Genomic DNA, 72089 nt, shown 5'->3' with positions numbered 1-72089 from the left:
GTGCTTTTCAGAAGCTCACAGTCTAGAACAGTCTGTCTTGAGGCAGACCGAGAAGTCACCACATGATGCTGTGCAGAAGAGTCACATCTTATTCAGAGATTTACTCCAAAGTCAGCATATAAAGTGAAATGACAAATAGTCTAGAAAATAACTTCCTCAAAAATCCCCTAAATCAACTCCAAGAAACTTCCTTTATTTTTTCTTGACATTTCAGCTAGAGCTTCCTTTTTTTAAAAAATGAAGCTAAGGTATATTTTGTAGAGAGTGGGAAATAAAAAGATGTCTTTCTTTTTTTTATTTGTTTTATGTTTCCTTTTTCTCTTTCTGTTTACTGAGCATGTGCAGTTAAATTCATGCAAGTTAAATGTGCATATGAGGCAGCCCTGCAGTTATCTCTCCAATGGAAGTTTATAGGAATGTATAAAGTGCTCTAAAAGCACAGAGGGAAAATGTTCTAACTTTTCCTAAGGAAATCTAGGAAGGCTTTACTGAGGAGGTGTCATTTGAACAGGTGAAAGGTTAAGAACTTTCTAAACACAACGAATAGCATGAACAGCAGCCTGTAGCTATCAGAGAGCATATTTTCTTTAGTTTCTTTATGATCTAGATTTTATATTTGAGGCAGAGATGATGACAGTGGAGAAGGTGGGGAGTGATAGGAAATGAGAGGTTCATCAAGGCAAGACCATGAAGGGATCAAAACATACCATGGGGCTGATACAGATGGAGAAAGGAGTGATCAGGAATATTGTGTCCACTCTCTGGCAGCTCATTAGCCCCCACCCACCCTCCTCGCCTCTTCCCTTTACTGTTAACTACTTCCTGAAATGTCCAGATACACTATTCTTTGTCTCAGTCCTATTGTGCTACTTCTGACTCATGGAGTGTTATTTTCTAGCTGAAGACAAGGATGTGTTTCTATTTCCTAAGCCTCTTTTCATCTAAGCATCACCAAGTCATTTGGAGACATTAAATCACTACTAATCTCTACAAAGGTCCTAGCTGTAGGTGGGTTTCATGGTCTATTTAATAGGCTGTGGCACAGCTGATCATAGGGAACGAAGGAACCAGAGTTTGGCCTGGATGGGAACCTTGATATTCCACATTCTGCTTTGTCATTCAGACCATAAAATGGGCATCTTTAGGGACCATGAAAATATTGCCTTCTTCACTTCCCTGGGAAGAAAGAGAAATTGAGTTCCATATTTAGACAACTCTGGAGAAACTGAGGAAATGACAATGGAATTTCTGGATTAGAATTTATTCAAGATAACTTAGGTGTTATACTTAAAGCCTAGAAGGATTCTTTATCAATTACCACCAGATCAGGCCACATATGACATGGAAAACAAAATAGCAGTGTTTTAAATAAAGTAGAAATTTATTTTCCATTCACATATAAAAAGTTTAGAGGTAAGCAGTCTAAGGTTGGTAAAGTCATACACAGGGATTCAGATTTCAGTCTTATGTAGCACTCTGTTATCTTCTGCATGTGATTTGCATCTCATGATTCTAAGTGGCTGTTCAAGCTCCAGCCATTGTACCCACATTCTACACAGTAAAAAGAAGGAAGGAACAATTAAGAAAGGGTGGGGGTGGGGTGGGGAATCCCAAGAGCAGGAACCCAAAGAATCCAGCTCTGTATATGTGATCAGAAAAGCCTCTCTTTTCTCCTTGGTAACAAAGGAGAATCCTGTGATAGCTATGGGAGCCATTCTAGAGAGTCATTAACCCCCATACCTGTGTGATATGACTAGCACTGGTCTTATGTAAATGCTAGGGAAAGAAGGGATCATCCCATTTGCTACCACACTAGCTCTCCAGGTTTCTTGACAACATCAACATGGATGAATCCTGTCTATTGATGTTTCATTCACATAACATTCACTCATTCCATGCAGAGCCATACATGTCAGGCCCCTTATGGGGTGACTTTTTCTGATTCCCTCCCTTTTCCTTAGACTCTCACCTGTTTGAATGATGTACAAGAGGTAGCTGGCATCTTTTTAGCAATTGTGAATATGAATTTCCTCTGTACCCTAGACAATACATATACACATGGTGACCAAAGACACAGGAGGGAAAGAGGAGGAGGAGGAGGAAGTAGCAGTTCCAGTAGAAAAGTAATGCTGGGTGGAGAGAAAGAAGGAAGTGGGTGGGGCTCGCCCAGCCTTGTACAAATATGTGAATGAATCCAGTTTCTTTATAGGGTCCTTCCCTATTGTTGGACACAATCCCTTTCACTTGTTCCCCATGTCCTCACAGCCCTCTAGTCACCTATCCTCAAGGCCCCCCTTAGCACAGACATGACCAACCTTTTCCTCCCTTCGACCCAAATAAAAGCAACATCTGCCATACTATGTCTCCAGGGATTCACATAAGTGACAACACCTAAATAATGGTTAATAAATCATAGGCTCTCAAAATACGTTATATTTATCCACTCTCCCCAATGAGTTTGATAAGCTTATTCACTTTCATCATGATCAAGATAAGCATGTGCTCCTCCCAGAAGCCATATTTACATTGGAAAGGATTTCACTTTCAATAGAATCCTAGCAAAGGGAAAAGAATTAAATAGGAGGTGTCCTTCTAGGGCTAGGGCTGGGGTTCTAGGGCCTCAGCAAGAAGGAAGGAGAGGCGAAATGGGGGCTCACTTCCAGCACCAAACTGGTGTGTGCCTAGCTCCATACTAAGGGGTTGACCCACAATGAGTAAAAATGTGAATGGCAGTTTAATGAATGGACAATTTACAGAACCGTGGAGAAGATTGAGAGAACCAGGAAGGGATGGAGCAATGTGCAGGACGAACACAGTGGGAAACCCACCACTCTCAGCCTGAAGGCACAAGGGGGAAGGAGTGGCTATCAGCCCTTAAGAAGACTCTGGCTTTGGCAGAGGGGCCATTTGACAGTTGTGGCACTGGAAAAAGAACACAGCCACTGACCAAACGTGGCCTGGTAGGAGGGAACACATTCTGGAACTGTCTCTCTTCCCATCCTCCAATCTTTTATCTGGCCTCTTATTGGTCAAACCCACTGGAAGCCAAAGGTACAAAAGGGCCTGGGTAATAGTCTGAAGAGTTGAGCCTCCCAAAGGCATGATAGAGAAAGGTGGAAAGTGGACTTGGAGAGGCAAATAGGAAATGTTTTAGTACATAAACCTGTAGAAGCCTATATTTCAGTATAGAAGACAGACTGATGTGCATAGAAAAGGCAGTGCGCTAAGCAATAGAAGACCAGGCAAGGTGACTTTGCTGGGGTAGAGAGTCCCCCTTAAGAGCCGAGGGAGATAAAGTTGGTTACTAGAATCAGTTGGTGGAGAATTTCAAGACTCAGGGTTGAAGAAAGAAATAGTGCAGAGCATCCATCAAGGTCATTAATAGGATGTATCATCTGAGTCATTTTAAAGATATTTTTAGTGGCTGCTGGCAGGTCCTGAGTATTGCCTGGAGGACTCCAAATCCTCAGATCAGCTATTATCTATAGCTAGAGGCCCAGTGCATGAATTCGTGCACAGGTGGGGTCCGGCCGGCCCGGCCCCAATCGGGAAGGATTGGGACTGAGCCTGTTGGGAGGAGGAAATGGTGGGAGGCTGACTAGCCAGCCCAACCTGATCAGGGCCTGATCAGGGCTGAGCCAGCTGGGGGGAGGGGCCAAGGGCGATTGGCCGGCAGGCCCCACCCCTGATTGGGGTGGGTGGCCAATTGGGGGCAGGGCTGGCTGTGGGGAGGGGCTGTGGGTGATGAACTGGCCGGCTGGCCCCGTCCCTGAATGGGGTGGGGGGGGAGGGTAGATCTGAGGTTAGCTGCCAGGGGAGGGGCTGTGAGAGGTTGGCCAGCCAACCCCACCTCCGATTTGTGTGTTGGGGACCGATCAGGGTGGGGCAGGCCTGGGGGGTAGGGCCACGGGGGGGGGGGGGGGGGGGAGTTGGCCAGCTGATCGGGCAGGTTCGCTGGCCGCAGTGGGCGTTAGAGCGACTGGTTGTTCCAGTTGTTATGGCGTTCTGGTTGCTGGCTTTTTATATATATACTAGTGGCCTGGTGCATGAAATTCATGCACATTAAAAGGGAATTAATTAGAGGAAATATTTTAATATTGCTATTTGCCCTTTCTCTATAATAGAAGTGTCAGAAATGAAAGAAAATTAGTAAAATGTATATGAAAATCTCCCTCCTGTCAGAGTCTGGGGCATGCCGTGGGACCTAGAGTCAAGTCCCCGCCCACCACCCACATGCACTTTGAAAATGCAGGAGACCCAGATCTGGCCAGCCCCAACCCTCATTGGGTGAGACACAGACCCAGCCGACCCTACCCCTGTCAAACCCCTCTGGGTGGGGGGTGCAGCCTCAGGTTCCCCATCAAGCTCCGCAGGGTGGGGGGCATAGACTCAGGTCCCCCGGCCCGGTGCTGGGGTGGAGGGCATGGTTTGAGGTCCTCTGTCAAGCCCTACCAGGCAGGGGGTGCAGCCTGAGGTCCCCTGGCCTGGCACTGGGGCAGAGGGCATGGCCTGAGGTCTCCCAGCTTGGCACCGGGGTGGGGTGGGGGGTGCAGCTTGAGGTCCCCCATCAAGCCCTGCTGGGTGAGAGGCACAGCCTGAGGTCCCCGTCAAACCCCGCCAGGCAAGGGGTGCAGTCTGAGGTCCCTTGGCCCGTCCCTGGGATGGGAGGCATGGCCTGAGGTCCCCCATCAAGCTCCACCCAGCAGGGGGTGCAGCCTAAGGTCCCCCGGCCTGGCGCTGGGACAGGAGGTGCACCCTGAGGTCCCCTGTCAAGCCCCTCAGGGCGGGGAGCACGGCCTGAGGTCCCTCGCCTCAGCCAGGTGCCATGCAGCCTCAGGTCCCTGCTGTTCGGTCATGATGTTACGGCATCTCAGCTAATTTGCATATTCCTCTATTATATATAGATAATAAAAACATAATATGCTAATTAGGCCAGAAGTCCTTCCAGACGACCTTCCAGACAAAGCTATGGTGGCGGGGGGCCAAGGAAAGGCAGCCGCAGCGGCCGCAGGGACCAAGCCCCCTTGCATGAATTTCGTGCATTGGGCCTCTAGTTATCAATGAAAGTAATTCTTCTTCCTTTCTTCCTTTTTTCCTTCCTGTCTTCCTCTCTTCCTCCCTTCTTTCCTCCCTTCCTTCCTTCCTTCCTTCCTTCCTTCCTTCCTTCCTTCCTTCCTTCCTTCCTTCCTTCCTTCCTTTCTCTTTCCTCCCTTTCTTCTTTCCTGCCTTTCTGCCTTTCTTCCTTCCTTCTAGTATTACTTGAGTCCTTTGCACATGGTAGGCACTGTGCCTGCCATCTGTTCGTGGTTGGTTTCTGTCTTGGGTGGCACTTCATCACCATTGCCCCATTCACTTTGTCCTGAAGACTAGCCTTTCCAGACCCTTTTTAGTGACAGTGCTATTTCATTGTGGCTTGCTAGCAACCACTGTTGCTTAGGGTAGAAAGAAGAGGGATGTGAAGGTTTTTCAAAAGGAGTAACCCATGTGGAATATTTAAGGTCAAGTATGGACAGAGGAGCAAAGGGAAAGATTGGGATTCTGGAAATTCTGGACTAGAAGGGAAAGACTGTGGGGCAACAGGGAAGAGGAATATCTGTGCCATTTAGTTCAATGTTATAGGGGTAGATGTATTTAAATGATAACTCATGTTGCTTCCCTTCCACCCTGTCCCCAAGAAATCAGCACAAATATGAACAAAGAGCTATCTCAGCAGGTGAAGGTGGGACCTTCTCTCAGCTCTCCTGACTCAGAACTGACCTTCTTTTTAAATATCTAAACCAGGAATTTGGTAGTGTACAAGCTCCATTCAAACAGCCCTAGAACCATTAAGCAATGCTGACAGGCTCTTGGACACTTCACATGAATTTCTGGCAGTTCCCTTTGCCAACATGCCTCTCTTCCTGTCTATAGGGACCTGTTTATCTTTCCCTTATCTGCCAATGGTCAGTGACTTGATTTCATCATTTCTTTGGAGAACTACTTTTCATACTGTCTCTCCTCTGTCCCTTGGAGCCACTGCTCCTTAATAACTCAGTATGTCTAGCCAGGTTGTTCTGAAGTGTCAGATTGAGGCATCCCCCTAGATTCTAGTTTTTGTTGAGTAGCTACCTGTTTGCTGACAATGTAGTTCATTGCTTTTACAATTTCTTCTCCTTTCTCTGGTGATTCGCAAATGTCAGTAGAATCTCCATCCTGGTCTCCACTTTGAGCAGCACAATGGTCAAGAGCACTGCCTGGCATTGCCATATGCTTCTTCTATTAGCATCAATGTGATCTCGGACAAGTCACTAACCCTCTTTGAGCCTTAGTTTCCTCATCCGTAAAATGGGAATGATAATATTTCCAATTTTTTAGGACTGTTGTGGGGATTCAAAGAGTCAATATGTACAAAAATGCTGGACACCATGTCTGACCCACTACATGCCTTTATAATTATCATTGTTGGGGCTATTTTATGGACCAGGGCACAGTATAGGCCCCTTCAGAATACAGTGTGCTGATTTACTCTCTACACTGCTTTCTGTGCTTGGTTACAGGGGTCTTCTAGGCATAGAGGTGACTCGTAGTTCTAGGTTTATCTCCAACTAAAACTCTATTTTCTCAGGAGGAGGAGACTAGAGTAAGGTTCAAGCTCTGGCCATGAAAGGCAGCTCTAACCTTTGTCTAGAGCTTTCTTGCAATTGGAGAATTAACTTATGTTGGAGCTGAAGTTCCTTGGAGATCTTTTTTTAATTTAATTTAATTTTATTGTTTAAGGTGCTACAAATATGTCTCTTCCCCTCCTCCCACCCCCCGCCCCCCATTGACCTCCTCCCAGCCTCCCCTATCCCCCGGCATTTGCCCTCACACATTCCCCCAGTGTCTTGTATCTGCTGGTTGTGCTTATATGCATGCATACAAGTCCTTCTGTTGATTTCTCACACCCCAATCCCCCCTGCCTTCTCGCTGTAGTTTGACAGTCTGTTTGATGCTTCTTTGCCTCTATCTATTTATTTATGGCTATTCTTTTTTAAAAATTTTTCCCTTTTATTGATTAAGATATTACAAATGTGTCCTTATCCCCCCAATGTCCCCTCATCCCCCCAATCCTGCCCTCACCCGCCTCTATCTACTTTTGTTCAACATTGTGCACTTAACAGTTGGGAAAAAAAAAAGACTTGCAACTTATGATCACTTCCTTAAGGGGCCCAGTGGCAGCCTGGACTAGAAGCATGGTCTCTTAATTCCCAATACAGCACTTTTTCTATGCCACCAGGATTTTTCATGTTTTATATATTTTGTATCTGTCTGTCTCATATATTTGAATCTCTTCCCTCAAATTAAATATTTTCCAGAGCCCCAGTGTATGAAGAGGGAACGCTGAGCTGCTCTGGCTGGAAGAAGGTGCAGGCTTGGATCCCCACACACTGGCCTTTTCTCCACCTTCCGCAGCAGCCCTCACACTGCCCACATCACTACCTTATCAGGACCAGTGCATCTGTTTCTTTGACATGGCGTCAAATTCCATTTTTGTAACCAGTTTTTCTAGTATATGGAGTTTTTGAACCTATTCCGTCTTAAACGGGGGTTGTTGGCTAATGTTCTCCATATAATATATTATAGATAGAGGTGTTTTGGACAGATCACCTTGGTCTTTGCAAGGAGCCTAGAAGCCAGCCTGACTCTATAGTATTGGCCAAGGTTCTGGAGGATGGGAAGGACCCTAAAGCAAACAAGCCTACACCCCACTTTCATCAACCCAAATATTTCTGTCCTCAGCTTGCAGCACACCCAGGATTGAGTTCCAAAAATTCCATTTCACTTTCTTGGCTTCCTTATTCACTCAGTTACAACTGGACCAGAAGGAGTCTTGGCACGAAAAGCCTGCAAGGAAAAGGCTGTTTCTTTGAACTTTGTTGACCAATGTTGCAGACATGTTAGGTTCAGATAAGGTTTTGGCTGGCCAGTCAATTCTTTCTACATGCTGTTCTGATATGAACCCAAACCCTTCTACCTTCTGAGGATCCCTTGTGAAATCATGACAATAATAAGCTGACATTCCTGATTTTAAAGCCAAGTTTTCCTAAAGGTCCTTTCTCCTCTGTGCCCCTGCTCCCAGCCACGCAACTCTCTTTACCATCAGTTCGGGGGGAGTGTAGTCTGAGCCTCTTCCTCTGGTTCCCTGAATGGCTGCTTAGAGGCATCTGTGTGTCCGCTCTGGCTGTTCAAGGGAGAAGGTGAGAGGAGGGTTTTGAAAGCATTATCTTAGCTTTCTCAGCTATTCCCTACTAAGCTTTGCCTTAGTCAATTGAGCCTTTCACTGTAGTGGTTGTAATGAGAGCAAAGTGTGTAGTTTCTCTCCTATTTAGAGAGAAGAGAGAGAGAGAGAAAGGGAGAGTTTAAGAAAGCTCATTATCTTCTAAGCTCCATGAGGTCAGGAGGATAACTGCTTTGTTTAATGCTATATCTTCTTCTGTCCCTTCACATACCTGGTCCATAGTAAACACTCAATAAATACTGGTTGTAGGAATGAATGAACATCTGCCTTCCTGCATCAGTAGCTCTTCTCTTCTATCTCAGAGTTAAAAGGTACAGCAGCTTCTGAGATCCAGGTCATGGACTTCAGTGGATTGTCTAATGTCTGTCTGCTCAATAGGGCTACCTTTAAGTCAAGGAGGGTCACCTATGTGGAACATTTGGAAGAATGTTGAGAGTTCTTAATGCTTCCAAATATTTTCATATCTCAAAGCTCAGCAGTTTATCATTTTAGATGAATGTATTTGGGTCTTGAATGTTTGTTTAGCAGGCATTCTCTATGAGAATGCTGATATTCCTAGAGAGACATCCTCAATGGATTTATTAGGGAGATGGAACAACAAGGTGTGGTGGGTGGAGCGAAGGTTTCAGAGTCAGATGGACCTTAGTTATAACCTCAGTTCCACCATTTACCATCTATGGGACTTGGATCAATTATTTGACCTCTCAGTAGGTTTTCTTATCAACAAAATGGGTATAATAATATCTACCTCTTAGAATTATGAGAATTAAGTGATATTGAGTATGTAAGATGATCAACCACATCCTAAGAAAGAAGTGTTGGGGGAGAGGGGGTAAGAGAGGGTGGTGATAACTTTTGTCTTAGATTTAAAATTTTGTTTGGGATTAGTCCCATTAATTAATATTGCTTCGCTGGCATGTAGAACTAGTATTGACCATTTGGGCATATGATGTGGCAGTCAGACTGCACGTTTGAAAAGGAGCATTTCCTCTGGGCCAATGCAGCCCTGAGCTAGGTGCACAGCTTGGCAGGAAAAGCACAGGTCAGATATCAGTCTCCATCTGCCCCCTCAGCCAGTAGTGCCTGTGCAGTGAACTACCTGCCCAATCATATGGGACGGGTGCACCAACCAGAGATAAAAGTTTGCAGTAAATTTGGGATCTGTCATCAAATTTAGTAGAAATTTGTGAAGGAAAACCTATTTACTATTTGAGGCACAAGACCTGGTTCAAACCACTTCCACATCTAATTCTATAATCCAGGGCAGGATTACAAAGCAGGTAAACATGCCAAGCCCATTTATTCATTTATAAAACCATGATAACAATGCTCTTAATTATTTATTGCTATATAACAAATTATCCTAAAATTTTGTAGCTTGTAAAAGAATGAGCATTTATTATCTCACAGTTTCTGTGAGTCAGAAATTTAGGGGCAGATTAGCTGATTCTTGTGTAGGATCTCTTCTGAGGTCTTGGTCAAGATTTTGGTGGATCAATCAAGGTAATATGCTATATCAATAGAATAAGAAACAAAACCAACATGATCAGTTTTATATAGACACTAGAGGCCTGATGCACAAAATTCGTGCAAGAGTAGGCCTTGCTTCCCTTGGCTGCCGGCACTGGCTTCCCTCTGGCACTCAGGACCTGGGCTTCCCTTGCAGCCTGGCTTCGTCTGGTAGGATGTATGGTCTAATTAGCATATTATGCTTTTATTATTATAGATAGGGAATGCATTTGATAAATTTAACACACATACATGTTAAAAACACTCAAGAAAATAGAAATAGAGGGGAACTTCCTCAACTTGGTAAAGGGTGTCTATGAAAAACTCAGAGCTAACCTCACACTTAACTGTGAAAGAGTAGATGTTTTCCCCTGAAAGTCAGGAACAAAACAAGGATGTCACTCTCTCCACTTCTATTCAACATTGTATTAGAGGATCTAGTCAAGGCAATTAAGCAAGAAAAAGAAATAAAAAGTCACTCAGACTGGAAAGGAAGAAGTAAAACAATTTATACTTTTAGATTACATGATCTTATCTATAATAATAAAAGCATAATTTGCTAATTAGACTGGACAGCTGAAAAACCTTCCAGACATCCTTCTGGAGGAAGCCATGGTGGTGGGACCCGAGGCAGAGGTGCTTAGGGGTGATCAGGCAGGAAGGCGAGTTGTTAGGGGCAATCAGGCAGGCAGGCGGGTGGTTAGGGGTGATCAGGCAGGTGGGTGAGTGGTTAGGGGTGATCAAGCAGGCAGGCAGAGTGGTTAGGGGCAATCAGGCAGGCAGGTGAGTGGTTAGGGGCAGTCAGGCAGGCAGGTGAGTGATTAGGGGCGATCAGGCAGGCCGGCGAGCAGTTAGGAGTGATCAGGCAGGTAGGCAAGTGGTTAGGGGTGATGAGGCAGGCAGGTTAGTGGTGTGTGTAAGTGCCAGTTTAAACCCCAAAGTCCCTAAACCAAGAGTGCCAATGTCCAAAGGCAGGAGAAGATAGATACCTCAGCTCAAGCAGAGAGAGCAGATTTGTCTTTCCTCTACCTTATTGTTCTTTCGAACCCTCAGTGAGTTGGATGATGTCCACCTGTGTTGGTAAGGGCAATCTTCTCTATGCAGTCTATCGATTCAAATGCTTATCTATTCCAGAGACACTCTTACAGGCATACCCAGAAGGAATGTTTTACCAGCTATGTGGGCATCCCACAGAGCCTTGTCAAGTTAACATGAAATTAACCATCACAGCTGTTGAGTGTCTTCACCGATGGTAGCTGGCTTTTCCTAGAGAGAGTGACCCATGAGTAGAGTAAGGTGAAAGCTGCAACATGGGTCACATGGAGGTCACACTCCATCATTTCTGCAATATTCTATTGGATGTACCTGTCAGCCCTATTCAATGTGGGAGTGGCTTCCAAAGGGCATGAACACCAGAGGGTAGAATCATTTGGAGTCATCTTGGGAGTTGAACTATCAAATGAGGAAATGGGCATAAAACATTCTGTAAACTTTAACCTGCTATTTAAATATTAAATATTATAATTTTATTTTTGACCTGGATTAATTGTCCAAAGCTAACAACAGTTTGCTTATTAATGGTTCTTGCTTTAGTTGCTCAAAATTCTTATAGTGTCCTGGAATTCTGCAACTATCTGCAAAATAGAAGTTAACGTTTTTGAGACGATGTGTTCTTGTTGGCATTTAGTTGACAGGAGGAAACAGATATAAGGGAGAATAAGCTGGTAGTTCTAGGATTTACTGGGATGAGAACCAAATGACCATTTTTAATTTAGCTCAATTCTCTAGCCCTGCTTTTCAATTCGGCCTTTGTTTCCTCACAGCTTTATTAGATGGTCTGAAAAGATGCAAAAAGCTAAATTACAAAATTAACAAAGTCGAGGGAAAAGAAACCCAGGACTGGCACCCAAGAAGAAACACTGAGTGTCCTTGGATGATTGTCCAGGGAAAGGCACTTTGCACGCCCACTTATGTGGAATCTGGTCCAGCTTCAGGCAGGCCCCAGAGTGCAGTCTCAGACAGGATGGAGAGGAGGGTGTGGTAGAACTGGCAGCCAGATGGCTGCAAACAGCCAGCTCCTCCCTCTGTGTTTGAATGGCTTCTGGAACACAATACTCCCCAGCCTCTAAAGCCCTTGACAAGAGCAAATTTCAGTCTGCCTTCTAATGTTCTTTGGTTATGATTCTATCACTGACAGCATGTAGAGTTTAGGCTCAGTGCAATTATAAAAAATACAATCCCAGGTTCTCCAGTTAAAAATCAGAATTTAATTATGTGGGTAATTTCTATCATTGGCCTGGATGTTTCCTTTTCTATCTCCAGAGGCTCTCTTAGGAGAAAGCTAGTCTCTTACACTTACTCTCTCAGTTGTCTAAGAAATCTATTGTCTCACCTATCTAGATATTTATAATAATAAAAGAGTAATATGCTAATTAGACCGGACAGCCGAAAGACCTTCCAGACGTCATTCCGGACGTCCTTCTGGCCAAAGCTGCTGAGGCAGGGGCTGAGGCAGAAGCAGTTAGGGGTGATGAGGCAGGCAAGCAGAGTGGTTAGGTGTGATCAGGCAAGCAGGTGAGCAGTTAGGGGCAATAGACTGGCAGGCAGAGTGGTTAGGGGTGATCAGGCAGGCAGGCAGAGTGGGTTAGGGGCAATGAGGCAGACAGGCAGGCGAGCGGTTAGGAGCCAGCGGTCCCAGATTGAGAGAGGGATGTCTGACTGCTGGTTTAGACCTGATCCCACAGGGATCCCTGCGGGGTCGGGCCTAAACTGGCAGTCGGACATCACCTGAGGGGTCCCGGATTGTGAGAATGTGCAGGCTGGGCTGAGGGGACCCTCCCCCTGTGCACGAATGTTGTGCACTGGGCCTCTAGTCTTTTATAATTTCATAAATATTAATAAACTAGAGGTCCAGTGCACAACATTCGTGCACAGGGCAGGGCAGGGGGTCCCTCAGTCTGGCCTGCACCCTTTAGCAGTCTGGGAGCCCTTGGGGATATCCAACCATGGGGAGAGGGCCTAAGCCACAGATGGACATCCTTAGCGCTGCCAAGGAGGTGGGAGAGGCTCCCGCCACTACTGCTGTGCTTGCCAGCATCAGCCCGGTTTGTGGCTGAGTGGTGCTCCCCTTGTGGGAGCGCACTGACCACCAGGTAGCAGCTCTTGTGTTGAGCGTCTGCTCCTGGTGGTCAGTGCACGTCATAGCAACCCTTTGCATATTAACCCTTTATTATATAAGATATCTGTGTTAGACATTTCCAGAATGTTCAGGTATCTTATCTCATTGATTCATCAGTGTGACCCCATGACATACATCATGTTACCATCATTTGAAGGCTGAGAAAACAAGAGACAGGAAAGGTTGAACAATTCCTTCAGTAGCATGCAACTAGTAACTGGCTCCTCAATCCTGTTTCTCTGGGCTTTCTCCTGACCCCCTTCCTTCTCCTGTCTTCATCCCCAGATACTAGGGTTTCCCTGAACCCACAGCACTACTGTTCTCTCTTGGGGAAAAGAGAATGACTTGCTAAAGTGACCCACCTACATGACGCTTTATACATTCTTAAACATCTGTTCTGGTTTGCGTCATTCCTAGGAGCCCCAATAGAGCCTATTGAGAAGTTAATGAGAGGACAGAGGGAATCCTGGAAATGGCCAGAGACCTCTTATAGATGAGCTGGCAATAACTCAAGATTAAGGGCAGCTCTGCCAGCCCCAGATAAATTTTGGAGTCATTCCTACTGTCTGAGGCTCCTCCAACTTGGTCTTGCTCAGAGGGGTCCTGGAATTGGTTTGGGCTCCATCCTTGTTTGGATTCCTAGCTTGTGATGGGGTTAAAAACTGGACCAACCTCTGTGGGCATGTGGTGGTGGGAGGGAGCACATGGTTCCGCCTTGTGCAGAGATCTAACTCGCTGGTTATCTTGTGATACTCCTTAGCACCTAGCACAATTTAGCACAGAGCAAGTACTCAATAAATGTTTTTTTTAATTTAATCAAATGGTCACCAATATTTTGTTTCCCTCCCACCTTCCAGGAAACCTATTCTACAAATGAAATACACTTCACTGAAGTTCCTCCCTTTGTGCCTCCCTTCCTCCCCACCCCCTTTTTTCTTTTCTTTCTTACCTCCTTCTATACATTCGTGTATATAGACTGCTACCATTTGAGAGTACCTTCTAGTCTCTGCTGTCCTACACAGAGAAGGGCAAAATATAAACAAATAACGAGCCTCCCCCAAATCATCTCACTTGATCTGTTTTTCATCACTTCTACCCACAATGCATATCAAATGTAAATTGTCATTAATTGATTCCACCCCAAATCCAACTGTTTATTCTATTTTATTTTTCACTTCCTGCATTAAGAAGCTATTATCCATAGTCCTCCACTCCCATCCCTGGGGAGAGAAGAAAACAACCCTGTTTTCTGTGGGTGGCCTGTGAGGGTTCTTGAGCAGATGTTCAGGGAGTTAGATTTCAGCATCTGTACATTAGTGTCTGGATCACTTTGGAAAGCTGTTAGTATTCAATCAGCTAGTACTTGAGTACCCACCCACAACCACCTCTATTACTTTTTTTCCTTTCTGTTCAATTCTATATTATTTAAATGAACTCTTCTGCTTTCTGAATGTACAATGTCTTAACAGTAATGAGTACCAGTTGCCTAATAATATACAGCAACAATTTCAAAATTATTTAGCTCATACATATATTGACAATTCTTTTCTCAGTGACTTACGGATATCAGAAAGCCTCAAGAAAATGGTACACAATCTCTTAACCAAGCTCCATATTTTCTTTGAACAAGTTACCCAAAGCTTTTCAATACAGAATGCAAAAGAGAAGCCTAACAATTTCAGTGTATATCCTTTTTGAAAGGAAACAACATGGAAGTGATGCAAAGTAAGTTCTCCAGCTCATTTAGGAGAAATAGCCCTTTATGGCCAAATGGTGGAGAAATCAAATCACTGGGTTGAAAACAGAACTTGTGACGTGATACTTATATTCAGGGAGTAAATATTTAAGAGTTTAAATTTAGCAACTCGATTGAAAGTGACAATATATTTATATGTTCTAAAATGTATGATTCTAAAGGACAAAAAAGAGGAACTTGTAGGAGAAAAAGAATGAAAATCAACTAAGTGAATTCCAATAACTCAAAGAATTCCCTGGGAAGGTTTTTTTTGTGTGTGTGTTTTTTATTTTTTATTTTTTTTTAGACAAAGAAGTCTAAGAAAATTACTTGTTTCATAATAACAAGAAAAAATGATCTTGATCCATGAGAAAGCAGGGAAGGCTAGAAAGAAATTAACTTGGCTGGGCAAGGTTCCTTTAAAATGATCTCAGAAGTGGAAGTTCACCAGGCTACCTGTGAAAAGGATGGAAAAAGTGGAAATAATTTGCTGAGAAAATCAGAAAAGCTAAAGCAGAAAGTAAAATGCAACTAGCAAAGGACATCATGAGAAGTAGGAAAAAAATGTATTATTTAAATACCTAAGCCATAAGTGAGAGATATAGAAAAATATTACCCTTAATAAGTGAAAAAAGAAAGCTAAAAATATGGGATACTTAAATGCCAAAGTTAAAAAAGTTTAAATTATGAAAGTAATTTCTCACATCAAATCCCTCTACTATTTATACATAACCATTTTGTGTATATTTTGAAAAACACTTTGATACATTTTCTTCTAGACCTGAGTTATATAATGCTTAAAATGTGGTTAGCTCAAATCGAGATCTACTGTGTCAAATATACACTTGGATTTTGGAGATTTAATTAAAAAAATCCCATTGATAATTTTTATATTTATTGCATCTTGAGATTATTATATTTTGGATAACTGTGTTAAATATAAATTATTCAATTAATTTCACATAAATTACACAACTGAGCCACATTATGTTTCTATTGGACATTACCTTTCTACATTTAATTTTCTATGCATAATAATCAGGAAATCTTTGTTAACCAAGAATTATCTAAAGTTAATTAATGAAAATGGGAATCAAAGTTCATAAGTGGTGTTAAATTAACTAAACAAGGAGGCCATGAGACTGAGGTGGCTCTAATACCATGGCAGCCTATGAAAGCAAACCAAAATCTAAGCCTGTAAATGCCTCAAGGTTAGAAATCAAAACACTAAGGACAGCTAATCACAGACAGTCAACTAGGCTTTAAGCTATAGCCAATTAAATTATTTCCTTGCTTTGCTTCTGTAGCTTCTATCTATAGAAGTCTTTCCCCTGACTCCTATCCCTGGGGTGCTTCCGACTACTTCAAGTTTGGCGCTGCTTGACTCGAATCAATTGTAGCTCAAATACATTCTTAAAAGTTTTAATATACCTCAGTTTGCCTTTTAACAGTCCTTTAAAAGATTAATTTTAATCTTGATAATGTAATAAAATACATAAATAATTTTGTTATAAGCCTTTTAAATACAATTTAGGTTATACTTGCAATTATACACCAATTCTTAAAAGAAAATATCAATCAAAATGATGGGAAAAGGGGTCAGGAGGTACTTAAAAAATGTAGTTTAGTACTACATCACTTCACACTGGATTACTTTGTAACACAATCATAAAGCAGTCCAATTTTGTAAAAACGTTTGAAGAGCTCATCAATTTCCTCAATAGCCTCTCAGAATACTTTACTAGTCAGATCATTCTCTTTTGTATGGCCTATCTTGTCATCCACGTTAACTTTCTCTTCAATTTTTTATTGATCTAACTCTCCAGATCCTTATTTTCTAGAGGCCTTGCATGTAATTTGTGCAGCTCTCTAAACTCCCTCTCAACTCATTAAATTTTGCAACTCTGGAGACTTAGATAATAAATATGTGGATAATGAGGACCCCTGTGTACATTTCCATAGCTGGGTAACAATATAAAACACATCAATACCCTATATTGCCACTTAATCCTACATCGCAGTTATTTTCTAAAAGCTTTAAAAATTCTTTATAAACATCATTGTAAATGAATGACTATGTGGAAGTCTATCCATCTCACAGATAAATTATAATTTACACTTTATTGACTCATTCCCTTATTTTGGATGTTTATATGTGTGTTTCTATTGTAAACAATGCAACAAATAACATCTCTGAACACAAATTTTTATAACATTCCTGTTTGGTTTCTGATAAATACCTAGAAGTATAATTACAACATAAAAAATTATGCACATTTTTTTGCTTAATCTGCCAAATAGTTTTCTCTGAATATTAGTAGTAATTAATACTCTTACCAGCAGCATATGAGTGTTCATAGAATCATACTCTTGCCAACATTACTACCAAGAAAAATATGTTAAGCTAACAGTGAATAATAAGTATTCAGTGTTTTCTATGTGACAATTACTCTTTTAGATACTTTATAAATGTACTCGAATTTAATTCCCCACTAACCCTATACATACAAAGGTTTTATCCATTTATAGATATCTGAGGCTTTGAGAATTAACTGATGTGTTCTAAACCAAGACTTTCTAGCTCTAAAGCCCAGGCTATTGTAATGTGTAAGTGGCAAGTATCAAGGTTGCTGAGCACATGGAGAACCATTATAAGTTAGGATGATCAGGATATTTCTGGTTTCCAGAAAACAATGTATTTAAATGATCCCTTCAGTGGTGGCTAGTCATAAGGTAGAGAGGAATAACAGATGATAATTAAAGCAGAGATGAGGGAGGTGAACAAAAGCACAGAGTCAGGAAAGCCCAGAGTCAAAAAGTAGACCAGTTGGCTGTAATGTACAAGTTTTGTAAGCTGGCTTGGGAAGTAAAACTAGATAGGTTGGAAGATTATCTTATGAAAACTCTTGTGATGACATGCAGCACAGACTGGAGTAGGGCAATCCAGGATCTCAGGCAGGAGACCACTGCTGTGTTAAAGTGACTAGTAGTAAATTCTTTATTTGCTCCCAAACAATCTTAGGATGAAGTCCAACCAAATAACTTACCCTGGTTGACCAGGCTTGACATTTCTTTCCTTTCTTTCTTCTCTAGCCTCATTTTACCCCTTGCCCTCTCAACTCCAGCCTCACTGAGTTCTCAGTCTCTTGAACTTACTATGTTCCTTCTAACACAAGAGTCTTTGAATAAATTATTTTCAGTAACTTTCTTCTATCAGCATGCCATGTCCATTTTTCTAGTCAACTTCTATACTTATACTTATTGCTTCAACCCGAAGTGTGTTCTTTTTCGGAATACTCATTTCAATTTGTAGTTATACTAGTATACTCATTAGTATTATCTTGGGCACCTTATATACTTTATAAAGTCCATTGCTGGAAGGCAGGCGGTCTGAATCTGTTTTTGCCTACCTAGCTCTAACACAAAGCCTGGTGCAGAATAGGCACTCAATACACATTTGTTAAATGAATGATTAAAAGGATAAATTATCTGAACTCATGAGCATTAAGTCAATAGGGATAAAATGAGTAAGAAGGAAAAGAGATTGAAAGGTTTTAGAAAGAACTGGCTAGACTTGGTGGTTGACAACATATGGGGATGAGAGAAGGAGAGGGATTAGTAATGGTTTTTAAGTCTAGCCCCTAAGTGACTAGTAAAGAGAGAAGTTGAATTGCTAACAGAAATGCAGAAGCCAGAGAGATGATGAATTTAATTTTAGTTATATCAAATCACCATGAAGACCCTGAGGAAGCAACATCTAATAGGCATTTTGGGGTAGGAGTAGTCATATATAAATATAGATGTTGGATACATTTTCAAAATGAAATGAACAAGGGAAAGAAAATAAATAGAAGAGCAGAGGCCCCCGGAACTGAATCTTGACAAATGTCTGCATTAAGGACACAGAAAAGAGTTGACAAAGAGGACATGGGAGCAGGCAGAAAAATAGACATATGAGGGCATGTGCTGCCACAGATACCATGGAAGAGCGAACTCCACTGAACACGAATGCTGGAGAGGAAGAATGAGCAGAGAAAACTAGTCATTGATCTTTAGACATTTCCTTGATGACCTTTGGAAGTAAAGTTTCTAGAGAGCATAAGGTGGGGAAAAACACTGTTTTCAGGAAAAGAGACTGCTTGTATAGATACTGATTTAAGAAGTGTGACAATGGAAAGACTGTAAACATAGGATTGTAAATAGTGAAACAAATGTTGAGGAACATTTTTCAAATGATTAGAAGTTTCCATGTGCTCATAGACAGAGGGAAAAACATCTGTGGAGAGAAGTGGAAGGTGCTGCTGGATAGAGGCAGCCATGCTTACCCCAGGAGAAGAGCTCGGGAAGAAGTGATGAAATAGTTGGCGAGGCTGGTTACCTTGAGTAAAAGAGGATGCTCTTTCTGGAAGGAACAAAGTCTTTTGAGTTGGAGAAGGAAGGTCAGGCATTCATCTTAGTCAGATAGGAGATTATCATTGTTTGTCAAGACTGCTAAAGCTATTGGACTGGGAAGGGAAAACAGTGCTTGAAAGACATGGGGTAATAGTGAATTACTCTAGGTGTCCACATCCCCAATATTCTCTACTTGTACGAGCTCAGACTGGGGAAAAAAATGAGTTGTTGCCCTAAAGCAAGTTGTCTGTCTGCCAGGCCAGTAGTGATAAGCCTCTTTAAAATGCTCCAGAAACCATGAGAACCAAAAACAGAAAGAAAAAAAAAAAGAAAGAAAAAAAAAGAAGAAAAAAGGCAGCTTTGGGGGCTGACCTGGACCAGCAGTAGCAGTGCATTCTGGGATGGTACTCACAGCTGGCCCTAGCCACAGCGTGCCCTAGCCGTGGCCCCTCTGAGGACTGTGGGAAGAGGCTCTTTCCTGTGTACACAGGTGGAGAACACCACATTTCTAACCTCTAGCCCTGCCTCTGGCCCAGCCCAGCTGCCAACACCCTTCCTTTGGGCTGTGAACTCTACTACATGGTCAAGCATAGGGCAGCTTGGAGGCAGTCATGAACATCCCTTACATTTCCTCTCAACAATTCCAAAAGGGCTTTCCCAAAATATGATCTAATTTCATTCTCACGGCACCATGGCATTACTGTCCCCAATTTAAAGATGCCAATCATTAAATGTCTTGAGTGAGGCCATGACACTAATGCATATCTTGGCCTTTTAATTTGAAAACCCCAACTCTTTCAACCATCCACATTTTTTTTACAATTGTCTGATCCATTTTGGTGTTGAAGAGGTGGGTTCTGGGAATTGGGAGGGAAGAATGGGGGGAAAAGTAGATGACAAACCTGGATGGAAACATACCTGTATTTGCCATGCAGCCTGAGCTAACGGATAGTCACTTCCTGTGGGTCAGGAAGCCAGTCCCAGTTCTGCTAAAGGAATTGATGGTGCCTATAAATTTAAAATATTTTGATGGAAATCAAAGTCTTAGTGAGTTCTTAGAAGCAGTAGAGCAGACAATTCACATGTGTGTGTGCACGCGTGTGTGGTGATGTTGGTGATTAGGACACGGACAGGAGGGAGAAATGTCTAAAACTATACTTGTCAATCTTAGACAAACCCCATTACTTGAAACACAAAAAGGAAATGGCCTATTTCCCCCTCCTTCCGTGGATGTGTGCTGGTCCCCTCCCATGTGAAGGGCACTGACCAGCTGTATGACCCTGGGCGAGTCGCTTCATCTCTCTGGGCTCGGGCTTCCTTTCCTGGAAGACGATGGGGTTGCTAGGTGATTCCTAAGGTCTGACTAAACTTAGTTTCTGGGAGAATGGAAATCATTGCAGCAGGAAGAGACGTTTATTTGTGTGAACTTCCTGTTCAAGGCCTTTTCTGATTTCCCGCAGGGGCAGTGAAACCATTAATGGATCTATGAACAACATCGTTTTCTCGGAGGTGTGTTTTGCCCTGGTGCTATTTGCAAAACTGACTGACTGACTGACTAACCAATTAACCAACTAACTATCCAACTATTCAACTGACTAACTGACTGACACACACCTGAACAGCAGCCATAGAGCAGGGAAGAAGCCACTGCAAAGTCCTCTTCTGTGGAAAATCAGTGAAGGATGGCTAACATAGGGAGTGGTGCTGGGATTTCCCTCGGGGATCCTGGGTCAGCAGCCTCTGGCAGACCCCAGATGTGAACATGAGAACTTACAGGGCCAGCAAGTGGTCTTACAGCCAGGCCATTGTGCCTTGGAAGTGAATCACGGACAAGAATTTTCTCTAAAGCTCGAGTGGCGGGAAGGAAGCCCCGGGATGATTTCTGACACAAACCTGTAACTAACTGCCTGGTGCTCCTCAGCTTGCAGGGCACGGTGACTTCGGTTTCATGTGGCCGTGCCAAGTGTGGAGGGGCCCCTGTGCACTTTCAGTCACGTGCCCTGGTGACTCAGGCCCTTTCTGGTTCATGCTTGTTGGAGTATGGGAACCAGGGAGGAAAGGAGAGAAAAACTTCTGCAGGAGCTCTCTGGGAGGGCCTGGGGTTGAGTAATAGTTTGTCATTATCCGGGTTGCCCTGAACCCTTTTTTATGTGTGCACAATAAAGTTATCTTACAGCTGCAGAACTGCCATTTTCAGAGGAGGTTTCCAGAGCTCATGTATTCCATCTCCCGTTTCCAACAGGAGTAAGCTAAAACCATCTTCGGGGGAGGGGGGGGGTGGAATCTACATTTCACCACTTCCTTTAATGAAAGAGTTTGGTATTTAACTCCCTCATTGCCAGAAACATTTTTCGTGCTGTCTAACCTGAGTCCACCCTGCCACGTTTCATCACGACTCCTCTTTCTCTGGGAGACAGAGTAGAAAATTCATTCCATGACAGTAGGAATGTCTGAGTAACCTCAAGAGAAGATGCTTGTTCCAACTTTATTTTCTCTTCCTGGACAATCTACCGCCCTCTGTTCTTTCAACTGGATTTCCAAGGTGTCTCCTTTTAGAAAGTGTTTGCTGTTGAACCCCTCCTTTCCACGAAGAGACCAGAACATACCAGCTCAGAGTTCATTTAATCGTGCCTTTGTTCTTGTTGACATGCTCTTTTGAAAATACTTTGAGTCTATTTCAAGGCCAAGGGCTCTGTATTTCCAAGCAGGACAGATTCTTTTGAATGCAACGACGGTATTGTGAAAAGTGCCTGGGCTTGGGGTCAGAAGCGCTGGTCTTGTCACATACCAGCTGTTACTTGAGGCACATCTTCTATGTCTGAGAGGCTCCGTTTACTCATTTGGAAAACAGAAAATGGGGCTTTAACTGCTGAGGTCATTGTGAAGATAAAGAAAGAAATGTACTATAAGTGTACTATATAAAAGTGCCAAGAATAATGACTTATGTTTAACAAGTGACCCACAGACACATTCCTTTAAGGGCAGGGCCTATAACTTTCATTTCTGTAGTTTTTCTTGATAAGGCCTCAGGACGCCGCTTTGTCCACAGGGTAAACTTTATGAGGATAGCTGACTGCCCAGCTCTTTGGTGGCTGAGGAAAACAAAGCAAGCTGAACAGGATTCAAGGCCATTTTGTGGTCTGGTGTGGTCTGGAGAAGTCAAAATTGAAGGCCCCCTTGCCAGATGGGTTGAAAGAGGTGCGGAGGAGGGTGCAGTGGTATCTGAACCAGGGAATCAGCTGAGGCAGGATCTATGGCAGTGATGGCGAACCTATGACACGAGTGTCAGAGGTGACATTCGAACTCATTTTTTTGGTTGATTTTTCTTTTTTAAATGGCATTTAAATATATAAAATAAATATCAAAAATATAAGTCTTTGTTTTACTATGGTTGCAAATATCAAAAAATTTCTATATGTGACACGGCACCAGAGTTAAGTTAGGGTTTTTCAAAATGCTGACACGCCGAGCTCAAAAGGTTCGCCATCACTGATCTATGGAATAGGAATCTAGGGAAAATAGAAAAACGGAGGTTTGGTTCTAAAGAGTAGGCTGATGCAGGCATATGTGGAAGAAAAAAGATGCCAGCAATATCCCCATGGGGGAAAAATCAGTCTCTTGTCACTTCACCAGCTTTTAAGAGTTCATCTTGGTGCTGCTTTCTCTCTATTTCTGTGTTGCTTCAACAAACCCATTCTGGTCCTTATCTGTGGAAGTGGGCTTTCTTTTTCCAGATGTTCAGATTGATTATCTAGAAGGGTGCAGAGAAATTGCTGTAAAAATAATTTATTTCCCCCCAGAAGACATAGGATCTTGCCTCCATCTTGCCCTTCTTCTCCACAAGAGCCCCAGACCCAGGAGATGGCTGCACTGACGCTTTGGGGAGTACAAGGGACAAATGTCAACACTGCTTCAATGTGACTCCAGGTGAAGTGGGCAGGATTGCTTAGGGGTTGAGCAACCTGCTCCACAAGAGTTCTGCGGAGGGAAATGAGATTTGGGTGGGAAACACTAAGCCTGGAGATTACTGAGGGCCAGGGAGGGGTTTGTTTATAGAGGGTGAGGCCTTCTCTCTTGTTTTCTACTGGACCAGATGAATGGAGGGATGAGGGGCGGGGGAGTGTTGGAAGGTCACGTCCACTCCACAGCTTACCTCTTTGATCAAAGCAAGTGAAGCACCCTGGCGGCAGTTGCTCATTTATTTTTCTACCCAGAGTGCTTGACCCACAAAAGGATACCAGGTGATAAATAGCTACTTGTACGCAATGATTTTCGGTTCGTGGAATGACAGATGCAGGGAGCTGAGTTGAACACATTCCTCAGTTCATTAACAGGCTGTGCAAGGTTGCATTCTGGTTTTATTTTGGTTATTTGTTTTTCCCTTTCACCCCTGACCTTATCTCCTATTTTGCTTCTTCCCCCTTCCTCACTCCCCCACCCTTCCAGCTGCCAGTCGCTGACTCACTTATGATAGTCTCTAATGCTAGGACAAGTACTCTCATATTTGTGCTCCATGGAACTCTGTAAGAGCCTCTCTGAGCACAGACCCAACATGGGGAATTGCTGGCATAAAGTATATGAATATTTAATTTTTACTCAATACCCTCCCAGTTGCTTTCTAGAGATGCGGTGCCAGTTTAAGGCTGCTCCAGAAATACATGCATAAGTCTTATTTCCTTGAGTCTTCTTCATCATCACTTGGTATTACTCAGCTTTCTAATCATTGTGTATTGGATGTATATAAAGTAGTAAGTCACTGTTTAAAAATTTGTATTTCTCTGATTTCCTGATCTTCCTAGAAATACACATCTTATCTCATACTTGGTATTCATTTTCTAAATTGTGTATTCCATGTTTTGTTCACTTTTCTTTTGGGTTTCCAGTCTTCTTCATGTTGATTTGTAAGAGTTTCTTGTATATGTGAGACACAATAATATCTATGTATGTAGATAATATAATTTTTGTGTGTGTTGTTCTTATCCAGTTTGGAATCCAGGTCATACTTATTCATCTCATAAAGTGATTGCCATTTTAATTTTGATAATGGTTATTTATCTATGCAAGGCTTTAAATGTATTCTTTGCCAATTTTGACACTTTATAAATTCATTATAATGTGTGTAGGTATGAATCCTCCCATTTATGCATGTTGCCTACTTATCCATAAGTCTACTTTTCTATTCCATTTTTAACCTTCATTTTTTAGAAAAAGATTAAAATGTATATAGTCTTTATTTATTTATTCTCAATGCACACAAGTCCTATAGTGTTCTCTTGTATTTATTTCTCTTCCTACTGGAGTATTTCTTCCAAGAGACTATTAAAAGAGGTTTATAGGTCCTGCGATGTCATTACTGCCCCAGATTTCAAAGATAGTTTAATCAGTGTCAAAGTTCTAGGGTGAAGGTTCTTGTCTTTCAATAGTGAAACAATTATTCTCTTGGCCAGCATCCATTGTTGATATTAAGAACTCCTGTTCTTTTTCAGGGGATCTATACCTTCTCTGGAAACTTTTAGAATCATCATTTTTGCTTTTGGTTTCTTGGAACACACATTTATCTTCTTTTGAGCCCTCATGGCATGACACCAAAGGAATGAAAATTGGTACAAACTTCAACAATGAAGAGAATGTGAAGAAGGTCTGCAGAGGATAAATGTTGGTGTGATATGTGGATTACAGTAAGCAGGAGGAGGACTGAGGGCAGATGAAGTGAGGTACACAGAGGAAGGTGCTGTGAAGATAGACACTCTGCAGGCAGTTGTCCAGGGCGATTTTTCTTAAAGAATTCTGGAAGGGCTCAGTACTAAGAACTGTAGATTTGATGGTAGACAAGCGGGAGATACAGTGGAAACACCCTTACTTCTTCACCCAGAGGTCATGGCGGAAGGATTGTTCCTCTCTAAAGAAATTGAACAAGCTGCTCTTACTAGTAGTGTAGGAGCTAATGTCACATCTGGGTCCATTTCCACTTAGCCTGAAATGGAGCCCAATAGTCAACCATGCCTGCTGGTGTACACTGAATTAATGGTCAGTTTTGCCAATCCCCCCAGTGAGTAGGTATTTGAGAGAATTATGATATATGAAAAAGAAACACTGTGAAATAGAGAAATGACCAAAAGGAATACAAGAGATAATTCTGGGTAAATAAGGAGCTTGAATAAAGTGAATTTGTATCCTCTAGAGATATTTATAAAGACTCTACATAAATTAAATAAGAAGAAAAATCTAATTAAAAAATTGGAGGATAAGATTAGAGGAAAAATAAAAGAAAAAGATGCATATGAAATATCAATAAAAAAATAACACTTAGAATAATCCAGGATGGCCCAGTAGCTCAATTGGTTAAAGGTTGTGGGGTTGATCCCCAGTCAGGGCAAGAAGCAACAAATGAATGCATAAAGAGACTTTCCACTAGGATTGTATAACTAGCAAAAGTAATTGTGAATTTTAAAGGCAGAAGAAAAGACATTTGCAGACAGGTGCGATGCTTACTTCTATACGTTTAAAAAATAATTAACATTTTTTCGATTATAGTTGACATACAATATTATATTAGCTTCAGGTCTACACATCTTTTTAAGAAGGTCATTTGAGAACACACTCCTGCAAGATGAGGGTGTAAAAAGCAAACTAGAGGGAGATGTAGGATCTGGAGGCAGTATCTCCAACCTTTAACAGTAGTGAAGAGAGATACAGTTTTGCTGCAGGTCTAGTGAGAGGCCAGTACAGATTTTACAGCTGAAGAAAACACTAATTTGTATCCTCCACCATCTGTGAAGACATCATAAGCACAGAAAAGTTAGTTCAATTGACTGAGATCACACAGTGGTAAGTAGCAAGCTAGCCATCAGGACACAGCCAGGCTGACTTCCCAGCCTGAACTCTTACTCCTTACCATATGTTTTTAAAAAAATATATTTTATTGATTTTTTACAGAGAGGGAGGGAGAGAGATAGAGAGTTAGAAACATCGATTAGAGAGAAACATCAATCAGCTGCCTCCTGCACATCTCCTACTGGGGATGTGCCCGCAACCAAGGTACATGCCCTCGACTGGAATCGAACCTGGGACCTTTCAGTCCACAGGCCGACACTCTATCCACTGAGCCAAACCGGTTTTGGCATGTTTTTTTTTTTTCTTGTAACTTATCTTAAAGTGAAATGTTTCCACTGGGAAAATGAAAACAGCAGTACGTTCCATGTGTGCAAAGCACTCATTTATTAGAGTCAGAATGCAAAAAAAAAAAGGCTATGTAAAATTGCTAAATTAACAAATAACTTTAGAGAAATCAAGAAATAGTTCCTAGAGAAATGAAGGTAACCACCAGGAGAGAAAATTTAGACTGAAAGGTGATTTAGTTAAGGGAGAGGGCATGGGCAGGAGGAAGAGGAAGGCAAGAGATTGCTTCTTTGCATGTTAAGTCTTCCTCACCTTTTAAAAAATTAAATTATGTGAAGGTATTACTTTGAAAAAATTTTAATGCTATTTCTGTGTACTTTTAAAATGGAAAATAGGGCTTATTTGGAAGATAAACCACATGAGCAATTATAACAATATGCAAAGGCATGGAAGGGTAAAAGTTCATGGCTTGGTGGAGAACAGTATGGTTTAGATGACTTGACCATAGGGTGGTTGGGGGTTGGTAGGAGTCACGGTAGGTGACTCTGAAACAGTGGACCAGGGCAAGGCTGTGGAAAGCATCAAATGCCATGCTAAGAAATTTGGAATTTTCTTTGTTGGCTATGGGACACTATGAAAGATTTTGAGCAGCGTGGTTCCATCTGTGTTTTAGAAGGCTATCCCTATGGCAGTTTGGAGCAAGGTTGCAAGTGTGAGAATGACAGGAAGCAGGAAGGCCAGAGCAGAGGCAGTTCAACAATTTAAGAGACTCTTACAGGCCTGAATTAAGGCTTTCAACCTACAAGGAAACTGAAGTTCCAGAAGTGTGGCTGGAATAAAAAAATCTTCCTGCACTTTAGCTGTCTCCCTGAATGGCTGTCTGTTGTCCCACACCCTCCTGTTGGCTGGGGTGGCCCCTTCCCAGTGACACACTGATGGGGTGGCAGGTGGGTGGCAACGAGTGGGCCACGTGGCATCACCCTTCCCTGCCTCATTCGGGAGCCACTTGCCCACACCTGGGCGGTGTCTCATTTCAGCTCTTTAGACCTTACTATAAACTATTTTTTGGCCATTTTTCAAGACATGTTTTAGCTTTTAGTACAGGATTTTTACCAACTTCTCCCCACCCCCCTACACACCCTTTAATGATTCCCTTGGTTTTCATAAAGACTCTTTCAATTTTTCCCTCTGCCTTGCCAGTTCATCGAAGAAGTAGGATTATTTTTCTCCTCCTTTTATTATTAGTACATATTTTAAAAATAATATAATGGAAAAAATGAATATAAACTTCTGGCCTCTTGCTCTCTAGGTTCACACCCACTGGTGTCCTCCCTCTGAGGCTTGTTAACTTTCTACCCTATTGGGTGTGTGTGTCTGTGTGACCAGGAGCCCTCAGATGGCATTTAGCCCGGTTGCTCCTGTTCCCATCATTTTCTCCCTGCCTTCTTACCTACTTCCATCCCTGCCTTTCTCCTGCCCTCTGGTTGCCAGGCAACATAGCTCAGGGGCAAGAGAAGCTGGCTGGCGATGCCCAGCTGAAAAAGCATTGGTGTTTCTTCCTCTTGTAGCAGCCTCCTGGCTGGGAATGGGCAACTTGCTAAAGGTCAAAGGCAGCCATCCATAGCTGTGGCATTCTCTCCAGTAGGCGTAAACCTAACTCTGAGGGGAAATACTTGAGGGCAGGGAATGGGGTGAAGTAGGGCAGTTAGCTTTCCCTTCACACCCAAAAGGCCACGTGGCTCCTGCCTCCTGGCAGGAGAGGGTCAAAGTTGAGCTGAACAAGTCTTTGTGCATTTTAGGAATGTGGATCTCCTTTCCTTCTATGCCTCTCCTTCGGAAGACTGACTTCTTAAGATTTAGATTTGACACTGCCAAGATGACAAATTCTCTTGCTTGTCGAAGTTGAATATTTGGGCTGGAGATCTACTTCCCTGTATCATGTTGCTCAACATATGATCTAGGGACAAATAGCTTAAGTATAACATGGGAGTTCGTTAGAACTGCAAACCTCAGTCCCACCCTAGACCTGCTGAACCAGAACTTGCATTTTTTCAGAATGGCCAGGTACTTTTTATGAACATTAAGTTCGAGAATCACCAATTAAATACTCTACACTCTACTTAGAATGAGAGCATGCGGCTGAATGCAGGACTCTCATGTTCCAGAGATTTCTGCCTCTCCCCTGCCCAGTGGTGCATCACAAAGCCACAGTGTTGCGGCAAAGGGGGTCGGGGGGTGGGGGGGGGGGGGAGGGGGAGAGGGGTGCAAATGCAGACACTGTCTCAGCTGGATGGGAGCCTCTTCCCCTTTCTCCTTCATCCTTATCTTACCCAGGGTGAGACCAGGCATGCGCAGATGTGCTATCTCACCTTATCCTGGCATAATCTTATGAGATAACAAAGCAGGGGGTATTAATCAAGTTTTAAACAATGAACCCCAATTTTGTTGATGAGGAAATGACTATCTAGTTCAAGTTCACAGAGCTAGGAACCGGACTCACCATTGTGATTTGCTGAATATCTCACTTTCCATCTTCCTTTTGCATGTGACCTAGGTTAGGACTTGCAGTCCTTTTCAACATGAAGCTCAGAAAAATAATTACTATGAAAAGAAAAAGCAATCAGAAACAAAATGCTGGGTTTGGGTTGACTCATAAATTCCACCACATAGGGATAAAACCAAGGACTTTTTCCTGAGCCTCTGCAAATGATTCCAGTAGTTCAGAGGCCCTTTTGAACAAGAGGTTACATGGATTGAGTTTCAAAGAAAAGAATGTCAAAAGAAATCTTCCAGATGAGAATGGCCTCCAGATGTGAACATTGCTCTTCCAGATGTGTGGAAGTATGGGGTGGGGGCTATGAGGGAGTGAGATGCCTCACATGTCTGCAAAACGAAGTGGAAAAACATCTCTCAGCCACAGGGGAAAGTAGGACAAAGGGAAGAGAAATGAAACGAGAGAAACAGAATCCAAGTTAAACTCTTCAATGTGGGATCATGCTAACTGGAAGGAATCATTCCCACGTGGGCTGACATTCTAAATATGCGGTCAACATCGAGGCCACGCCTCAAACTGTGCTGCTAGAGAGAAAACTCAGAGGGTATTGTGCCTGCAGGAACTCACGCTCCTCTAAGCGGATCTGATTCGCCCTTTAGAGGAATTTCCCCGTGAACTGTCCAAACTGCAGAGCAGGCTGGACGGGCTTTGAGTCTTACTCGCGGGAGAAGAGAACTGAGGCCAGAAATGCGGAAGGAGAGGGAGCCAGCAACTACACAGTCCTTTCTTTCTTTAGCTTCTGAATCAGCAACTCATTCTTTCGGGGATCACCTGTTTTGTTCCTTTACAATGGCTAGGAAGTCCCATGTTTCACAGATGAGTAAACCTGAAACCACAGAAAACAGGCTTTGTGGCCAAGTGACCATGGTTTGTCACATTTCTGAAATCTGAGCCATTGTCAAACTCCTGGCTGCATGGAATGAAACCCCTTTATTTTCCTCTGTTTAGCATCTTCTCCTTCTCCAGAAAGATTGGCCAAATTACTGCTCTCACACATTCCTCTTCTCCCAACCCCTAATTTCCATGTCATTCTGGACATGTGATTTTTATTCTCTCTATATTTTTCAGCGACACAAATAACTCATTCTTTGCTGGTCCCACTGGTGGCGGTCCACATTTTTATCTTCCTCTGAGGTTTTCAGTATTTAAAGAACATATGCCAACAAAATTGGTAAATTTAAGTTGCTAATTATTTGTGTCATTCAAACATGTGCACATGTAACAATGCCTATATACCGATCACACATGTACAAGTCATAATCTCTGGCCAATATGCTAATAATGCAATTAATAATTACCAATGTGTACAAGTTTACTAGCTACCTTCTGTTTTCTTATGTGGGACCTACTTTTTCTCTTTGATCTGCAGCTCAACACATTTCTCAAAGCTCACACTAGTCAGAAGGTAGATTATCCAAGTAAAAGATTCTGAGATCATTGCAAGGGGAACGCATCAGTGCACCCTTGGTACATGGATATATGTCATTGCTCTGGGAACAAGTACCAGGAAGTATAGTAGTATTATGATCATGATCATGACCACCAACATCATCACCAACATCATCATCATCATCATCATCATTATTGGCTAATTTTGAGTTCTTTATTTCCTTTTATTCTAATTGGAGTTGAATTTTCAAGCTACTGTTTAGGCCTGATTCTGAGCAAATTTTGATATTCAATTAGTATCGGATTCCATTTTATAAAATTGATTCTGTCCTGACACACTAGAATGTACTTCCATAAATTTGTATACTTAAATCCACTTAGAATTGGTTTACAGCTTAAGAGGATAAGTGAGCTAGGTTTTGTTCAGTCTGTGGTTTAAAAAAATGTATACACTTCACTCTGACTTTTAGCTACAAACTTGGTGTATTTCATGCCTTTGAATCAAATAGATTCTGTTTGGCATTTGTGGTGGCAAGTTATTTAGTTCTTGTGAGTTGGTTGTATCATCATCTTTTAAAAAAATTCCAGAGAGCCTGGTGCTACCATGAGCCTCTTTTGCCCCCAAATGCTGTACCACAGGCCTTGAATCATTACATCCTGCGTGAGCGTCAGGGCCATACAGACTGTCTTCTGCCTTCTTATCTAGGCTTTTCCCACACTGCCTTGCTGTGCCACACATCTACTCCAGGAGAGATGGTGTTTAAAAATTTAAAAAAATCTTGTTCAATTAGAGTTTACATTCAATATATTATTTTTTAGTGGTTTTAGGTGTACATCATAGTGTTAAGACAATCATTTACTTTACAAAGTGTTCCTTTGCTATTTCAAGTACCCACCTGACAGCATACATAGTTGTTGCAATATTATTGACTATATTCCCTGTGCTGTACTTTACATCCCCGTGACTATTTCGAAACTACCAATTTGTGCTTCTTGATCCCTTTACCTTTTCACCCATTCCCCCAACCCTCCTCCCTTCTGGCAACCATCAGTCTGTTCTCGGTATCTATGAGTCTGTTTCTGTTTTGTCTATTCATTTACATTGTTCTTTAGATTCCCCGTATAAATGAAATCATATGGTATTTGTCTCTCTCTGACTGACTTATTTCACTCAGCATAATACCCTCCAGGTCCATCCCTGCTATCACAAATGTTAAGATTCCACATTTTTATGGTCAAATAGTACTCCATTGTATATGTAGGGTGGGACAAAGGTAGGTTTACAGTTGTGAGCACACAAAATAGAGAGTTTATCCTTATATTATTATTTATTAATTGTTGTATTATTTTCCATATGAACAACTGTAAACTTATTTTTTGCCCCACCCTGTATGGACCACAGCTTTCGAATCCACTCGCCTGTTGATGGGAACTTGGGTTGCTTCTATATCTTGCCTATTGTCGATAATGCTGCAGTGAACACAGGGGTGCATAGATCCGTTGTACTTGCTTCCCTGATTCTAGCTGGTCTTTTCAGAGAGAAGGCAAATGGCTTTTCTCCTCTCACAATGCAGGTCCCTGCTGGAGAGAGGATATCAACTGTGTCCTTTGCAGCAAATCATACCTCAGCAGTGACTAAAGATAAAAACCTAGCCCTTGTTTTTGGAATCCAAAGGATGTAAATGTCATTTGGAATGTTCCTTTCTGTTGACTTGCCCTCCACCTTTCAGGTAAAGCTGTCTGTTATGCTTAGCTCTGCCCTCTTGCATGTATGTGTTCATTCTTATCTTTTGGTAACTTGAGCTGGAGAAAATGCCTCAGGAATGACTGCTCTCCATCCATGAGTTCTTTTCTGCATGCTGTGTACCTGGTCCTCCCATATTAATCTATTAGATTACATCTACATTTGTTGCACGCCTATGTGCCAAGCAGTTTACTTACATTGATCACATTTATTGTTACTCACAACCCAATCAGCTAGATAGTATTGTCTCCATTTTACAGATGAGGAAACTGAGGCTCAAAGAGGCTGAATCCCTTGCCCAAGACCAATTAACTAAAAATCAGATTAAACTGCTCTGTCTGATTCTAGAGCAGCCTGGGCAAACTATGGCCCGCGGGCCAGATCCGGCCCGTTTGAAATGAATAAAACTAAAAAAAAAAAAGGACCGTACCCTTTTATGTAATGATGTTTACTTTGAATTTATATTAGTTCACACAAACACTCCCTCCATGCTTTTGTTCCGGCCCTCCGGTCCAGTTTAAGAACCCATTGTGGCCCTCGAGTCAAAAAGTTTGCCCACCCTTGTTCTAGAGCCTCATCTCCAAGGACATTAGTTCTGCTTCAGGTTACCCCAGGAGGTCCTCTGTGATTTCAAGAAATCCTCAAATACCCCAACCAATCTACTTGAATTCATTTTATTAATAAACATAATGATGCCTACATGTCTCATAGGTGTGTGATGAAGTGAAAAAGAGACAAGTATGTCAAAGCTTGAAAAGTTAGAAATCACCCCCTCAACGTTAAAAGGAAGATTTCAGGTAAAAAAAAAGTAGATGTTTCCCTTAGAATGACTTTTGCCATAGGTGTGTGAACCTGCCACCACCCTTTTCAGTGGGTAGATTGATTTAATTCTGTAGCTGAACCTGATTGGGGAGATTCCTTTCAGGTTCATGACCCTGCTCTTGGAGATGCAGAATCTGTAACTGCTAGGCCCTGCATGATGGAGCAAAAGGCTGGAGTTATCAGAGGGAGATAAAACAGGATCAAGGACTTGATACTCATTTTATAGAACAATGGAAAATGCAGATATTCATTCTAGAACTCGTAACAAGGTAGTGTTTCTATTAAAAAAATGTATAAACCATTTCCCCTCAAGTTTATTTTCTTGGGCATGCCCCTGACACCTTCAAGAACAACCTCTCTTGGCCACCAGAGGACAAGTCTATGTCTGTATACAGTAGAAGCATGGTTGAGGGAGGTTTATACCCTCAATGTGCCTCCTTCCGTAGAGTACTTGAGGCATACCGACAAATGTGAGGCACCAGCAGTGCTGTTGTTCCCAAGGATGACAATTGATGTGCTGCAATGTGCTCCTGGAGCTTGGCAGACCATCCTGGAGGTATAGAACGAGTCCTCTGGAAGTCACAGTATAACTCTGCAGTCTGTCTTATCATGAGAAATGCTGTTTCTGGAGGTTGCACAGAAAACTTTACTATGGCATGGAGAAGACTACTGAATCCAAAAAGACTGTGGAGAACAGGGGTTTAATTTCTGAGCCCTCAAAATAAACTTTTAGAAAAGTGCCTTTTCATGTTTTTTTTTTTTTTAAATTAACTTCAAATAAAGGAGAGAAGGCCACACCTTTCCTAGGATCCCCTTTTTGGACATTTTCCCTTAGAGAAGGGTCAATAAATAAACATGAAACCACTAGAGAATGACATGGAGTATGTTATCAAAATGACAAAGAAAAGAAGATGAAGGGAGCATGGAAGGGAATGGGTGTCAGTCTCCAGGCAGTGTATCATGGCCCTAGTTTGTGTGGAGGATAGTGAAGATTGGTTTGGAGAGTAGGGGAGGCCGCATGGAGGTGTTATTGTTGATACAAAGGGGTGAGAATCTTCAAAGTGAATAGAGGGCTGGGTAATACAGGAACATGATTGGAGCCATAGGGCCATGTTGTGGTAAACCAGGTGATAGTGAGGTTTAAGGTGTGTGTGGAGTGGGAAAGTAAGGAGCCATATACAGGTCCTTGAATCAGATATAAAATGAACTGTGAAACCAGTTATTCTGATCAGCTACTTGTGGTATCACTTAACAGAAGAAAACAATGAAAGCCAAAGCAACCCCCAAGAAGATAGCTCTAGTAGTCCAGCATGAAGAAGCTTGGAGATGAACTAGTGTTGATACATTTGGAATGGAGAAAAATACCTCAAAATAGGAAGCAAGGCAGAGGAACAATTAGCAGGATTCAGAATAAAAAAGGCTATGGGATTGGAGGAGCGATACTGAATGTATTTTTGGCGAATCTTGGGTATTTTTGAGCTGGAAAAACCCTTAGTTCAATACCCAATATCCTTCTTTTACAAATGAGGGAACGAAGATCAGTAAAGAAGGTGTACCTATAGACATCCACAGGGGCCAGTGAAGCTCAATTAGGCCTGTATACTTTTTAGAAAATAACATAAACATATTTTAGATTTAGACACAGAAAATTCCATGACATAATTGGGAGATGGAAGCAGAAGAAACAGAATGTCAGGTTTGGGTTCATGACTTCTGCAAGCTGATTTCAGAAACTCGACCCCTAATCAGCCCTGATCCTTGGAGAACTTTGGTGGATAGAGAGTTGCATCAGGGCCACTGTGGATGGAGAGAATCAGGTCATCAAACAAAAATAACAACAAAAAAACCTTTGGAAAACATGGTAAGTTGAGAAATGGTAGGATCCTGGAGCTACCCCTGCTCCGGGGGCTCCAAGATCTGGGAATAGTTTGAATGACTGGATCATTTCTAGTGGGGGACCATTCCAGTCTGGGTCACCCAGCTCCCACCTAGACTCACATCAGCTTCACACATTGTGTGATTATCTACGATGCTTCAGTCAGCACCAACTCTTCACATCACATTATATCCAAAAAAAAAAAAAAAGGAAGAACTTTCCCATGGACTAAGAATGCATTTCATTTAGCTTCATTTAAAATACACTGTTAGAATTGTGTTCCACAATTCTGCCAAATACTATAAATATGGAGAAGTCACAGTGGCCTCCTACACCACGAAGAGGCCAGTTTTTGGATGGATAACAGACAGGGAGAATTTTAAGTACATCCTGTCCCATTAAAGCTACCCCCCGCCCCCCAATTCTGTTCTCCTTCCTTCTTCTGTCCCCTCCTGCTCACCAACCTGCCCAGTCCCAACCCAACAGAAAAAATAATTGACATGAGGGTTGAGCCTGGGCAGAGCTGAAGATTTCTTCTTTCTCTACCTCAAAGTGCTGTAAAACCTTCCAACTATAAGGGAATACCCCCCCCCCCCCCATCCCGTGCCCCTCAGCTCTCCTCTGGCAAACAGGAAACTGCCTGGGCTGTGAGGATCCTGAGCCAGGAAATTGGTCTTTGCTGCTCTGGCTACCTTCCCCTCAGGTTCTTCCTGGCCATTCAACACAGTTAAAAATAGTAACCACCAAAACCAGAAGAAAAGATGATTTCACTGTCTACCCACAGCAACTCATGGCCTGATTTGGGTGGTGGCAGATGGAACTAATCCTTTGACTTGGCACCTGGAGAATTTTCTTAGGGTCAAGGCCGGCCCTTCCCTCAAGATTTCAACACCTGGTGCTCCCCAAAGAGCCAGCCCATCTCGGGAAGACTGTGAATCAGGCAGAGCTGGCTCATCACACATGTACTTGTACACACACGTGTGCACACACGTGCACACGCAGACACACGGAGGGTGAGATTGCCATGGAAACCAGTGACTTCCCTGGGCACAGCCTGTGTGCACAGTGCAGGCAGCACACACCCATCCTGGCTCCTGAAGGCAAGGCTGGGGCAAACCTCTCTACAGTTTGAGCCAGTCACTCCTGCTGGTCTGGGGAATGTGCATCCTCCCTTGAACCTGTACAACATGCAGAATCCCACTCTTAGCATTAGGGAGCTGTCAGAGTGACAGGGACCAAAGGGACCCAGTGGGCTTCCAAGGCAAGGAGAAGAGAAAAATAATATGCGAAGGCACAGGGGCCACCAGCAGTTAATTTTCAGGAATAAAGGAGATTTTTTTTTTTTTAACCATGAAGTAGCCCACCTCCACCTGCTGCCATGCAAATTAAAATTTTCAGAATGGAGGCAAATTCACAATGATGAGAAGATACAGGTAACCCCACTATAGGGCAGAGGGCCTTCAATTTTGCTTAATTTTCTACACAGTTAATCAGGCAAGTGGGTTTGAAAATAACTTCTATCTAGCCTAGCCAGTGTGGCTCAATGGTTAAGTGTCAGCTCATGAACCCAGAGGTCACAGTCAGGGCACATGCCAGGGTTGTGGGTTCGATCCCCAGTAGGGGGCGTGCAGGAGGCAACTGATCGATGTTTCTCTCTTGATGATGTTCCTATCTCTCTATCCCTCTCCCTTCCTCTCTCTAAAACCAATAAAAATATATTTAAAAATAAAATAACCTCTATCTATGTGCCTGGCATCTCTGGAAGTGTTCTGGGGAGACAGAAGATATATATATGGTCTGGTTACTATCTTTGAGAACTTCATAGTTATTTAAAGAGGAAGAACTAACTTAGCTGAAATAAACTAGAAATAAAACACACCAAGCATTTAAGTACTGAGCACTTACTAGACACTGCTCTGGGAAAGGCAGCTGTGAAAAAAAACATAAAGAAAAGCCTAGCCTCAGGGAGCTTGTGTTCTAATGCGGGAGGCAGGAAATAAGTAGGAGGAGCCAATAGGATGTATATGCTGGGTGGTGTAAGTCCTTAGGGCAGTGGTTCTCAACCTTTGGGTCATGACCCCTTTGGCGGTCGAATGACCCTTTCACAGGGGTCACCTAAGACCATCCTGCATATCAGATATTTACATTACGATTCATAACAGTAGCAACATTACAGTTATGAAGTAGCAACGAAAATAATTTTATGGTTGGGTCACAACATGAGGAACTGTATTTAAAGGGCCAGAAGGTTGAGAACCACTGCCTTAGGGGAAAAATACAGCTGCGAAGGGGGATAGCAAGTGTTGGGGAGGGGCTGCAATTTTAGAATAGGTGACCAGAAAAGTTACTACCGAGAAGATGACATTTAAGTAAAAGCATGAAAGACAAAAAGTATTGAAATTGCATGGTCCAGTCTGGGTAAGTACTTTAGTAGAAGAGCAGCTCAGTGAGTAGCCAGAGGAAATGCACAGAGGGGTGAGGCTAGATCTAAACCTTCGAAAATAGAGAAAACTTTAGTAGGAAGAATAAATGAGAGAGACAAAATTGATATCATTATACTGGAATCCTGTACACTGCAATAAATGTTTTTCCTGTGTCTCATGTTACACACTTTGAAGAAAAACAGTGATATTGCCTAATTATACCCTTTCGGGTAGATGCATTAGCATCTCCATCGCTGCTTCTAGCTAGGACTGGGAGGTTGCATGGGTGTGGGGGTGTCCCTCACTCTAGCAGAGCTTGTGGGGAGGTGGCAAGGGCAAAAAACCAGGGCTCTGCCCTCAGCCAGAAGGCCATGGGTTCAAGTCTTGCTTGGCCACTTACCTTGTGACTGGGCATGCTACTTCATTCTCTGAGCCTCAGCGTCCTCATTTCTAAATTGGAAACACCACCTTTAAAAGAACCAGGGCTGTTGTAAGGTACACATAAAGCAAGCAGAAAGTCATATCCATTATTATGATTATCAAGATATCACATAACTATGTGAAACAAAATGATGGGCACCCTATGGTTATTGTGGGATCTTGTCATAAGGCTAATGGTAGTCAAACTCATATTTCATTGTAGAGCTTTTTGCCTGGGGCAAGTGACTAAAAGGGGGACAAAGAGAGGTTAAGTGATGCGCCCTGGTGACTGGACACTGGGGGTGTTGTTGGATTGCACACTCAGACCTGGAGCCATCAGCGCAGAGAGCACTTCTAGGACCCGGGACTGCTGATGGGAAAGGGAGTGGAGATGAGGCAGGGACAAGGTAGATGGGGCTGACTAAGGTGTAGGTCTAAGTAGGCACCAGCCAAGCGGCCATGAGCTCCTGGAAACCTTCCTACCAGAAGGCACAGGCTAGTTCACTAGCATCACAGAGTTGATGATTGCCTATATCAGTCCTTCCCTGAGAAGGGACACTCAGGATGGGACCTGGGAGAGCTGGCCCAGGGACTTCCACCCTCCCCAGGCACTATTTCTTCCCCTTTCTTACTAGTATTGACCCTGACACTTCATCCATGTGAGTACTCAAAGGCCATATGGTAAGATCCTGATAAAGCCAACTGTGACACTATGAGAAGTTTCAGGCTTTTAAGAGTGGCCTGCCTACAGCCTGAGGGACTGCGTGGTAAGTGAGTCAGGAAGGCCAGAAAGCACTCAAAAGGTTGGGAAGTAATGCATGGGATGGAGAGAGCTAAGTGCTTCAGAGCAAATTAAAGGTCCGTGAGTGCGAGAGCGGCTAACACCGTGGAAGGCAGGAAGACCAGGAGCTGCTGCAATGGCCACATTTGGCTTCTGGAGTGTTTCGGCCACTTTGCCAAGGCGCGTGCTCACCACTGAGCTCAGGTGTCCCTTCCAGCACCTGGGACAAGCATTTCTGCAGCTTTGTGCACTGTGCCTCCCACGTGCGATCTGGATTCCATATCATGATGGTGACTAGGACCTCTCTTTTGCGTCCTGTGGGTCTAGCAGACAGGCTTTCAACTGCTTGCTGATTCACTATCAAGAAGGCAGTTACTAAGACTTCTTAACCCTTAATTTGTTTTAAACATTTATTGAACACTTATCACATGCTAGGCACTGTGTTTTATCTGAATCACCTTGTCTTATTCTCATACAATCTTTATGAAGCATGTACCCTTATTGTATTTATTTTGCAGAGAAGGAAACTGAACCTTAGAGAGGTTACAGAATATGCTCAGGCCTCACAGTTAGTAAGTTGTAGGGTCAAAATTCAGAACATAGTGCTACAGGGTCTCTGTATATGTAAAGGTGAGTCCCTAAAGACAGGAGACAAGTGATTTTTGTGGGGGGAGGGGACAGGGAGATGAACTTATTTATAGTAAATTTTCACAACCATCCATTAACTTATAAACATATTTTGTTCAATAAAAATAATAGAGTGCCTACTGTGCCTAGGCATGGTTGGTAATTTGTGAGGATTCAAACACAAAAGACCATTCTTGCCTTCCAGGATCTCACCATCTGATGGAAAGAGGGAGACAAACAAGTAAATGAATATTGTGTTTCCTTGTGATGAGTGTCAAGACAAGTGTGCTTAGAGGCTGTGGGAGCTCCCAGGAGGAGAACCAAATCCATGTCGGGTGGAGGGTGTCTTCCTGAAGAAGTTGATGCCCAAGCTGAGTCTTGGAGACCAGGTGGGAGGGAAAGGGAATTTCATCAAAGCAGGACGTTGAAGGCTTAGGGATGTGCTGGAACCATGAGGTTGGGATAAGAGGCATGAGAAGTGGGGTGACATGTTGGTGAGGGATGGGACTGGTGAGATTGGCAGGATCTGACTGTGAAAGGCCTCGCATGCTGGCCAAGTAGTGGGTCCATATTCTAGCAATGATGGGCTGCCGTTGAACTACTTTCCAGAGAGGAGCGCCATGGTAATTTTGGAAAGCCACTCTGAGAAGAGCGAGAAGAATCAGGAAAGGGTGCCTGGAGTGGGGAGACAAGATAGGAAGTGACCACGGAGATCCAGGTGAGTGATCAGGAACAGGGCTACAGAGAGCTTTGATTTGGGTAGAGGGCTGTTGAACACTCAAGTCCCCTCCATCCCAAATCAAGAAAATACATATTATGCCTTCATTCTAATGTTATTAATGTCATTCTTATATTCAAGTTGGTATTTCTAGTTTGCTTATATCCAGTGCTCATTGATTATCACTCAGCAAGTCTGCAGACGTTATCGAGAGCCTTGGTGGCAAGTAGTATTCAAGGTTCCTATATATGCTCTGTCCTTTCTGAGATGGGTTTTATTCTCTTCATTTTAGAGATAAAGAAGTGAGGCTTGGAAAGGCTAAGAATTTGCCCAGAGTCCTTCAAAGTGAAAAAGCTGGAATTCAAACCAAGTCTATCATCCCAGGGAAGTCTCATCATGGCTTTTTGGTATTTGTTTTGGGGGCTAATTTCTTGCCTTTCCACCCACACTTTATAACTATTTTAGTAATCCAGATCCTATAGGAAATTCATTTTTGTACCTTCCAATTCTCATATTAAATAAGGGTCACAGATTGGGCCAGGCACTGAAACGAAGGTTTTGTAGTTCAGAAAATGTTTTCACCTATGTTACCCTCATTAGATCCTCATGTATTCCAGTGAGGTGGGGAAAGCATTATTATTTCCACCTTACAGATGGGAAAACGGAGGTTCAGAGAAACAAAAGTCAGATAATTAAGTGACATGGCTTGCTCTAATGCTCTGAATTTTTCCTTTTTCCTTTCTGTTGGCTTTTATTGACTATGTTCAGGTGGCAAATAGCATCCCATGACAATCTTTGGTGTATAGGACTCTGGGAAACAATTGATTGACCCTCTGGTTGTTTCTGTCTTTACCTCCAACCCAACTAATTCAAGCAACACTGAGTACCTACAGTGTCCAGGCCCTGGGTGTCCAAAGATGTGCAACTTGGCCCTTAGGGAGTGAGTGGTGCACAGAGGAATGGACACAGGTCAGCTAAGGGTGAGACGGTGTGGTCAGTGCCACCCTAGAGGAAGGTGCAGAACCCTCTAGATCCTGGGGAGGGATTACTCATTCTACTTAGGGTGGGGTGGAGGGCTGGAGAAGGCCTCACTGAGAAGGTGACATTTGAACTGGCTATGGAGGTAGAACAGCATTTCTTCAGGGAGAGAAGGGCAGGACAACAGCAACAACAACAACCTGGGTATTACTTGTTAAGCCCTTGCTATGTGCGAGGCCCCATGTTAGGAACCTTACAACTATTACTTATTTGCCGCTCCCAATAACCCCATGAGGCATCAACTAGTATTATCCGCATTTTACAAAGGAGGAAATGAAGGCTTAGAGAGGGCTTGTACCTAAGCAGTCTGACTTCAGCACAATCTTTTACCCCTACATCACAAGACCTGGCACTCAAACTGGAGACTAGAGCTTGAGCAAAGCCTCAGAAATGAGAAAATACCCACCACGTTTAAGGTGAAGGGTGGGTAAAAGGAGGGCATAGGCTTGAAAGGTGGATGGAGCCAGTGGGTGATGGGCCTTGCATAGCATGATTTTATTTTCCAGCAAAGTTAGATTGCAGTCATGTGATACTTTTTTGGGTAAGATCTGTATTTTATACAGATAACTCTGGTGGTAGGAAACAGCAGGACCCATAAACCCCCATGCCTCCAGGGAACCAGGCCCCTAAAGTAGAGAGACAAGGCCATGTGGGAAGGAGGCGATGTCCCTGCTGAAGGTAGCATGCTCCATGCCCTTCCCCTGGCCCCAGCTCTTCATGGTTTAGTGTTGCACTGTGGGAATGAAGTCTCTTTGTTGCCAGTCCCTCTGATTTTTTAAAATAAAATTTGGAAAACCAAAATTTTATTTGAAATTTCTTAATATTAAAATGTAGAAAACTAATTTAGATTATTTTTAGAACCTTTTCAGGGCCAAACAGGTTATGTGTATACCTGCTAGTTCAAAACCTCTGGCAAAGAGTACATCTTGGGATAGAGAGTGCTGAGAGGCAAGGAGACAAATGTTAGGAGGCCACTGTAATAGTTTAGACAAAAGAAGCCCTAAGCAAAGGCCATAGCAGTAGGCATGAAGAAGAGGGGTTAGGCCTGAAACAAATTTTAAACGGATTAAATTGAACTTGGTGGCTTTGGACATGGAGGGTGGCAGAAGGAGGAGTCTAAATTGTCTGGGTGGATGATGGAGCTGTTAATTCATTTAAGTTTTGGACAAGTGTTTATTGAGTATCTACTATAGGTGAGGTATTGTGTTAGGAGCGGAAATACATCAAGGACTGACATAGTACTTTGCTGTGACGGAGCCCAGAATTTTGTGAGAAGGTCTGTTGGAGAGTAAGCACAGAGAAATTTGGGGGCACAAAGGAGCACCTCCTCCAGTCTTAGGAAGTGGGGTGCCAGGGAAGGCTCTGCTAATGAGAAATACAGGAGAAGTGCACATGGGAGAGAGAAGATCATGAGTCTGATTTTGAATTACTTGAGCTGAGCCTTATCTCCAACCCTGCAATTTCTGTGATCTGATACCCTCCATGATGTTTTCAGTTCCGTGATGGTTAAAAGCCCAGATACCTTGCTCACTTTTATGACACATTCCTTTCTTGCAGTCATGTTTTCCATTTGTCCTCTATTAAGATGGTCAGCATAAGTGGGTATATCACTGAGAGTGTAGTAGATGTGTTACTGCCTTTGTCCACAACTTCCCCAGGTCCCTCCCCACTTAGCTGTCTTGCGTGTTGCAATATTTGTAAAGTGAGCCTGTGCTTGCTTTTTTAGTTTACTCATCACTGTTGTGGTGAGTGATCTGCTTTCTTTCAGGTATTATTATTATTTGGTGGATTAAGGGGGGCATTACATGCTGTTAATTACTCTACCTAGTTCCTGAGAGTACCCCACATTCTTTATTGAGATCTTTTAGAAAGTTCTGTTTCATTCACTCAACAAATATTTATTGGGTGCCTACCAAGGGCTAGGAACTGTTATAGCTGCTTAGGATGCACCTGTGAATAACAAAGGACTCCTACCCTTAGGTAGCCTTACTTTGCTGCAGCCAAAGTAGTTGAGCCAGGAGAATGCTCCCTCTAGCTCTCTCTTAAGTGGGGCTGTGCTCTTCATCGCCAAAGCCTCTCCATTCCCTTAGTGTGGCTTTTCCACAGCATGGCAGCTCCTTAACCTGGCAAGTAGAGATCCACTGTCCCAAACAGGACATTAAATGCTTTGCCCAAGTTCTAAATATCACTGTTTTAAATCCCACAGATAGCAGCCCCTCTGCATACTCTGAAACCAATTTATGTTCTCTTTTGAGAAGATAAATTCTTAAATCCTATCCATTGACCATTCATTAGATATGCACCTTCTGTCGTAAAGCTCTTATAATCTTTAATTCTTTGTCTTCAACTAAGAGTTCTTTCTCAGAGAAAGTTTCCAAAGGGTGCCTGGGATGCAAGCTTGAGCTGGTTCATGAAGTTGAATTTGGTAGCTAAAGCAGGATATTCAACCAAATTTCCCTAGGAGGGTTGTTTCTCATCAGATTGACAGGCATGCAAGGAACCCAGATGTTTGCCTACTCAGAGAACACTGGTGCAGGTTGTGGGGAGGGATATCTTGGGATTACAAGCTGCTCCTTGAGTGTATAGAAAACCAAAGGGAGTAGTTCAAAACCACCTCACATACTGGGAATCCTCTACCTTTTTGGATCACCCTGGATCTACAGCAGACACTTCATAGCATCCATGAGCCACAAAAAGGTAAGCAATGTAGAGGAAAGAGAAAAGTTCAGCAAAGAAAGAGTTTAAAAAAACACCCAAGAAATCTAGATGCTTTTCCTTCATCATTCTGTGACCTTGGTCAAGCAATTAGGCCTTTCTGAGCTTCAATTTTACTCTTCCATTAAGTTTTTTAAAAGAGAGGTTAAAATACAAGAAATGTATGTCCATAAGATACTATGCAAATGTAAATTTTTAACTGTAGTTGTTATTATTACTTGTAGCAGGCCTCTCTCTTGGAGTAAATACTATTCTGGACCTTAATCCATGGACACCCCTTCAGCAGGCTGAAGACAGTCTAATTGCCAGTGCCTAGTGAGTCAACCCCTCCCTGCCCCACCCATCAGCCAGCCAGCATGGGGCTAAGGAATCTGTGCAGCTGTCATCTTGCCACCATCTAGCACGGACCTTGCATTTTATTGCTTCTGAGCTAAGGCTGGAAATTCTTTGGCAAGAGCCCCACCAGCCCAGACTTGTCTATTTCACTGCACCCAGTTTGATGAGGGCACCGCACAGTACCAGGAGGCAAGGAGCTATAAGCTCATCAGGGACAGATCACTGACACACGTCCGGTGGCCTCTCTGAGTTCAGTGTGGGCTCCATCCTGTGCAACTGGCTAGGGTCACATCCTGAGCAATGGGATTAAGGCATACAATGAGAGTAAAATGATGCCATGGGCCTGGAATTTTGGGAAATGGATGTGGTCAATCTGAGAACACTAATGAAGCAGTCTATGGAATTTAGCCAGAACTAAAGAATCTTAAAAATCTCACATTCCTGGCAACTACCCAGCCCTATATATTTAGGGTTCAGCAGTCCCATTTGGATTCATGTTCTCAGATGGAAGATCAGAAGGACAATAGTAGAAAGTGTCGATCATTGATCACTGTTGATGAGGTTAAAAAGAGAAGGAAGAGTTAGAGCGGTTAGCATCCATTTATAAATGCTTTGCATGAGTTATTAGAATTGGGAAAGTGGCTATCATAAATTTTAATACTAAAAGGAACCCTTAAGATCACAAGGACTAGAGAAAAGAGGAGAAGGCAATGTGATGACAGAGGCAGAGGTTGTACTGATGCAGCCACAAGCTAAGGAATGCCTGCAGCCACCAGGAACTGTAAGGGGCAGCATCTGAATTTAGCCCCATGATACCGATTTTCTTCTTCTGTCCTCCAGAACCATGAGAGAATTAATTCCTGTTGTTAATCCTAGGAACTAACTTCAGATGCAGACTCTGACCTTCAATCATCCCAGTGCTGGAAGATTTGCTGACCTTCAGATGTAAAACCAGGATGACATAGAACCAGGATGATGAAGACCAGGATGACGCACACCAGACCGTCACTTGACCAGTTTTGAGATCCGTATCAGAATGGACTGTGCTAGTCTGCATGTAGAGAATTTTCCAACCTCCTCCCCTTGATTTATCTGTTCTGCTTTTTCTCTCCCTCCTTATAGAAACCTCTGTCGCACTGACATACTGAAATGGGCTTTGCAACAAGAGTCCCCCATCTCCTCAGGTGACTGGCACTTGAGTAAACCACTTTTCCCTTTTTACCAGCATCTGTTTCACGAGTTTAGTTTTTGTGGAAGTAGGTATCTGGACTTGGGTTCTTGTTCCATTTATGAACCAGGAAGTCCTTACTAGATACCAAATCTGCCAGAGCCTTGATTTTGAACTTCCCAGCCTCCAGACTGCGAGAAACAATTTTTTATTGTTTATAAGCCACTAGTGGGAAAAAAAAAGATCATGAGGACTAGGTGAATTTTCTAAGATTGCACACAACTGAATGAGGTAATCGATACTACATGCCAATCCAGTGAATGTGGGATAAAATATTCAAAAGAGAGCAAATCTGTCATTACATGTGCAGATACGTTATGTACAAGGATTTCCATGATAGTATTATTTATGGTGACAAAAATCAAAGCAACATAAATATCTATTGTCCATTAATAGAGAATTTTAAAAACACTTTATGGTAGATGCATGTAACAGAATACTTGTAGCCATTATAAAGAACAGTGTAGATCTAGTTTTATTAACATGGGAAGCTGTGGGGCTGAGCTAGAGGGGACACTGTGACCTGTTGTGCAATAATAGCAGACATTAATGCAGCATGTACAACAAGCATGTCAAACTCAAAGGCTAACACGGGCCAAATAAACAAGGTTTAAGTTTAAGTGGGCCGCAAAAAAATAGCAAAAAAAGCTTCAATTCTCATAGAAACATAGGTTTATTTCGATAGGGAAAGGCTGAATACAAAGGGCTGAAATAAACGAGTAATCGTTAGCATAAAATAATAGAACATTTTAATAAAAATTAATATTTTTTATTGAACATTAACTTACCAGACACTGGATATCTGCACAAATTAATAAGCATAACACAAATAAACCTATTTTTCTTGTTCTCCAAAAGTGAAATATTTCCTGTTGCACACACCAAACAAGTCAGTCCAAGACTAATGACACGTGGCAATCAGCTGCTAAAATATTCACTGCTAGTATTAGTGGAGAAAATGGTGCGCCGTGAGTAAGGCACGTAAGGGAAATGAATGCAACACGATTATAGTAATCAGTCATTAGCGAACGTTGCAGTTCACTATTAATAATTATGTATAACAGGATATTGTAAAAATTAAGTTAATAAATTTTTATTAAAACGTTTCTTACATACCGTTATATTGGCTGGGCCGCAAAAATATTCATTGTGGGCTGCGAGTTTGACATGCTTGATGTACATCATCTTGGATCATATTTTATACATGTGTACCTACAAATGAAAGAATGTTTGCAATGATTATCTCAGAAGCAAAGTTTAGGATGATTTTAATTTTATTATTTACATTTTAATGCATTATTGAAATTTTGTTCAAAGAATGATTCATTTGCCCTGGCCAGTGTGGCTCATTTGGTTGGGTGTTGTCGCATGCACCTAAAGGTTGCCGGTTTGATTCCCAGTCAGGGCACATGCTGGGTTGCGGCCTAGATCCCCTGGTAGGGATCATGCAGGAGGCAGCTGATTGATATTTCTCTTTCTCATTCTCCTTCTCTCTCTCTTTCTCTCTCCCTCCCTCTCCCCTCCTCTCTCTCTAAAAATCAATAAAAACATTTTTTAAAAATAGATCACTTTTTACAACCAGAAATCAAATAGTAAAAGGACATCCTTTGGGGGTCATGGATCCTGTGTGCAGTTTCAGAGGACTGCAGGATAGTGGGAGTGAATGTCTTCACATGTGGTTGGTTAACAGTTGTTTCCCCCTCAATATAGGCAAGTGCTGCCCAGCACACAATCCAGAAGGAAGGGCATTTTGGAGGGTATGATGCCTTGGATCTTCAAATTAAACTTCTTAGTATAAATGCTTTATTAAGACATTCCTAGTCCAAACAGTATATTAAGACATTCCCAGAACATCAAAATAAAGTCTTTTATTAAGAGTAAAAATTAGGAAGAATAGAGTGGTTGTTTTGAGCCTCTGTGGATGTGACCCTCTCCCAGAATAGTCACAAAGGGTGGCAGAGATTGATGGACCCCCCCCCTCCCCAGTCTAATTTACATGACTGGGTGTAGTCTCAGGCAAGTATGGCTAAGGTGAAATTATAACTAGAAATATGTTACTGAATAAATCATGCTGGATAGCACTGTAATTTGACTGAAGGTCTAGTGTGTTAATCAAATTGGTTGTCGGGTCTGGAAAAGGAGCTTTGCATGCTTGTCAGCTTTTATCCAGCCCTAGTAGGAAAGACAGCCTGTAAAGCCAGAGACTGCAGACTCTTCCAGGTTAGAGTGCCTTGAGACACCTCCCCGCACTACCCACAAAGAGTGGGCTGGACCTGGCACCCTTGTGTTTGGAATGGCAAATGCTACCTTGTTTTGTGTGCATGTGTGCGCGCGCGTTGACATACCAGTCTTAAGGATTTGAAAGAGGTCGTTTAGTCTTGTTAGATCTAAAAACATTCAACTAATCACCTTAAAATTTAACCAGAAAGAATTTCCAATGAGGCTGAATTATTGAGTCACTCTACTTAGTTTTTATTTGTTGTTACCAAGACATAATTTGTGAGCCTGAAAGTGCTAACTTGGTCTCAAAGTTAACTTCTATAGTGTCCCTGTGTGCTCTACTGACCACACAATCCTAGTGGGGAATACATTTTAAGACACACCCCCACCCAGGATGGGCTGTGTGGCCCCCTTCCACAATAATTTCCATGGACAAATTTAAAAAATATGTGCTCATTGCTTTTCTTACAGCTGTGGGGGGCTTAGCTAAAGGGTGCTCTGGTCAGCAGCTGAGTTTGAGGGGAAAATTTTGGAGGAGGACACAGATCCTTTTACTTGAAAATTGGACACTCCATTGATTAAATGTACTAGATTTTAATGTAGGTAACATCTACCTCCTAGACCTGCTGCCCACTCTATGCAAAGGGAGGGGCAGTCACTGTTCCATTACTTATGAATACTCAGTACCTGAAATGGTCCATTAAGTGGTAGGAATCAAGTGGTCAGTAGCATGAGGGGCAAAGTGAAGAAGACAATATACCTTTAAGATCTCCCTCTGGTGTTGCAGTTGACTTTAGTTCGAGAAAGATAGGATCTTTTCACTTCTTATTTTGTTTGCTTGTTATTCTTCTCTGGCTATGAAGCCATAGACATAGCTTGGGAGGTTGTTCTTTTAGCCATTTCAACCATCCATACACATCCCAACTGCCCGAACAAGTTGATTGCAGCAATTAATATTAATCTGGTAACTGTCCAAGGTGGCGGGGCTGGCTTATTTCACCTCTGAGATTCAGATGTCTTCTTCAACGCAGCCATGTCTCTTCTACAACCGTGTACATCATAGTGCTGTGTTATGGAGACTTTCCACTCAGCTGGAAATTTCAGGCCAAGGGCCCGTAATCTTGGAAACTTGGAGTTTCATCTGGTTTATCTTTCAAAAGCAGTTTCAGGACAAGCTCACTAAGAGACAAGAAAAGAGAAGACTTAAGGGCTTTTAGAGACTTCTCATTTTGTGAAATTACATTAAAATCACATCTTGCTGAAAGGATTTCAAGAAAGCAAACAATAAAACAGGAAGAAACAGCCGGTGGGAGAAATAAAGAGAAGTGCATAGCAGAAAGAGGTGACAGGAAGAAAGATGAAATTTCTGGTAAGTTCTCAAATTTCAAACAGGAGTGGCAAGGAGCACATATTCATTAGATTTGGAAAAATGCTATTTATCATTTTTAATCGATTTACCTCTCAAGCAGTGGTTGCTAATATGAACATTGACATTCCCTGCACATATCACAGCTTTGGGGAGCAGGTTTGAGATTCTTTTTGGCTAATTGAGTTTGAGCATAAACAGGTTCAAGCTCTTCTTAGTTTTTTTTCCTAGGGGCCACTGGGCGGCGGGGGTGGGGGGCGGGGTGCATGGCGGGGCAGACTTTCCTTAGGATAGTTCTCCTTATATCTAGTCATTAAAAGCCCTTGATTCCTACATTCACTGAAAGCATTTACACCAGTTCATACTTGAAAATCTGCCCCAGATGGCACCATGCCAGGAATTGATTCTTATTGTTAGGTTAGGTGGCTCAGGAGGCGGCGCAAGAAATAGAGTCCAGTGAATCAGAAAAGAAAGGAAAGGAAGGTTTATTCTGCGTCCCCGGGAGACCCATGTACCCCCAAAGACAGGGCACGTGGATTCACGCCAACATGGAGGGGGGCGCTTTTTTTATACTGCGGTTGGGTGAGGGGCGGGGACATCCTGAGCCACCTAACCTAACATTTATTGCTTCAGAAGGAGGGGCAAATATTGCCGTGTCTGAGCGGCACTGTGGCACTGGGCAAGAAGGGACATTCCTTCCCAAGAATATATGGCTTTATTGGGGTCAGATGAAACTTTGCCCAGTTCTTTACTCATGTGGAAATTGAATGTGTCTAATCCACTTTCCCAAGGAGGGGAACGGGAGCACAGCAGGAAGGCAGATGAGTCCTACTTGTTTGAATGGACTGAGAAGACACCAGACAGAGCTGCATTCTCCAACCCCAATGCGGTTTTAGACCCTGAACCCTTTGCTGTCTGTCTGCAGACTTAAAATTGTCCAGCTCATAGCCATGGAAAGAAACAGCCTTACTGCTTTAATCCCTTCCAGAGGCACAATGGACCAGAGCCTCAGCCAGAACAGGTCCAGATTCCTCCTCAGACTTGATAACGTTGCTTTATAAAATGAGCGCATAATTAACCATTTCAAGGGTTAATTATGATTCTTTAGAGATCCTGGACTGGCATTTATATTTAAAAAAATATTTACACAATTTAGCTTTATGTGCTATGTGTGTGAGTGTGAGTGTGTGTGTGTGTGTGTGTGTGTGTGTGTGTGTTAGGAGCCAAAGCATTTAACATTTTCTTTCCAAACCCTACATCTCCAAATGTACTTGGAAGGAGAGACTTATTAGGTCCATTAGGAAGACTATGTTATCTACTCCCTTAAAATTATGGTGAGAAACCATATGCAAGAGGGCAGATCACTGGCTCACCCCATTGCCAGGCAGTAGGAAGAGAGTTTGACACTGGCAGAAGGCCTTGGGGGTGAAAGGCAAACGGAAGGGTGGTAGAAGGCCAGGGGGAGTGGTAGAATGCTGCTCCGAGAGAATGTGTGTCATTCTGTTCTTTATAGCCCAAGAGGGTTCCTGGGCCTCACCATCCTGCCCTCCCCGAGGGTTAGGCTGCTCAGAGATCACAGGGACCAACCTATTGCTGGGAGTGGCTCCTCTCAAACAGGCATTTTTTATTATCAAACAAGTGATGGGGGAGGCGGGTGAGGAAAGATGGGAGAAACTGAAGCCATCTGCTGCCACATCATCAGTTTTTAATGAAAAATCTACCCTGTCTCATCCTGACAGGGACAGAATTCAGTTCTTGGACTTGGGAAGTTGTGGCATCAAATCAGTGTGTGTGTGTGTGTGTGTGTGTGGTGTTTTCCCCATCATCTACTTCAGAAAATATTCTCTCCTTTCCATTAACATTTTTCCCCCTAAAAAACCAAAGTTGTATAGGGTCATTGCAGAGGATTTGGAAACTATGACACAGAAGAAACTAAAATGCACCTAGAATTTTACCACCTAATTGTATCAATATTAGGTGAATAGCCACCAGTCTGTTTTTGATTTTTTTTTATGGCATCTAAGATCCAAGAGCACACACAGGAATCTTTCTCACATCTGTGACCCAATGCTCTGACAGTTCCTAGGATGTCATGACCTGCAGATGTTGGTTGAATGAATGAAGAAATAAATAACTCCATAGGAATAATTTGAATTGAATAATAGAAATAAAGTTGCTTAGATGTGACAAACTTGGAACCAAGCTGCTACTGCTAATTAACTGTGTCTCCTTGGATCAGTCACTTGACCTCTCTGGGCCTGAGTTTCTTCTTCAGCACAATAATCATTATCGTTAACACCGATTGAGTGCTTACTATGTGCCAAGCATTGCTATAAGCTCTCTGTGTGTTTCTCACCATAATTCTGTGAGATAGGAACTGTCTACCCCCATTTTATACGCAAGGAAACTGAGGCACGCAGAGGTTGATTTGCCCATGGTCGCACAGACAATAAGGGGGAGAGCAGGGCTTGAACTCAGGCGTCGGGGCTGTCCTTTCCAGTGGAATGCCTTGGCTGAGATTAGATGACTCCTCCAGCCCCTCCTGGCTCCAGTGCTGAGGGAGGGAGGAGTGGTGCCGGAGGGTTGTGCCAATTATGCTCCGGCCGAGCACAGGAAAGCGAATTGTAGAGCAAGGTCCACATGATTAGTGCATGGAGATCACAGAGCAAAGTTCTCAGCCACTTCCTCCCGACTGTGTGTGGAGTAGGCATGGGCATTCACAGAGCGCAAGGATAAATCAGTTTCTGCCCGGCCAGTGCGCCGTCATTCGGAGGCAGCTTTACCTGGGCTCTTGGCATGTGCCCTTCGGCCTCCAGGGCCTCACCTTACAGGACAGTGCACCTGAGTCAGGCAGGGAAGTAAATAAGAAAGAAATCTGATCATTCTTGATCGTGAACAGCAGCTGATGCATTTGATGGGAGAGAGAGAATGGGACTCCCCTCGGTCGATCAAATAGGGTTTCAATGGACAGGACACTGTCCCTTTCCCTCCCCCTTCCCAGAAGAAGTTTGGGCACATAACTTGTGTTCTGCCTTATCCCCTTGGTAACCAAGTCTTCTTTTTGGTAACGAGGAATGGGCTTCGGTAAACAGATCTATTTGTGTGACTCCTATTACTCATTTGAAGCAATGTCACTCCTTTTTCCACTGTGGTCTGTGTGTCTGAGTCAGAGGGAGCCGAAACAGGCTTCTTTGAATTGATGGCTCACTCCCAACCTCTCTTGACAGCCTGCCAACCTAGAAGGGCGTAGCTTACCAACAAATCTTTTTTTTTTTTAAGCCAGACTGATTCATAGAAACTCCTTTAAAACACAGGGAAAAGAAACCGCCCATCACACACCCCAGCACACCAGCGCAGGAAACTTATAACCTCGGGAGGCAGGTCCCTCCCCTCACTGCGGTCACAAACCTCCAGAAGAGCAGACCGGGCAGCTGCCAGCTCCTGCCACTCCAGGCACCTCCTTCGCCGGGACCCTCAGGTAGGTCGGCTCCCAACACTGTGGGGAAACTCGGAGAATTCTCTCTCCTTTCCACTGCCCTCTTTCTTCTGACCTCATCTAAGTTTTTCTTTTTCTTTTTTCCCTTTTCAATATTTCTGTGACTCCTTGAACTGAATCTCTGAAACTTTTGGCTACAAGTGGATACTGAGACAACTTTTTCCATAAGGTTCAGAGGACTGGGCTGTAATGATATTGCAGTGCCTGGGTGCTCGCTCTGAAGATGTGAAGGGAGCAGGGACTTTGGAACACACCTGGATAGGACAGTCTTTATGGAGGAAACACCACAAACCTTTGAAATGACAGGCGGCGCTTGCCAGATGTTTTCCATTCCTCCATTTTGATTCAAAAATTGCTTCAGGACTTGAATTGTGTCTGCTTGGTTGATTGTTTGCTGGTCTTTTTGGGGTGACGGTGGATAGAGGGCTGTTCTTCCGTTTATTTTTGCTGTGGCTTTCACTGCTGCCTTTCTTGCTTGTTCATTCACTTTTTGAATTGAAGTGTTTTTTTTCTCCCCACAGGTTGGGAAAGAGAGGTGGGTTTTGTTTAAAGAAAACCGTTAGAGAGAGAGAGAGAGAGAGAGAGAGGCAAATGCTTTTTTCAAATAAGACTCTGGGAGGGGTTCACTTAATAGAATCTGGAGCCTGAGCTCCTTCCCTCCTTGGCCAGATGTGCAGGATGGGAGAGGAAGGAGGGAAACTGGAATTGGGGGAGAGGGTGGGGCAGGGGAACTCTATTTGTTTCTGTAAGAAATGTTAAATGGCTTTGTGCTTCCACCCCAGAAATAGCTGGATTTTAGTGCTGAGGGAACAGTTGAGAAATCAGAAGTGATTTTAAAAAAATGTGTTTTAGGTGGATGTGGAATTTTTCTAAATGGAAGGCAGTCATTGTTCGGGACGTATATCGTCTCACGCGCCCAAGTTGTGGTTGCACAGATGCAAACACTCGTGCTTAATCACGCAGTGAATCTGGAGAAAGGAAGGAGTAGGTGCTTTCTGTTTGCTTTTTTTTTTTAGGTTAGCATTTTGGTTGAGGTGTGGCCTATTTCAACATAGTTACGGGTGCATTCCAACCCCCCCCCCCCCCCCCCCGTCCCCCCCGCACCACACACACATAAACAAGAGGACGAAAATGACAGGATTCAGCTTGTCTGGTGAAATTAGACTTTTCCTTTAGAAACGCAGTCCGTTGGAAGGGAAGGTTTAAATGTAATCAGCCTGTGTACATTGTACAGGCAACGCTTCTGGGAAAACTGCCCTCAGGGGGATGATTAAGTAAATGCAAGGGCAACTTTTCGAGATGCAGGGAACTCCCACACTTGCTTCAAAGGTTTTTTATTTCCAGATTACCTGATGTGGATTAGGAAAGCCATTATTAAGTTGATAGTAATGGTATTCTATGACGTTAGTACACATCTTTTCGTGTTGCACGGGTTAAACTAATAAGCTAATAGCAAATAGAAAATACGGAAAATTCTGGGTGTAAACCATCATGGATTGCATTGTTTGTGCCCCATTTGATGGTATACTGTAGTTTTATAAATGAGATAATAGGCTGTGTGTTATTTCCTGGGCTTTGAGGGCAACTGAAAAAAAAAAAAGCAATTCTGATTCCCGCTTTCCCCTCTTCCTCTAAGAAGTAGTGAGAGTCCTTAGTGAAGGCAGTTTTTCTAGATCGCAGCTGGAAGTCCTTGACAAGGCTGAACTGTGAGGGTTATATTCTCCTCCCCTGCTGCCTCTCATCCTCAGAGGAGGATCGAATTCCACCCCAGACTCTGAAGAATGGGGCGGGGGCAGAGCGCTGTCTGGAGGGCTGCAGGACATCCGGTCTGGCGTCCTGGTCAGAGGACCCCCCAGACTGTACATTAGTGCTTTGAGGGCACTAAACTGTCCTGGGAGTTGTCAGAATGCCGTCAAGGACCAACCCAGGGCAGATCACATCTCAGAACAGACGCTGGCTACCTCCCAGGAGTTCAGGGCAGACCTCTGAGGAAGGAAGGACATCCTTCCACAGACCACTGGAAAGACTCACTGTGGCTTTCCCAACCCTTCCCACTTCCCTCCTGAGACCAGCGTGGGCCCATGCAGTTCCCAGGGAGACATGCAGACATGGGGGGGGGGGGGGGTTACCGAATGGGCTTCACCAAGGCTGTGCTGGAGATGAAGACCCTCTTGGCTTGGTCTGGCTGGCTCTGTGGGTTTTGGTTCATGCCGGATCACTGAGATCAATGGGTCCCGCAGGAAGAAGAAAACAGCTTTTTATAGGCTCATCAGGGCCTGATGGGAAACACATCTGAAAAAATGGCCAGAGAAAAGGGCACAGGACAAATTTAGTTATATTCCATCCTTAATTTTGCTCTCAGTTTGAGAGGGATCTTGAAGATCCACTTTTCCATTCTCCTACAAATATGCAGAAATCTTATTTTTACACCACCCTGGACAGATGGCCATTTGACATTTCTTTAACATTTTGGGGTGGGGGGTGGGAGGCTCGGTATCTCAGAGTGCACATCCATGCCCACCCCCCTTTGCTGGACAGCTCTAATGATTAGAGTTTCTTAAATCCAGCGAAATTGGGTTTCTAGAACTTCTATTCTTTGTTCCAAGCTCTGCTGTCCTGAAGCGACCCAGAATATATTCCATTTTTTGTTGTTGCTGCTCCACCCAATGCATATTACCCTCTAAACATTTAACCCTTACTTAATTGCTAATGGATCAAACTTGATTATTATGAATATTATTGCCTGAGACTCAGCAAAGGAGCAGGAAACATTTTGAATTGTTGAAACTATGCACGTAGTAAAGCATAGCCATATGATCTGAGTCTGAGGTATTTCATTTTCTACACATGAATATGGTTCCTTAACTTACCACCTGTGTATACAAAAGCTCAGAGACATTTGGGACTCTCAGATATACATACTCAGGGGGACACACCCAATTGCTCCCCACAAGGTCATGGTTAAATCAATTTAATACCAGACACAGAAGCTTCTAACTTGGCCATGTGGGGGTTGTCCCTTAACTTGGTCCAGAGTTCCTGTAGCCCGTGCCTTTACACTGTTACACCTGTCATGGTAACTATGGGAACAGGCTGCCAATCGGTGTAACCTGGGTCTAATTGCTGGCAGGTGATCTGGATGTCAATCCATTGAGGGAGTTCATCATCCTTAACCAGTACAGGACTGGGATCTTCTGACCAGGAACTTCCCATTTCCAATCCTCTTCCCAGTTCTGCCCAGATGACTCTGATTTCTATTTAGTGATCAAGGGAGCCAAATATGGTTCTGATTAGTAGTTTAATGAATTCCCAGCACCCCACCCCAAACACAATGTCTCAAGATCATACTTGGTAACCCGTCAGTCCCTGGCGCTGGCTTGGAAAGTCATTGCTCTCAATTTAATTGGAAGATTCACTGATAGGAAGCATAAAGATAAAACTACAAATCCTCATGGATGTTGCTGTTTCTCTTCCCTTTTAAAAAAATATTTGGATCAACATTTTCTTTCCTGTTGTGGAAATGGTGTTTTCCTGGAACTAAAATGGACTCCTCAGCCTCTAATGCTGGTGGCCTTATGTGGGTGCGGCAGTTTTTGTGTTTTCTGAGCCTATTTAATGAATTCTGTCTTCCAATGGGGAAGGTGAAATTGAGAACACTTTAGGCATAGGTTGAAACTGGTGGCAGAAATCCTGGAGTAGATGCAAACATTGAACAGGAAGACGAAGGGGCTGTGGTCCTGTCCTGACTCTGTTGTGGGACCATGGTTAGGTCACTTGTCTTCTCAATGAACTTGGGGGTTCCCAAGGCCTGTGCAGCTCTGAAATTTTATTGTCCCAAGGTCCTAACATTCCTATCTTGAGAAATCCTTGGCTCATGCTCATAGCTAGTTTAATCCATAAAAATTGGTAGAAAAGTGAAATGAGGCAACTTGTTGCATTGAAACAAGCATTTTAGAGGATCGAGGACCCAGGTAGTTTCTTCTGCTTCATCCACTCGGAGATTTCTTAGGCATGGGGTTTTCCAGCTTCATCATCTAATAGCAATGAGCACTCACTCAGCTCTGGGGGGAAAAGGAAGAGATTTGATTAATAAAACATAAAGAAGCCAGCTCAAATGAGGATGGGCAGGCTACCTAAGCCTGTCAAGACTGAGAGCAGCCAGGCACCCAATCAGGCTCAGGGAGAAACTGAGCCGGTCCTGGGAAAGGAACTCCACCCTCTTCTTAAGGAGGGAGACTGCAGCGTAAGGGTGTGGCCGTTAAGGTGTGGATGGGAGCCAATGAGGAACAAATTGAGAGGAGGAAAGGGAAGCTACTAGGAGGAAAGGGCAGAGGAGGGAGCAAATGGAACTGCTGTGTTTCCCTAGGGCCCGTGTGTTGGGACAAAGAAGAGGGAAATGGAAAGGCCTAGAAGAGGGAGAAAAAGCAAAGTGGACAGAGAAAGACGAAGGAGGTGAAAGAGCAAGACAGAAGTGTGAGGATGTTTCCACTCCTAAGTCCCTCCCTCTTGTTTGGGGATCACACACCCTTCATGTTTCAGGACACTCCTCAGGTTCAAACATTCTGTTCACTGTGCCCGGTGAAGAATCTTAAGTTGCGCAGGCACAAATGTTGGTCAATACATCCTTGGTATCACTTGTGCTTCCATGGAATATTGTGCCAATAGGTCAGTGATTTTCCAGACATTTCTCAACTCTTTTCAGATCAGAGCTGAAAGCCAAATGAGGTCCTTGATCCTTAGACTTCTTCCTTCAAGTAATCAAAGGCCCCTCTTCCATGGGCTGGAGCTATAGGTTATTGGAGAGAGGATTCCTATGCTGAAACAATGAGTCCGGCCAGAGGGTGTGTTCACACTTAGCTCAGAGAGGGCTGAGGCCTGGAGCTTCCTTTTACTTTGTGATTCCGTGGGGAGGGGACTCCGTGCTGAGGGTGGGGCGCAGGGCAGAATGTTTGAAGCTCATCTCAGGGTTTGCAGTGTGGGGATGGGTCTGGGCCTTTGGTGGCCAGGCGGGAAGAAGCAGTGGCCCTTGAAAGACCCTTTGTTTTTGCCAGTGGCACTGTTCTGTGGGGCTGTATTGACTCCCTGACTGACTAGGAGGTAGCAGGGGGAACAGGGTAGTTTGGGAACTTCTGCTGAACTCTAAGACCAAGATAGGAGCGAGATCACACTGGAGTGGAAGAGGCCTGCCTAGATGGCGGGAGATGGTGGGCTTCAGTTCTCATTCTGCTTTCCCTCTGGTGACTCCATTTCCTCCTTTGTCCAGGGATTGGACTGAATAACTTAACCACCTCTGAACTTCTAAACAACCAATTGCCCTAAGAAAGAGAGACAAAACTCGCAGCCCACCCAGTGCTCTCTGGGCACCTCCGGTTGAGGGGCAGCACCCCTCCCAGCTCGTTGCCACCCCCCAAGGCTGCAGCTTTGCTGGTTGAAGCATGTTGCCGCCATCTACTGTCGACCCGCCCAAGCGCCGCTGGGCCCGGGCCACACCTTGATTTTCTTCCCAAACCCTAGTTATTATTTTGGCAACTTCTCTCTTGAAGACTTTCTGGCTGCCAGAGCGCTCCTCTTTGTCAGCAGCAGAAGACACTGATGCTTCCTTCCTCGCCTGGGAGACTTCGCCCTAGGGCCTGACCAGCTGCGGTCTGGGGGCGTGGGCTGGCTGCCTCTTCGCAGCCCAAGCCTGGCCTCAAGCCTTTGCAGATGTGGCCCTGACCCATTCCCTCCCTGGACAAGGGGAAATAAGAGAGACACGGAATTCTCCATGGGAGCATTTGCAAAAACAAGATTCATGCTATTTGTTTGCCTTCAGCGTAGATGTTGGTCCTCAGATTCTGCCAGGGAAGCCGAAAGCCCATTTCGCTGGCCCAAGCCTCTCATTTTACATAATTGATCAGAAAGAATAACCAGCCACCGTATATAGCCTTTGCTCTGTGTCGGGCATGGCCCTTTAATCCGCACATCAACCCTATGAGGTTTATAGGTCACAGTTAAGAAGCATGGAGTCAGCAAATCACCACGATGTATACTTTAAATGCCTGACAATTTTATATGCCAATTAGACCTCAGTAAAACTGAAATTAAAAAAAGAGAAAAAAGAAGTGGTAGAGTCAGGATTTGAACCGCAAACCTGTGAGCCTTACCATTAGGTACTGCCTCTCTGGGAGCCGCGGACCAGGGAGGTTTTGTGATTTTCCCACAGTCAGCAGCTGGTCAGGCTGAAGTTTCATGAGAAGCTGGTTTTCTAATAGGTGCTCTTTCTTCTTCTTTTTAAAATAACATGCTTGCCCCCTCACTCCTGCCCCCTAGTCCCTCCTCCCGAACTATGTGAGAGTCTGTGCTAGTCTATACCAGTGCCAATAAACGCTACCCTTTCCATAGTCACCCCCATTTATGATACCCTGCACTTGGGAGATGCAGTCCCCTTTCCCCAGGATCATGAAAAAAATAGATGTTTTTCTTGGAGCATGGAGATCCTTGTTACTTTTGCTGCTTGATGGCTGATGTTTCTCCAGGTCATAAAAATTTCCCTGCACTTAAAAACATCAGGCCTGGTATGATGTGTATATAGTGAGGAGCAACCCGGAGTTCTTGCCTCCCACACCAAGTGTCAGATATCCCGGGGCAGGAGGAAATGGTTCTTTAGGAGCTTTCTCTCCACACGTTTCCCATGGAGAATGAATGCCCCCCTCTCCCACTCCACTGTGAAAACAATATTTAGAATGGCAAGTACACTTGATAGCAAACAACAATAACACTGGCCAGAAAAGCTCATCCAAGGTCTCATCCACTGGCCTGACTTGAATCCCAGCCTTTTCCTCCTCCGGATGCATCCTCTATCGCCGCTCCAGAAGAGAGTATTTCCTTTTCTGCCTTTGTGTGAAATGGACATCCACTGTGCCCACGCAAATGCTCCCCGGTGGGAAACAAACACATCAAAAACAAACCAACAAAAGCAAAATTGACCTGGATGTGTGGAGGCCGGGAAGACGTTCGTGCCACAACCCTACACAGTGTCCTGAGGGAGCAGCCGCCACCGGAGTTTCGGAGTTTCGGGTGTCATGCTGAGGAAAATGGCACGAAGACAGAGACGCGGGCTGACTCATGGAGATCATATGACCAGGAACAACTTGGTTATCACCGTCTCTTGTGCCTCGGAGGAAGCAGCCCGCCTTTGGTCAGATGGTGTGAGAAAGCTTTCTTCAAAGTTTGCAGTTATCCAGAAAGAGGGTGGGATGTCACTGCTGGAAAAACATCAATCACTGAAAAGGCGGAGTGGTGTTTAGCAGTCGAGTCTCTCAGGACTGTGTTCTCACCTGATTGAGATTTGGGAACCTAAGGTGGTGCCCTCTGGCTAATTTTCTGATAACCGGAAAGTTCTGTTGCAAAGGTAACCATTTTAGAAATGGGCTGAAGAGGAAGCATTAGACAAAGGGCAGAACGAAGTTCAGGGGAGTCGTTGCCAAGAGAGACACTGATGCATTGCAGAAGGACCTTCCTACTTTGGGTGTGTGTGTGTGTGTGTGTGTCTTGGGAGGTAGTGAACTCCCCGTGACCAGAGGAGTTTAAGCCTGAGTTAGATAGTTCCTTGGTGTAGCTTTGTAGATGAGTTTTCATGTACTTGGGAGGACCTGCAGTCCAGAGATTCTGTAACTGAATTAGAAAAGTTAAATCCGTGGACAAATTAGTGTTTAGAAATTTAAGATATTATCTTTTCACTCACTTATTTCCTCTGTAATAAAGGACAATAAGCACATATATACCCCCTATCTAGTCAAATGTACTGAGGAGATATTCATACGTTTATATAGGTTTTTATATGGAAATATATATGAGTTTGCATGTAATAAGATGCTCAATACATAGTTATAGTAATATATAAATAATGTCTAAAAATAACAAGGACAAAAGTTTATGTTTTAAAAGGAAACATTTTCCCTCTAGAATTCTGTTTTTTATTATAAAATCTTCAGTATCTTTGACAATGATTATTTTTCTATCAAGAAGGAAATATTTATTTGCTCACCAAACAGATATTTATTCGATACCTATCATACACAAGACGCTTCCCTCCTTCAGGAACTTAGGGTCTTCAGGATGGGGGAGCCAAACATTTCCAAAAATAGCTGCCACTAGTGGTTTTCATAAAGGACAATGGAAGAGCTGCAGCATAACAGGGGGAAATGACAACTTCTGGCCTCTGTATCTGGGAAGGCTTCCTAGAGGGGGCAATATTTGAATTTTTTTTGAAAAGAATTTGATAGGTAGTTACTGGAGAAAGGATGCTTTTTTCTTTCTGAAACCCAATTCCTGGGATCCCCACATTCCTAGGATTGCCAGGGCCGGAGTGCCTGCAGGGTTTGGAGTCTCTTTTTCCTGGTGGCGGGGACTTTGGAGGATTTTGAACAGAGGAGTAACATGGTCAGATACACTGGTAGTGTGGAGGGCATATTAGAGGGGTCGTTCAGGAAAAGGACCTTGGGCTAATGCTATGGTCTTGGCTACGACATGAAGTGGACAAGGACAATGCGAAGTAAAGAATGGGTGCGAGATAAATAATAGAGGAACAACTCATGGCCGGACTGTGATGTTTTGGGCAATAAAAGCAGGACGAGAGGAAGGAGAAACAGGGGACTTGGCATCTGGCTGTTATTACTCTCTTCTCCCCAGAAAAACCTGGGCCATCTTGGGCTGCCAGGGAAATGACCAAACTGCCTTCTCCCGCCAGCCCGCGCCTCAGGCTTCCCAGAAAGCTCTCTTGCGCCATCTGGTAGAGGATATCTCCACTAGCCTTTGTCTGGGAGAATCTCACCCACTCTCCGATGAATCACGGACATGGGAGCTCTGCGGGACTCTCCTGCTGCTCACAGGGCCCGGCCTCCTGTTTCTGATTATGTTATACCACCAGGCTCAGGGTATTCTTCAATGACTCAAGCCCGGGATTTCCACCACTTCCTTTGCTGGAGAAGTAGGTTTTTGGTTACTCTGTTTTATTGTATTGTTCCCAATGATTGTACCACAGATTACCCTTAAAGAATTACTCCCCCCAGGCTCTGATAGCAGCTTAATAAGCACACAGACAACACGGCAGGAAGAAGTTATCTGACCCAGAGCTTAGCAAACATGAAGCCAAATGACCAACATTTTTAGGAGTCGATTATCTTAAAGTCTCCGTAGTACTAGTTTCTCATTAAAAAAGAAAAGGTGTCCAGAAGGGCCTGATAAGTTTCTCATAGTCTGAGGACCTTAAAAGTGTTAGGTTTCCCAAACAAAGGCAAAGAGGCAATCAATGCTATGTTCCTTCCATTCTTTCATTTGTGGGAGGAAGGTATTAAGAGGGAGTCGAGAAACCAACAATCACTTAAGAGGATGGAGGCAACTGGAGGGCAATTATCCCGCTGCCCACAGGAGGTCATCATTTACAGCCTCCATCACCAGCAATTGTAATCCTCAGGGCCATTTCCAGGAACTGCAATACATTTTCTACTAGCCAAGAAGTTAACCCAGATCTAGAATGGTTGTGAGGCTTGCATCTGGGACAGGTGCATAAAGAGACAGCTTCTCTAATGTGGCCTGGGCATTGTGGGGAGGAAAGGAGAAGCGTGGTCAGAAACAACAAATGGCTGCCGGTGGAAAGGGGACTGGCAGGCCTGTGCCTTAGGGCAGAAAGAAGAATCTAGGAGGGATAACAGAGAACCCATGTGCGGCTGTTAGTCTCTTACCTCCATTTCTCTTAGCAGTCACTTCTCTCCAGAGTTAACATTCATGCCTCCTATATTTTTCTGTTTTCCACCCAGCCCTATGGAGCTTTGACCAACCTGTGCTGGCATGTTGGGTTGGTGAGGGTATAGGAGGAGATCTTCCTCTGCTTACAATGGTGGGTGGAGAAATGTGTTCCTGGAACCCCACATAGTATAGTCAGTGGATGTCCTATCCTTTAAGGACACTGTGCATTGACTAGCTCTGGTGGCCTGTATCTGAGAGTCTAAGCACCACAAATAACCCTATTGTTATGGGAGTTCCCAACAACCAACCGACAAACTTTGGGACTGCCCAGTGCACAAAATGCTGGGAGAGAGGCAGGCACTGCGCCCAAGTAGTCAGAATTGCAATATTGTTATTGTCTACTTCCTGGTTCAAGCTGCCCAGCTATGACTAGGGGTATGCTTTGCATTGGAGAGTGCCATCCATGGCATTTTAGAGAGGTGTGAGGGAGAAGTCAATTATTGTTTTAGTGGAACATGCAACCAATACTTCCAATGATATTAATGCTCAGAAATGGTCTCTTTTTAATGCTATGAAGCAAGATATACACCAGGGCAGGAAATGAGTCTCCCTAGAAGCTACACTGCAAGTGATGGGTGTATAGAAATTGAGAGATCAGGATCTGCTGTTATTTAAACCCATCTACTCTGCTCTTTGTTAGATCCCCAGACATTCACCCATTAGGTGCCACTCATCCTTAAAGATCTAAGGGTTGTCTCCCACCCAACTTCCTTAGGCTGGGGGTTTCTCTCCTGAGGGTCCTTATTATAGGGACTGAATAACTAGGAATGATCCAGGCCAGAAAATTTAAAGATACAGTTCATTCTGTTTCCATATATGTTGGGAGGGCCACTGAAAACAATAGAAGCCTTTTACACTGACAATGGATGACACCAAAAAACCTGACAAATTTGGGGCAGTGAAAAGATGAAGTTATAGGTATAAAGTGATAGCTCCACTAAACAGCCACTACCTCTGGCTGTATCCAGAGGCCAAAAGCAGAGAAAATTGTGTTTTCTGCACACTAAGAACACTTTCCATTCCAAGACAATGTGCTCCTTTCCTTGGTGAGTAGATGGAACACAATCACAGAAATCTATGATGAAAGAGAGTCACTTATTTGCTTGATTTACCGCCCCCCCCTCCCCCCCCCAACCTCTCCTCTTGCCTGCACTGGGCAGGAGACAATGATTGGATAGGGCTGTGGTTTAGATCAGAAGTGAGATGTGCAGGCCAGGAACTCGAGTGCCCCAGGGGTGTGTGGATGGGCCAAGGTGAGGATGCAGGGGGAGGAAGATATTTAGAATGCAATGATGTTCAAGTCATCAAAATGGAGGGTGTGGCCAGGTGTAAATCAGGCAGACAAAAAATGCTGTTGAGTCCCCAAAGATGTGGAAGGCTGAGAAGAATGAACTTTCTCCCCCTCATTCCTGAGGTCTCCCACTCAAGCGGCAAGGTTAGTCATAATGGCAACTTGTAAGAATGATTGCATATACACGCCCTTGTGACCTGGATGGCAGATATCCTATAACTTGCACTTAACATGGGGCAGCCTGGTGACTGATTGACTGGTTTGGGTTGGCAACAGTTTCATATAATAATCATAGTTATAACCGCAACCAAAGCAACCCCCTTAGTACCTGCCATGTGCCAAGCATGGTGCTAGGAGTTTCACATATATAATCCAATTTAACCCTCATATTTCCCAGTTGCAATCCTCCACTTCATATAGGAGGAAACTGAGACCAAAAGGTCAAGTAACTTTATATGAGTCTAACTCAACCTCTGTCTAATTCCAAAACCTCTTTTCACGGTGCATTAAAGTCAAGCAGAAAATCGTGGAGGTGTGTGAGAGCCTGAGAAAAGCAAAAATGAATTTGAAGGCCTGGAGAGAGTATTCACAGCAGACACATGAAAGCTCCAAGTTCTCCCCTGAGGCCACAGGAGAAACTTCATCATTTTTGTCACTCACAGTGAAATTGGACAAATTCCTACAAAATAGCCTGGGTGGGAGGGAAGTGCTTAGATTGGGGAGAAGGGCGGGGCTTGTTGGAGCAAGTGTGGAAGTGTCTGCCTCTCACGCTTGGCCTGTAAAGAGCAAGGCACTCTAGTGTTTCCTGAGCAGAGATAAAAGGCACCTGAAGTGCTGGAATTAGTGCTCTTCAATAAATACCTGCTACAGTAGGAAAGTGGCTCAAGCACACTCAACGCTTCAATTAAATGAGGTGGAGTGAGAGAGAGACGTGGGCCGATTGCAGGATGTGCAGAGCCCCTAGGTGGGGAAGTCCACATGTCCCACGCTGCTAGGGTGTGAATAAGCCGAGCCCTTTGCTTTGAAGTCCCTGGGGGCCTGCACTGCATGTGACTGTTTGGGCATGACACAGCACTCCCCCAGCTGACATAAACCAGAATAGCAATGTGCATCCTTCACACTCCCTTTATGTCCTGGGTTTTACGATCAATGAGCTCTCTTTCTCTACACCGCTGAGATTATGGCTGAACACTTTTGTTTATCCACATACATTCTTAATCTATATTGGTTCCCAATTCTCCCACCGTGTGATTTATGCATTTGCCTGTCTTCTGCATTAACTCTTGAAGGACTGGAGTCTGTATAAATGTCACGCATGCGTAGAAGGCACATTTGGTGGTATTCCAAGCTGCCTGCTTCTAGAGCCCCCAAAACTGTCATATTGACTCATGGGGAATATAACACGGCTCCCAGACCAATAGCAGGTTCCCCGCCATGGGGCGCACACAGCCCAAGGCTGAGGCGCAGTGATACAAGTCTAAAATAGTCAATATGTAGGTGACCAGACCATTAAACTGTAATTACGTTGTCATAATTATTGAATACCAAACAGCACGGTAATAATAGAAGTTGTGGCTCTCACATTGTATATCTCACCTGGGATCCAATTAGTCACCTCTTTAGTCTATGGACACCGAGTAATAGCTGCTATTCTGTGGGACGCATCCATTTCTATGACAATTGCTGGATGCACAGTTTGACAGGGGCAAGGACACTGCCCTCGTGGAAAATGGAAATTTATATGACACTGCTGCACTGAAAATTATAGTTGTCAGGAGGCCTTTAAAAAATCCAAGTCCTACGCTTGGCCTCTAAAACACAAACGAAATAAAGTAGTGACAGTTATAAAATGTCCTGTTTGGAAACAGGCTGTTTTGGAGAGGTGGGTATATAAGTACCTGAGATGCAGAATTGTGTTTATATTTAGGTATATGTCAATAGACCAATAGGCACAGAGGGAACCAGGCTGTTTTTAGGAATTTATGATGAAATTGTGACGGTTTTTATTGCAGCGCCTTCAGATTGTAGCAGATAGGCCACAGGTGTGGGAAAGCTGAATTATCTTCTTGCCTCTGACAGTAGTAACCTTTAGTTTCCCTCTTGTTTTCTCCTTTCTTTTCAGGACTCCAAACTCACCAAGTCATCAAAAAGCCAAGATGTTGGTATTACTGGCTGGCATCTTTGTGGTCCACATCGCCACCGTCATTATGTTATTTGTTTCCACCATTGCCAATGTGAGTAATGTTCTTTTGTTTATTCAGGAATTATTTAAATATTTACATAAAGTGCTACAAAGGACGTTTAAGCCACAATCCCTGCCCTTCATGAATTTTCAGTTTAGGTGTGGAAACACACACATACACACTCTTTCTCACACTTCAAATAACTAAATAACAGGAGGATAAAAGTCATCAGTGTCTGCAGGAGACTAGAGACTGGAGAACTCAATGAGGCTTCTCCAGTCTCTACAGGAGTCTTCCCAGCTGAGGTGGAGCTTGCAGGAGTGCTATGGCTGGGCTTTCTCTTGGCATAAGAAGGAATAGTGGGAGGAGCAGAGGGATATATTCCAGGCAGGAGTGCCCAGGAGGAAGGGACCAACTTCCTTCAGGGCATAATGAGGACACGTAGGTGTCAGGGGCAGAACTTCCCTTCCTTCTGGGAACCTCGATTAGGAGAGATGGGAGTGAGATGATGAGAAGCTTTGGTTGCCAGACTGATGGATTCAAGTTCTGGGCAGAGAGGAGTAGCCTGTGAAAGTGGAATTTTGCAAGATTATCACTCACTCAAAGGAAACAAAAAAATATTGGAGGGAGCATGTCCCTTCTCTCAGAACCTTGAGCTATTCTGCCCTCTAGTGCTAGTTTGTAGCATACAATTTGCTTTTGTGCTTTTCTCAGGAAAAACAAGACAGCTTATTGGACACAAAAACCAAAAACACAAGTCTCTAGGTAGGCAAATGATGGATCCAGAATCTGCATAGATCCCTGTCACAGTTAAAGGATAAATGGGCTTTAAAGTTCAGGTAGAAGAGTTTTGCCAACGTTGGGATTGAAGGGGGGATTATAAGCAAGGCTAATGTAAGGATGACTGTGATAAGAAAGAACCCTTGCCCATGCAGCTTTCCCCAGACTCTAACTCAGCCATCTGTATGCCAGTCCCCGAGTCTCTCAGGATAACAGGTCTGATGAATGACTTCAAAGTGTATTCGTGGATGCCAAAGTGCTGAATACTGAACAGGAGCAGGCAACTGCACGCCCTTGACCTTGCCTTTTCAGTAATGTGCATTTTAGCAGACACACTTCATGTGGACAGAGTTGGGGGTTTGTTTTTCCATTTCTGAAGGATAACTGGGTTTGTTGGGCACAGTAAGAAGGGAGCTGGTACCATGGTGAGCCTCAGGGAATATATTCTGGCCACTTTCAGCTGCCCCACAGTAAAGCTCTTGATGTACTATTTTGCTATGAAATTACGTTGCATGTTGTGACAATCAAAGTTGGATCCTTCTGTTTAGATGAAAGTGGCTTATTAACCACCAGGACTCATTGCTATTTTCTTTGTTATCCTATGTTTCTTAGTTGTCTCCAGTTGAACATTTTTCCTTATTTTTTTCCCCTTTTTTAGCCAGGTCCTTACATGACACAATCTTTATATATATATATATATTTTTTTTCATTGACTTCGGAGAGGAAGAGGGAGGGAGAGAGAGGTAGAAACATCAATGATGAGAGAGAATCATTGGTTGTCTGCCTCCTGCACTCCCCTATTGGGGATCGAGCCCACAACCCTTGTTCATAGCTTGACACTTAACCACCACGTTACACTAGCCAGGCAACACAATCTGGATTGAATCTCATTTCCACTAAGAAATGGGTTGCACAGCCACATGTATGGCTAAATATGGTGTCTTGCTTAAGATTTGTTCCTGACACAAGCTGATTTGATATTTCTTTTTCTTTTAAAGCAGAGGGTCAGTTTTAAAACAATGTTTTGTTTCCTCCTGATTTCAGGTCTGGGTGGTTTCAGATGTTTCAAGAGCATCAGTAGGTCTTTGGAAAAACTGCAGCAACGGTAACTGCGACGGACCCCTGCCATATGCCGATGAAGGTATCTATAAAGCTATTGTATTCAGTGCTGACAATTCATGTGATGGGGGAAACGTCCAGCCTGTCGGGGATTGGTTGGCCTGACACCGTTGGTCTCCTGCCCCTGTGTCCACAGATGCGCTCAAGGCAGTGCAGGCCTTCATGATCCTTTCCATCATCTTCTCCGTCATCTCCCTCGTGGTCTTCGTGTTCCAGCTCTTCACCATGGAGAAGGGAAACCGCTTCTTCCTCTCAGGGGCCACCATGCTGGTGTGCTGTGAGTATCAGGCGCAGACCCCAGTTTACCCAGGCAAAGCTTTTAAGTAGATCTTACCATGGGTGCTCCTGGCAACTTGAACAGATGAGCACATGGGTCTGGTTATTTGTTCTCTTCCTGAAAACCCTTGCTAGCTGCTTGGAATAAGAACCCTTGTCTGCTTCTTTGTTTAAGTCTAGTGCTCTGAGGCAGCCCCCGAAGGGTGGTGGGCCGCCCACCAGCAGCACTTGTGTATGAGACACTTGAAGAGGGCAGACAGGTGAGAGTCCTCGAAAGATAAAACCACTGCCACGCTGCTCTCAATTATTGCCACTCTCCTTTTCCTTCATTCTTCCCACACACATCCAATTTGGTAGCATGCTTGCATCCTGGGGAAGTCTGCCTACATGGCCTGGGCTGTGGGCATAAGGTTCTCTGTTTCACTTCACATTTGCAGCCACAACCCAGTGCAGATGTGAGAGCCCAAGCAACTCTAATTTATCAACAGGACCACCAAGCTCAGATCAGGGCGGATCAACAGAACTACTGTTTGGGACCAAACAGCCAGATTTCATTTTCCCATTGCAGATGAAGAAAATAGGATCTTTTTAAAATTACAAAACCTGTTCTTGATTTTAATGTAAAAAGAAGAAAGAAAGAAAGAAATCAAAATAACTTCTCTCCCCCCTCCAAACAAACAAAATACCTAAACTTTCTTTTTTCCATTGCAGGGTTTTGCATTATGGTCGGGGCGTCCATCTACACTCATCATTATGCGAGCGGTTATGGAAGTATATACGCCCAAAGCCACCACGGCTATTGCTTCATCCTGACCTGGATCTGCTTCTGCTTTAGCTTTATCATTGGCATTCTCTACCTGGTCCTGAGAAAGAAATAAGTCTGAACAAGTGTATGGGGATCTGGGGGGTGGGGAGGAGGGAGCCATGGAATCTGGGAGGGAAGTGAAAGTTGCTCTGCAGGAAAAGCCAAGCCAGGGGAGGGGGGAGGGGGAGGGAGGACATGAGGGTGGGAGAGGCTGAAACCCAAACCATTACTCAGGAGGTTTCCTACTGTCAAGCCCCTGCCCTTGGGAGAAAGTAGTTGGCTAGAACTTCCATGATCCCTCGATGTAGGCCAGAGAGCCTCTCTCCAGCCACCAGTTCTCAGTTACACACACTGCGGGAGGCCCACCAGCTACCACACCACTGGCTCCGCTTCTGAGGGTGAATTCTGGGTCTTGCACTGTGGTCCTCAGACCTACTGCACCAAGTTAAAATAGCGGTACAAGTTCCAACAAGGGCAGATCTTGTTTTTGTACTGAGTATGTTAAGCCTGGAAGCCCTCCTGCCCTCCTGACCCAAAGCAAAACATCACATTCCAGTCTGAAGGGCCCACAGGAGGGCTTCGGCTAGCGCGCCATTATCCCTCTTGGAAACAGATATTTAGCTCTGTGCAATTCAGTGGTATTTGCGACAAAATGGTTGGAAGGGACATAGTCATGAAGCCAAGTTGGTGGGTTAGTTAAATCAAGAAAGAGAACTTTTCACAGTGGAAGGCCTGGGGGGCGGGTGGGGCGTGGTGGAACCCAGACCAGCCTCACACAGCTGTCCCTCCTGGAGACTTCTTGCTACGGACTTTGCTAGGCCTCTCGCTTAGAGCCAGGGCGGCTCTTCTGGAGTTTCTGTAATGCCACAAATGACCAATTCTGTGGTGAAAGCACCACACTAATTATGGGCTCACGGGGCAGTCTTGCAACAATGCTATATTAGGGTTATGATTTTAGGATTCCCTCTCCCTGCAAGCAATGATTCTTTTAAATATAGAATGAGAGAGACAGACATAGCTCCCTGTAACGCACTCTGTTACTCTCCCTCGAAATTATAAACTTTTTAGGATGTTTTATCTAATTATCCATATTGGGGACCAGAGGCAACTCTGGCTTTCACACTGGCTGGAGTGGTCAGCTTTCAGAAAGCCTGCCTATCCTGCTTCATAGGTGAGGCAAGACAATTCTGGAAGCTTATTTTGAAACACACACAAACCAAAAACAAACAATAGGTCCTTGGGTGAAAGGTGCTATGTAATTGGAAAGTGTTAAGCATATTAGATTTAAGTCATGATAAGAATGGAGTGCCTGTGCTCCCAGGAAAATAAGAAAATTTCTGTGAGAGAAGTAAAATTATAGGTGATGGGCAGATATTTTCTTTAAGGACAACACACACACACAAATCTCTGGTGGTGCCCGGTCAGATGGTAATTGATCTGCCTGTTGCCACAGAGCTTTTCTATATAGGACTTAGAAGTAGTATGTTATTCCTGGTTAAGCAGGCACACTGCTCTAGCCTGGAGCAGCTATTTTAAGCCATCTCAGATTCTGCCTAAAGGGTTTATTTTAGGACGACATTTCCTTGATCACCCTGAGAAGATCTACCTTAGGGAGAATCTGAGACTTCTTGCCTACTTTTCTTCTCCTAGCTCTCTCCTCATGTCATTTCTTATATACTTTTCCTTTTTGGGGAGTTGTTATGCAATGATTGCTAGTATTTATGTAAAAGGACTCTTACTAAGTATATTTCTTTATGTTCATTCTGGTTAAGGGAATGTTGAGGACAGACCACCGAATTATCTGGGTTGAAGGTAGAGAGGCTGGCAAGCAAAAACTATGGGATAATAAACTTTTTACTACCATTTAATTATCATATGATTATAGAAGGCTGTCTTACGTGCAGAAGCATACTTACATATCAGATATATTCAAAAGAGATAATCACATTATGTTAAAAAGTCAGACTATGACTGGAGTGAACCATGTAGTCCCATGTCTTTTACTTTGTTTCTGTGCCATTTATGTCTCATGTAACTGCATTACATTGGTGGGTTGTTCTAGTACTGTATTTGGCTTCTTCTTTAATAGATTGATATTTCATATACTATAATTGTAAATATTTTGATACAAATGTTTATAACTCTAGGGATATAAAAATAGATTCTGATTCCCTTCACCGTGTGAATGTTTTCTTTTGAAAAAATGTAGGAAAATATGGATAACAGTGACATTTATTCCTAATTAGGTTGTCAATCAGTTTGATTTGGACAACTTGGCATTTATTTGAGACATTAAGCTACTTTTTGCTAATACATTAGACATTTCTACAATAACTTTCAGGCAATTGAATGTTATTAAGTTTAGTTTTATCTTACTTTAATTAAACCTCTTAAACACAGAATGGAATTTCTTATGCTAATACATTAGATAGAGGTTGTGATCTTGAATCAGAATGGCTTATGACATTAAGAAATGAGATACTTGCAAAGTTTCTTAAAATAGCAAACTCCTTTAATGTGTCTTCAATATATAAAGCAATTCACAAAGGTATGCAACACATAAATCTTCAGGAGCCCATTCATTGCATAAAACGGAACATATTTGTGTGGACACTTTGAGAGAAGAAAAGTTTTACTGCTTTCTATGAGCCATAGGGATTGGAATCAATGCTACAAAGTAGGGTTGATACTACGGGTCCCAGCACCATGTCAACACCAGTATGAGAAAAATGGTTTTAACGTGGAGTCAGTAATCTTCCAGTCCCCTATGGCAATGATGCGAACCTTTTGAGCTTGGCGTGTCAGCATTTTGAAAAACCCTAAGTTAACTCTGGTGCCGTGTCACATATAGAAATTTTTTTGATATTTGCAACCATAGTAAAACAAAGACTTATATTTTTGATATTTATTTTATATATTTAAATGCCAATTAACAAAGAAGAATCAACCAAAAAATGAGTTCGCATGTCACCTCTGACACGCGTGTCATAAGTTCGCCATCACTGCCCTATGGTCTTGGATGAAATGACTTCACAGAGTAATACACAACGAATACACAAAGGATCCTGAAAATCAAATTTCAACATATTTTAAATTTAATTACTTAAATTGCATTAATTATTGATACCCTCTCAGAGACATATATGATTTCTTAGGTTGCTTCCAGGATACCATTATAAGAGGCTACTCCTCTTGCTTGGCTCTCCCAGGAATTCTTTCCCCCACATCATATGCCCAGTCACAGATCAGACCTCCAGAGAATCCCTTCTTCCCTTATACTTATAGGTCTTTAGGCATAATCTCCAATAACCTAGCTCTACCCAAATTACCTTTCTGCCAAGATGGAATCATCCACCTCAAAGACCTAGATGGTGAATGGGGGTGTATTAATTGGGATTCTCCAGAGAAACAGAACCAATAAAGTGTGTGTGTGTGTGTGTGTGTGTGTGTGTGTGTGTCTAAAGAAGAAATTCACTCACATGATTATGGAGGCAGGCAAATCCAAAATCTGCAGTGGGGAGGGGGACTGGTAGGCTAGAGATCCAAAGAAAAGTCTGTGCTGTCCAAAGGCTATCTGCTGGCAGAATACTCCCTTGTTTAGGGGAGGCCAGTCGTTTGTCCTATTCATGTTTTCAACTGATTCAATGACACACAACACAGTGGTGGGGCAGGGAGAAAGGAGAGACCTGTTTTACTCAAAGTCCCAATGATTTAAATGTTAATATTATCCAAAACCCCCTCATAGAAACATCCAGAAGAACATTTGACCATGTATTTGGGCACCATGGCACAGCTAAGTTGACACATCAAATTAACCATCACAGGGGGAACATCCTTATCAAGGATAAGACACTGGCTTACTAAACATTTTCAGAGATGGCTTAAAAGAAGCCCAGACAGTGTTTA

General features: G+C 43.4%; 1 protein-coding gene across 2 annotated transcripts; it reads left to right on the top strand.

Moving 5' to 3' along the window:
• Window positions 1-51775: 51775 nt before the first annotated feature.
• EMP1 (epithelial membrane protein 1) lies at window positions 51776-70360 on the top strand. 2 transcript variants are annotated; one of them, XM_070410658.1, is made up of 5 exons: window positions 51776-51925; window positions 65143-65254; window positions 67028-67124; window positions 67239-67379; window positions 68090-70360. In XM_070410658.1, exons 2-5 carry the CDS (start codon window positions 65177-65179, stop codon window positions 68254-68256), a joined length of 483 nt encoding a protein of 160 aa, XP_070266759.1. In that variant the 5' UTR covers window positions 51776-51925; window positions 65143-65176; the 3' UTR covers window positions 68257-70360. The 2 variants fall into 2 exon arrangements, with proteins under 2 accessions (XP_070266759.1, XP_070266760.1); XM_070410659.1 differs by lacking the exon at window positions 51776-51925 and adding an exon at window positions 60656-60911.
• Window positions 70361-72089: the final 1729 nt, after the last annotated feature.

This window comes from Myotis yumanensis, unplaced genomic scaffold (assembly GCF_028538775.1).
Source record: "Myotis yumanensis isolate MYYU_CA2020_CCGP unplaced genomic scaffold, mMyoYum1.0.hap1 SCAF_3, whole genome shotgun sequence".
NCBI lineage: Eukaryota > Metazoa > Chordata > Mammalia > Chiroptera > Vespertilionidae > Myotis > Myotis yumanensis.
This window is presented reverse-complemented; position numbering and strand designations above follow the sequence as displayed.

What these genes read in the sequence shown, in the direction of transcription:
- EMP1 (XM_070410658.1), top strand. Translation starts at nt 65,177, where the DNA reads ATGTTGGTATTACTGGCTGGCATCTTTGTGGTCCACATCGCCACCGTC. An exon ending in TTGTTTCCACCATTGCCAAT is followed by an intron (nt 65,255 to 67,027) that starts GTGAGTAATGTT and finishes TCCTGATTTCAG; the next exon opens with GTCTGGGTGGTTTCAGATGT. An exon ending in GGCCACCATGCTGGTGTGCT is followed by an intron (nt 67,380 to 68,089) that starts GTGAGTATCAGG and finishes TTTCCATTGCAG; the next exon opens with GGTTTTGCATTATGGTCGGG.